Source organism: Elephas maximus, chromosome 1, assembly GCF_024166365.1.
Source record: "Elephas maximus indicus isolate mEleMax1 chromosome 1, mEleMax1 primary haplotype, whole genome shotgun sequence".
Lineage (NCBI taxonomy): Eukaryota > Metazoa > Chordata > Mammalia > Proboscidea > Elephantidae > Elephas > Elephas maximus.
Genome location: NC_064819.1, coordinates 78,011,261 through 78,083,349, shown reverse-complemented (window position 1 = coordinate 78,083,349; position 72,089 = coordinate 78,011,261). Strand labels below are relative to the sequence as shown.

Below are 72,089 nucleotides of genomic sequence, written 5' to 3'. Positions count from 1 at the left end.
CAGCATGTCAATCAGCTGTATCACTAAGCATTTTGTCTAGTTCTGTTGATTATTCATTTCTTTATTAGTTGTAGAAAGAGTTCTTCAATGAAGTCAGCAGTGCATTTAATTGTATTCTGGTGAAAGTTTACATCTTTTGAGAACCAGTAACTGATGTTCCCTAACTGATAACTTTGCACACCACTGGTACTGGAGAATTGAGTCCCTGGTGGTAGAAATAATTAAGAGCTTGGTTGTTAACTGAACGATTGGAGTTTCAAACCCATTTGTAGGCACATTGGAAAAGGTTTTCTGCTTCTGAAAGGTCACAGACATGAAAACTCTATGGAGCTCACTTCTACTCTGCAACACATGGGGTCATTATGAGTTGCAACGGACTTGATGGCAATTGCTTTGGTTTTTTGGAGTGGTATTAGAGTAACATTCCAACATTAGAATATAGATCAGTATCCTGCAATTCAAAATGAAAGAGGTTTACAAAATTGTATTGTGAAGCTCACAAAGTCCCCAAAAGAAACAGACTATGTTGCCCTCTAGCAGAAACCATACAGCCAAGAAATATCACTGCAGCCTTCACTGGCTGCTTGGCATAAATGAAATTACAGCTGAAGGCAGAGCTTCACCGCATTCTCCCCACAACCAGATGCCTCCTCTGCCTTACTTGACAAAAGATATGCTTTCCACATACCAGTCTCACTGGGTTGCCTCTGTTGGAAAGAATCTATATTTGATGCCTTCATCCTCACTTTATGGAAGTTTGTGGCAAACATATTTTTGTTCCTTCTTGCCATGGTTATTCCCCTAATAAAAAAGGTGTAGAGGTAACCACTTCCTATCAGCTGCTCAAACTCCAATCTACCTTATTATCCAAGGTTTATATAGAATAGAAATTCATGCTCCAACCAAATGTAGGAAGGAATCACAGAAATTACAGCACCAGTGTATTGATTCATTTTCCATTTGCCCTTCCAGGACCATTTTCTGCTCTGCTCTGTACCTTGGAAGGCTGCTTTACTTGGGCTTTCTTGCACCCTGGCTTCTGGCAGGATTCAGCCAATGGGATGTACTAGCAGGAGATCAGATGGCAGGAAGAGAGGGAGAGGTAGATGCAAAAATCCCTCCCACTAATTCCCAGCCAGGCTGTATTTCTCCCATGGGCACAACTCCTGGTGGGTGGCTCCTCTCCCATGGCAAGAGCTCTTGCCAAGTTCTGGCAACTCTCCTTCTTTTCCCTGCCCTTTTATGCCTAGGGATACTAAGGACTCCCAGTGTTCTGGTTGCTCAAGGTTTCCTCCCATCTTATTAGTTTCCTTAACTGTCTATCAAGCCCTTCCAGTGGTCTCTCCTCAATTCACTGTTTGAATGTGTGACCTGCTTCCTGCTGAAATACTGATTAATAAAACTGTTGTTGTTAGACCCCTTCTAGTCGGTTCTGACTCACAGCAATCCTATGCACAACAGAAGAAATACCGTCCAGTCCTGCACCTTCCTCACAATCATTTTTGCAGCCACGGTGTCAAACAATCTCATTGAGAATCTTCCTCTCTTTCACTGATAGTCTACTTTACCAAGCATGATGTGCTTTTCCAGAAACTGGCCCCTCCTGATAATATGTCCAAAGTAGGTGAGATGGAGCCTCAGCATCCTCACTTCTAAGGAGCATCTGGCCATACTTCTTCCAAGACAAATTTTTTCATTCTTCTGGCAGCCCATAAAAATAGTCAATATTCTTCTCCCACAGCATAACTCAAAGGCATCAATTCTACTTCAGTGTTCCTTTTTGTTGTCCAGCTTTCCCATGCGTATGTGGTAATTGAAAATATCATGGCTTGGGCGTGGTGCACCTTAGTCCTCAAACTGACATCTTTGCCTTTGGACACTTTAAAGAGTTCCTTTGCAGTAAGTTTACCCAATGCAGTACGTCATTTGATTTTTGGCCTCTGCCTCCATTTACATTGATTTTGAATCCAATAAATGAAATCCTTGATGACTTCCATATGTTCTCCATTTATCATGATGTTGCTTGCTGCTCCAGTTGGGAGGATTTTTGTTTTATTTATGTTGAAGTTTAGTTCATATTGAAGGCTGTAGTCTTTGGTCTTCATTATGAAGTACTTCAAATCCCCCTCACTTTCGGTCAGCAAGGTAGTGTCATCTGCATATCATAGGTTGTCAATAAGTTGTCATGGATTGAATCATTTCACCCCAAAATATGTGTGAACTTGGGTAGGCCATGATTCTCAGTATTGTGTGATTGTCCACCATTCCATCATCTGATGTGCTTTTCCTATGTGTTGTAAATCCTGTCTCTCTGAGGATTAAGGTGGCAGGATTAGAGTCAGTTTTTTTATTGAGGCAGGACTCTATCTACAAGATTAGCTTGTGTCTTAAGTCAATCTCTTTTGAGATATTAAAGAGACAAGTGAGCAGAGAGACAGGGAGACCTCGTACCATCAAGAAAGTAGTGTCAGGAACAATGAGCCTCCTTTGGACCAGGGATCCCTGGGCTGAGAAGCTCCTAGACCAGAGGAAGGTTGATGACGGGGACTTTCCTCTAGAGCCAACAGAGAGAAAGCCTTCCCCTGGAGCTGGATCCCTGTATTTGGACTTCTATCCTACTAGACTGTGAGAGAATAAACATCTGATTGTTAAAGGCATCCACTTGTGGTATTTCGGATATATCAACACTAGATGAATAAGACATGAGTCTTCCTCCAATCCTGATGCCATGTTCTTCTTGGATTATTTGTTCGGCTTACAGATTGAATAAGTATGTTGAAAGGATACAACCCTAATGCATATGTTTCCTGATTTAAACCACGCAGTGTCCCCTTGTTCTGTTCCAATGACTGCCTCTTGGTCTATGCACAGGTTCAGCATGAGCACTATTAAGTGTTCTTGAATTCCCACTCTTCGAATTGTTATCCATAATTTGTTATTGCCCACACAGATGAACGCCTTTGCATAGTCAATAAAACACTGGTAAACATTTTTCTGGTGTTTCTGCTTTTAGCCAAGTTTCATCTGACATCAGCAATGATATCCCTTGTTTCACCTTCTCTTCTGCATCCAGCTTGAATTTCTCGCAGTTCTTTGTCAATGTACTGCTGTACCTATATTTACCCAAGTCCTCCTCCCACCCTTGCCCTCTTGATCAACTTGAGAGCAGGTGTTTCACGGATTGGGCCTAGAAGAACAACAAGGTTTGTGACATGAGCAGCAATGTCCCCACATCTGTGATTCTCCCTCTTCAACACAGCCCTAAATTTGGAAATCAGTCCAATGGTGGCCCTGAAAACATTCGTTACAAGAATTTTCAATTAGACATAGATTTCTTTTTGTACAAGAGGTGGAAATTAATAACAACAAATAAAATTTCAGAAAAATTCAGAATCTGGTTTATTCTGACATAAACAATAGGGCAATTCCTACATTTCCTGAGTCATGAGTAATTGATCCCCCAAATTCTAAGTAGCTCAGGATTCCTGCTGCTGGAGAACAGTGACAAAATTCACCTCTTACCCCCCTCATTCTCCTCACTCTAGGCTAAATTTATATGCCCACTTTTTGTTTTGTTTTGTTTTCCTGTCATTTGTATTTATGAACTCCAGGTCACATGGGACATTATTTTGACTGTACTTGACCTAAGGGATCAAAACGTGGAGTGTATGATTGCTGATCATACCCTTTGTGACTCTTTAGGAGCCCTGGTGGTGCAGCAGTTAATAGCTATGTCTGCTAATTCAAGAGGTGGGCAGTTTGAAGCCACCATCCACTGATTCTAAATCCTGTGAGACAGTTCTACTCTGTCCTTATGGGATCACTGTGAGTCAGAATTGGCTTGAGGGCAGCGGGTTGGGTTTTTTGTTTTTGAGACCTTTTGGAGAGCTGTCTGGCTGGTTTGGGCTTAAACAATAGATTTTGCCGCCTCCCTTCTGGAATACAGAGAGCTGTATTCCCGAGATGGAAAAGACGCACAGAGCCTTGATTCCCCATCTCCCAACCAGCGATTCCTATTTTTCTGAGTTGTATTAATAAGTTGCTTGTATTTGTCACTAGTAGAGGGTTTTGCTTTTTGTTTTTCTATTATTACCACGACCTTCTGTTTTTTTTTTTATCAAACCATGAAAGTAGAGAGGAAAACAATTCCTGCTTCTTTTCGAATGGCCTGTAGGGTGAGCTGTGCAAGGCCCAGGACTTCGAACAGGAGGTCTAGGGTCCGTGGCTGAATTTCCTTTTTATCCTGCTCTCTTTTCTTTTTTCTTTATATTATGGTTGTTGATTGCCTCCGCCGAGTCCCAAAATAGCTATTCTGATGCCCGCTCAAAGCTCCAAGGATGGCGGAATTTATCTTGTAACAATTTTCTGGTTTCTTTGCCACAGCGCGCTAAGACACGTCTCTTGTATTTGGATTTCAGCGCAGCCCAGCGGGGAATAAGAAACACGGCCCCGAGACTGGAGACCTGAATTGACTCTTGGAAACTTTCAGCCTCAAAGAACAGCAAACAACAGGAAGAGTCTCTCCACTAGGCTCCTGTTCCCAGGAGGTCGCCGCATCTCCCCCCTTCAGGCTGCCTCACTCTTACCCTCTCCTTCAGTCTAGCTCTCTCTTCTCATTTCTACTATTGGGAAAAATGGGACAGAGTTCCCCTGTTTCCCCCCAAGGCTCAAAGAACTGAAATTCTGAATACCCTTGAGAAAAACACCACAGAGCAGAGGGCCTGGCAGTAAGTAAAATCAAGAGGGCACTGAAGTCCCCACCCAAATTCCTTATCTTCAGAACAGACAGGCTGTCATTTCCGTCTCTGGTCAACTTGTAGTTCCCGATCTTCGATTATCCTGGCTTTCTTCCAAGTTCTCAGGAGCCAGATTAGGGGTCTTGTACTTCTTTTGACAAAAGTCAATGGATGGGATGTTAAAGCCAGCAGAGAGTGGGACTTGCTTGAAAACATCCCAGAAAACCAGAGAAGGAATGACAGTGGAACGTCAAATTTTCTCGAAACCAAAAACTAAAAAGAAGTTTGAGTGTGTTAATCATCAGCTTCAGGACCAGGGAATAGTTGCTTCCCTGTGAAACCTCAGTGGTTCAGGGGCTAGAACGCTGGTCTTGTAAACTGGGAGTTGTAAGTTGAATCACACTGGAACCATAGCTATTTGTTTTTCTCTTTGGCTAGATGGTTTGAAGGTTGTATTTCCTAGAAAAATGGTAAAGCATCGGAAGGCAGCAGTTCGAACCCTCTAGGTACTCCTTCGCAGGAGAAACATGAATGAAGTACAGCCTCAGAAACCCTACAGGTTAGTTCTATCCCGACCTACAAGTCTCTGTGAGTCAGACTGGAGGTCAATGGGTTGTTTGGGTTTCCCTGAAGCCAAATCTCTAGGAATTCGAGCCCGTTATTAGGCTTACCTACCTTCTCAGAATACAGGAGCTCTCTGCTAACAATAATAAAAAAAAAATAACAATAACAGACAGTTCTAAAATGAAGATTCCTAAGGAAAAATGGAAACAAAGCATCTGGGTTGTTGATAATACAGGAAATTCTGCTGTAAGAAATGTGCTAAAAGCTACCAATGCGCAGGTAGTGTCAATCTAAGACAATATAGGCAAGTTAACAAGTGCCCCTGTCCGATAAAACCAAAAACCTTACCAGTTTCCGTAGTGTCGATTCTGACTCATATCTGCTTTATGAGACAGCAAAGAACTGCTCCATAGGGTTTCTAAAAAGCACCTAAGTGGATTTGAATGGTCGACCTTTTGGTTAGCACCCAAAGTCTTAACCACCATGCCATCAGGGTTCTCCTGATCTGATAAAGAAATTTGTGGTTAGTTTCAATGAACTGCAACTTAAAGAGTCCTGACTTATTAAGCCAGCCATAGGTCTCAGGGAACCATGGTTGCCTAGTGGTTAAGAGCTACCTCTTCCAATAAAAGGTCGGCAGTGCAAATCCACCAGGTGTTCTTGGATATCCTATGGGGCAGTTCTACTCTGTCATATAGACTCACTGTGAGTGAGAATCCACTCGAAGGTAACAGGTTTGGTTTTTCTTGGTTTATGTGATGTGGGAAAAGGTCCTCAGAGTTTCTTTCGGTTTATGTGCTGGCCTCTTGAAAGGAACAAGGACGTTTCATGCTTTTCTCTCCACAACTGGGTTCCTGCTCAGGAGTTATCTGTACATGCTGGATGCAGGGATTTTGGCTTCTAGAGAGAGATCAGAAAATATTTACATGGGCAAGGCTTTCAATGGAAGCTAAGAATGTGAGGAAAATAAATATTTTAGAATACACCATCCAATCTGTTTCTTCTAGCATAGCACTTGGCTTCATCAGGCTAATCATTTAAATATTATCCCAAATGTTTGATCAAAATTAAGTAAAGGTAAAAAACCATTTTCAAAAAGAAGGAAATAAAACACAGGGAAACATCTTTCTCATATTTTCTGCTTTCAGTCATGATCTGATATCCCTTAATCCACATCGTCTTCTGAATCTGGCTTGAATTTCTGGCAGTTATCTGTCAAAGTTCTGCTACAAACACTTTTCAATGATCTTCAGCAAAATTTTACTTGTGTATAGTATAATGATATTGTTCGAGAATTTCTGCCATCTGTTGGATCACCTTTCTTTGGAATGGGTACAAATATGGATGTCTTCCAGTCAGTTGAATAGGTAGATGTCTTCCAAACTTCTTGATTGAGGTGGCATTGCATCCCAAATCAAGTGCTGCACCTGTTAGGCTATAGAAAAAGGAAGTGGTGGGATTGCTGTGTTTTTCTAAAGGTAACTATGTGAAGGCCTTCTTTTAGCTTGCTTGCCTCAGTGTCTTAGTCATCTAGTACTGCTAGAATAGAAAAACCAAAAGTGGATGGCTTTAACAAAGATGATTTTATTCTCTCACAGTGTGGTAGGTTACAAGTCTGAATTCAGGGTGTCAGCTCCAGGGGAAGGCTTTCTGTCTTTGTTGGCTCTGGAGCATAGTCCTTGTCCTCAATCTTCTTCTGATCGAGGAGCTTCTCAGGTGCAGGGATCCCAGGTCTGAAGGATGCACTCTGCTCCTGGTGCTGCTTTCTTGGTAGCATGAGGCCCCCAACTCTCTGCTGGCTTCCCTTTCCTTTTATCTCTTGAGATATAAAAGGTGGTGTGGGTCACACCCCAGGGAAACTCCCTTTACCTTGGATCAGGGAGGCGACCTGAGTAAGTGTGGTGTTACAATCCCACAGTAATCCTTTCAACATAACAATCACAATCTGGAGGGAAACCACACAATTCTGGGAATCATGGCCTAACCAAGGTGATACACACACTTTTGGGGTAAATAGTTCAACATTCAGTCATTGGGATTTTGAATCTAAGAAACCTCAGAACCGAAACAAAACAAGGTTCTACTGATCCACTTGACATAGTATGGTCATCCAAAATAATTCCTTCCAGGGCAATGAGAAATCCATTTTTAGGAACTTGTAAAGGATACAAGAGAAAGATTAATATTTTTAAAAGTAGCTTTCAATGCAATATGGTAATTCATGATCAGAGACTGAAATGAAGACACAAAAGTCAGTGTTTGTAGTCCCTTGGGGTGACCCCAATGGATTTCTAGTCCATTGCCTTAACCACTTGACCATAACTATAGATGCTTCTAGGTTTTTACAGTGGGCTCTGTGTTGCCATATATCATCTATTCCATGCCATTTTTTGCTTTAATAAGGAGTTAATAAGAACTGACAGTAACTAATAACATCTTTCAGAAATGCTTTTTCTAACCAGGATCCAATCAAGGTCATTCATTGCATTTGGTTGTTTTCTTAATCCCTTTTAGTCCAGACCACCTTCCCATCACTGTTCGTTGTTTTTGCTTTCTTTTGATGTTGACTTAAAAAAAAAAGTCCAAGCCAATTGTCTTGTGGAGTGTTCTACCTTCTGGATTTGTCTCATTGTCTCCTCATGTAATCTTTTAATTTATTCCTCTAATTTTTTGTACACTGGAAGTCTAAAGGATTGGTTATATCATTTCAATTAATTGAGTAGATTCACGTTCAACATTTTTGGCCTGAAATGTGTATTCACTTCAGGAACATTTGTCAGGATACCCCACTGATAGTGAAAATAAAGTGGTGCTCCCAGGGTTCTTCATTTTGCCCTTTCCAATTGGCAAGTAATATGTGGGGTGGTAACTTTAGTGCCCTGTACATCTGTTATTTTCCAATAACCCTTTGTCTAATGGTTTTAAGACTGTTAATGCTCTTCACCTAGGCCTATTAAATCTCTGGGGGTTGCATATACTGATTGTTCTAATTCCACCATAACCCACTCCTCACTTATCAGCATGGTTAGGTTTATTTATATTTTTTTAATGTATTATCTTGCTTTTGTTTTGAATCTTCCTTCTATTCCTTCCTGCTTGGTTACCTTTACTTAAAAGGTGAAGAAAGGGTTCCCAGAGAGTCAAAGTAATGTAAAACATCACACTTTATTAAGTAATGAAGCATTAATTACTTACACCTAATTCCAGACCTCACATTTTCTACTACTTTCCATTGCTTTCAAAACAATGATTAAGTTCTTCATATGAGGACTGGGGTAGGGAGGAAAGCAGAAAGAAACAAAATAAAACAACTTAACCCTGATCATTGGGCACACAAATTAGGATTTACGTTAGTAGTTGCCAGTCCATGCATACAATATTTCGATGTCTTCCACAGAAAATGAAGTCTCTGAAACTATCAATTTGAGGGTGTAACTAATAAAACGTTGCTGTGAGACAGGATGGAAAGTGAACAGTGAATGAATGCCTCTCACCTTAACCAAACCTCTAGGGATGTACCTATCTATAATTTATTATCCAACTGTCTGTCTGTCTATCCACCTATCCATGTTAAGATTTTATTCCAAGACAAAGATCTTGTTGCTTTTGTCTCTGGGCTCGTATTTCTATTATTATGTAACCTATGACCGCGCTGATTTCCCTTCCCATCCTGTCTCCCACGGCCGGCAGAAAGAATAGAAGGGGGTATGGTATGTGAGAGAAAGAAAACGGCAAGAAAAGAAAAGGAAAAGAGAGGTTGGGTTACGGAGGGCGTGCGTAGGGAAGGAAACTGGAGGAGTGTGGAAAATGGTCACGCAATCCGCCTACACTTGCGGAAGTAAAAATGCAGACAATAGGATTGCTCAGCGAATACTTAAGTTCGGCGCACGGGTTCAGTCCCCACTAATACAACGTCTTAAAATAAAATATGGGCGAGAGATAGTGTAAGCCTCGCGGAAAGCTGTTGAAAGACGTTTCGACAAAGCGCGGACAAAATCCGCCTCCTACGTCCTCTACTCCTTAAAGCTGATGCTGTAACTCGCGGTCTTTCTGGGCAGTCTGGGCTGGGGGATAGGGGAACAGTGGGAAAACGGCCTGTGGGGTGGGTGGCGTAGACGCCAGTCTTTAGAACTGCGTTAAATCTGTTGTCCAACGCAAGTTTCAGGTTCCCTGTAAAACGTGTTCTTTCCTGCTTTTCTGTTTTTAGAAGTAATCTTTTCCTGTTTCTTGAAGGAAACAGCCTTCATAACGTACGGTTGTCATCATGCGTAAATGCTACACGCAGTGTCCGGATGGCCGAGTGGTCTAAGGCACCAGACTTAAGGTATCCCTCCACGCATTTGGGGCTTCTGGTCTCCAAGTGGAGCCGTGGGTTCGAATCCCACTTCTGACAGGGTTTTCTTTTGTTAGGGTCAGGGTCTGTTCAAAGTTTACCCTTCAGGCCCTCAACACCTAAGGTTTCTTCTAGGTCTTGGCCGCCTTAACTCTCCTCCTGCTTTTGAGATCACACCAGCTCGCCCTTTCGGCGTCGCCCTGTTTTGGGGGCCCCCAAGTACTGGAACATCACTCTCCGTTTCTGGACCTTCATTCTCTCCCCAGTGTCCATAGTGCAACCCTTTCTGCCTCAAAGATGCCCAGCCCTGAATACTCTTGCCAACGTCCCAGCGCACCTGTACCAATCCCATAGCCAAGCGCAGCAGAGAAAGAGGCATCTCTCGCAACTCAAACCAAACAGTCGACAAATGAAAAGTCCTGAACTAGAGAATTCTGGAAAGTTTCCAGAGCCATTCAGACGAAATTTAGACCTTCTGATTCAGGAGAAAGCCATGCATGGGGCAAGAGCACTGGGGAAGCCGCAGGCCAAGCATCTCCTGGACACCAAGGAGCAAAAACCTCTTCGTCTTGCAGTCTCTCCAGGTAAATCCTCAGTACTAGGAAGCAAAGGAAAAATATTTTTAAAGACCCAGATATATTTTCACAAAGCAGGTAAAAGGATGGTTTGGGGCTGAAAGTCAGTAAATCCATAACGAGCACAAACTAATTCAGATTTATATCTATATATCTTTACCTGAAAATGAGATTCTGCTGTAACACACCCCAAGGCATGTGGCTTTGGGACTAGGCAGCAAGTGGAAACTGGCAAGACCTTCAGGAGACTGTTAGTGAAAGGTCCCCAAAACAGGAAGACTGTTTTTATCTGCTGCCTAGTCAGGAGAATGAGGAAAATATTAGAAGTAGAAGGAGAGGGGGCCCTTGTTATCTACTGACAGAAAGGTTAGCAATACTGTCACTGTGGTAAGGCAGAAAGTAAAAACTATACCTAAGGCACTGGATGATTTAGCTAAGGATATTTCCAGGCAATGTGTTGAAGGTGACCCCTGGCGTTTTCTAGCTGCCTACAGTAGGAAGAGTGTGTGCCTATGAGACAGAGACATAAAATAAAGAAAGAATCATTAATTTTAAAGGAACCATGACTTGGTGGTTATTAAAAAATAAAACTGTCACAGTTTCAGCCACTCCAGATGACAAACAATGCTTCAATTAACAAAAAGCCTTCTGGGAAAACATCAGACCCAAGGCATTGTTCAGGAAAGCAGGGTCTAAAGATGAAGCTAAGGGCATGATTGTAAACCCTTTGTTCAGACCTCAGAAAGACTCAGGTGGTGCCTCAAACAGACTGATGAATGAACAACCATTCAGATGATTCTAGCCTCAGCTTTCAACCCACCCTAGCTGAGTGGATCCCAAATGAGCTATTCCCCCCACCCCACCCCCACGAGGCTGTCAAATTACAGATTTTGAACAAACCAATGTTACTGTTTTTTGTCCCTGGTTTTTCGGGCAATTTCCAATGCAACCATAGTTCTGTAACGATAATCATGACTAAAATATAATATCATAAATTAACACTATAAAAGAGAAAGAAAAGAAATTCAAATAATGGAGCTCAAATTTCAAACAAGACTGAGAGCTTGTATTCATATTTGACATTAGGGGAAGGGAAAGGATCCAGACCTGCTTGTTTTGGAACCAACTCCAGGCTTCTCAGGCTAACAATTTCTCTCTATTCTGGACAAGATTCCATTTATGGAAAAGTATGACTTAGAGTGCTTTTGGAGTATGAATCTAGGGCTTCGAGCTCTATGGAAAACAGAGAACTAAGCACACTACCCACTGAATTGTGCTGCACTGGAAGCTCTATTAGCCTTCTTTCTGCCCTGTGGTGTGCTGTAATATGTTTCTTTACCTACCCAGTACTAACCCAACAACCCAGTGCTGACCCGACGACTACGAAGGTGAAAAAGACTATCTGCAGACTTCCCACAAGGCCAATATGCTCTTGTGTTCCACCTCTTCCTGGAAGCGAAATTGCATGGCTGCTTTATGGAATCTTTGGCACTCTTGGGAGTTCCTTCCAGCCTCTTTGAACCTAGCTAAAGTTATTTATGCCTAGCTAGAAATGAATCTATACCTTCTCAGCTTCTAGTGCTGCCTCCTTCCCCTCCTAGAAACAAGGAGGCAAAAGTGCTTCTTCCATTACCTGTTAGGGAGTTAAAAGGGCTGTCTGTAACAATTATGACCACATTGAGCTTTCTTTAGGTTTAAGCAGAGATATTATGAATTCTAGTTGAGCCTTGTTTGTCAGATACCTGCCTTCAAAAGGAACTACTCGATTACAAAACTGGGAACTTTCTTTGCTTTGTGTACCACCACTTAGTCCAACAGAACCAGCTCGCTACCTATGCATTCAAGGTCATACCAATGTGTTTGATCACTGTCAGTGTGTACTTGCCATTTTGAAGTAAATGCCTATGATGGTATCTCCATAGAATCTGATGTAGAGCACAGCCACTGAAAATGTGATCTGCAGATCATGTGTTTGCTACCAGTCAGCACCATTTTGATATACAGAGGTTGTGCGAGAATGTAAATCAATTGTATTACTAAGCATTTTCTTTACTTCTGTTGATCGATTGATTGATGATTTATTTATTTTTAATTTGTAGAAAGAGTTCCTTAATGAACACAGTAGTGCATTTAATTATATTCTGCTGCAAGTTTACAGTTTTGTGAACCAGTAACTGATATTGTCTAGTCGACAACTTTGCTGACCATCAGTATTAGAGAAATGAGTCCTTGGTGGTGCAAATGGTTAAAAACTTAGCTGCTAACTGAAAAGTTAGAGGCTCAAACACACCCAGAGTCACCTCAGAAAAGCTGATCTGCTTCCGAAACGTCATAGGCTTGAAAACTCCGTGGAGCTCAGTTCTACTCTGCAACAGGTGGGGTCATGATGAGTTGCAATTGATTGACGGCAATTGGTTTTTTTTTTTTTTTTTTTGGTTTGGTATCAGAGAAACATTACGACATCAGAATATAGATCATTATTATGCATTTTACAAAGAGAATTCATTATAGGAGTATGTCATGGATTGAATAGTGCACCCCAAATTATGTGTCAACTTGGTTATGCCACGATTCCCAGTATTGTGTGGTTCTCCTCCATTTGGCGTAACTTCTGAAAGCATTGTAAATCTTAATCTCTGCCTGTGGTTAATGAGACCAGATTACCCCCCCCCAAAAAAAAAAAAACAGATTAGCTTATGTTGAAGAGGATTAAAGTGGGATGTAGCACCCTTACTCAGGTCCCATCCCTGATCCATTTTATAGGGAGTTTCCCTGGGGTGTGGCCCACATCACCTTTTATCTTACAAGAGATAAAAGGTAAGGGAAGTGAACAGAGAGTGGGAGGCTTCATACCACCAAAAAAGCAACACCACAAGCAGAGCTCATTTTTTGAACCTGGGGTTCCTGTGCAGAGAAGTTCCTAGACCAAGGGAAGATTGATGACAAGAACCTTCCTCCAGAGCTGAGACAGAGAGAGAGGGCTTTCCACTACATTTGGTGCCCTGAATTCACACTTCTAGCCTACTATGGGAGAATAACTTCCCTTTGTTAAAGCCATCCACTTGTGGAATTTCTGTTATAGCAGCACTAGATAACCAAGACAGAGTATAAGTAGAAAGAGGTTTACAAAATACTGTTCTGAACCTCCCAGACTCCCCAAGAGAAACAGACTATGTTGCCCTTCAGCAGAAACAGTACAACCGAGAAATATAACTGCATCCTCGCCTGGCTGCTTGGCATAAACCAAGTTATAGCTTGAAGACAGACTTTTACCACATTCTCCCCAGAAACAGGTGCCTCTTCAGCCTTACTGGACAGAAGAGATGCATTCCGCATACTAGTCTCACTAGTGTGCATCTGTTGGGAGGAATCTGTATTTGATGGCTGCATCCTAACTTCGTGAAAGTTTATGGCAAATATATTTGTAATCCTTCTTACAATGGCTATGCCCCTAACAAAAAATGTCTAGAGGTAAATATTTCCTATAAGCTGCTCAAGTTCCTATTTACCTTATTATCCAAGGTTTACATAGAATAGAAATTCATGCCCAACCAAAAGTAGGAAGGGGTCACACAAATTACAACCCCAGTGTGCTGATTTATTCTCCATTTGCCCATCCAGGTCCATTTTCTGCTCTTCTCTTTACCTTGGAAGGCTGCTTTACTTGGGCTTTCTTGGTCCCTGGCTTCTGGTTGGATTCAGAATTCCAATGGGAAGCACTAGCAAGAGATCAGGTGGCAGGAAGAGAGAGAGGTAGATGCAAGTATTTCTTCCACTCATTCCCTTCGAGGCTGTGTTTCTCCCATGGGCACAGCTCCTGATGGGTGACTCCTCTGCCATGGCGAGAGCTCTTGCCAGGTTCTGGCAGCTCCACTCCTTCCCCCGCCCCTTTATGCCTAGGGATGCTAAGACTCCCAGTGTTCTCATCCCTCAGGGTTTCCTCACATCTTATTAGTTTCCTTAACTCTATAAAGAGGCCTTGCAATGATCTCCCCTCAATACACTCTTTGAATGTGTGACTTGCTTCCTGCTGGAATACTGATTAATACTACTGCTGTTGTTGTTATATGCTGTTGAGTCGATTCTGACATAGCAACCCCATGTACAACAGAAAAGAACAGTCTCCATTCCTGCGCCATCCTCACAATCATTGTTGCAGCCACTGTGTCAGTCCATCTCTTTGAGGGTCTTTGCCTTTTGTGCTGACCCTCTACATGATGTCCTTCTCCAGGGACTGGCCCCTCCTATAACATGTCCAAAGCATGTGAGATGAATTCTCACCAACCTCTCTTCCAAGGAGCATTTTGGCTGTACTTCTTCCAAGACAAATTTGTTCTTTCTTCTGGCGGTCTGAGGTATGTTCAATATTCTTCTCCAATACCACAATTCAAAGCATCAATTCTTCTTTGATCTTCCCTTTTCATTGTTCACATTTTCCATGCATATGAGATGACTGAAAATGTTATGGCTTGGGTCAGACGCACCTTAGTTCTCAAAGTGCTATCTTTGCTTTTGAACACTTTAAAGAGGGCTTTTTTTTGCAGCAGATTTGCCCAATGCAATACGTCAATTTATTTTTTGACCTCTGTTTCCACGTGCATTGATTGTAAATGCAAGTAAAATAAACTTCTTGACAATTTCAATATGTTTCCTATTTATCATAATGTTGTTTATTGGTCCAGTTGTGAAGATTTTTGTTTTCTTTATGTGGAAGTGTAATCCATACTGAAGGCTGTAGTCTTTGGTCTTTATCAGTAAGTGCATCAAATTCTCTTCATTTTCAGCAAGCAAGGTTCTGCCATGTGCACATTGTAGGTTTTCAATGGGTTGGCAAGGATTGAACTGAGTCCCACAAAAATGTGTGTGTCAGCTTGGCTACGCCACGATTTCCGGCATTGTGTGATTGTCTACCATGAGTCTTCCTCTATTTCTGATGTCATGTTATTCTTAGAAGAGTCCACTTCTCCAATTATTTACTGAGCATACAGATTGAATAAATATGTTGAAAGGATACCGTGCTGACGGGTACATTTCCTGATTTTAAACCACGCAGTATCCCCTAGTTCGGTTTCAAAGACTACCTTTTGGTCTACGTACAGGTTCTACATGAGCAAAATTAAGTGTTCTGAAATTCCCATTCTTCGAATTGTTACCTGTCATTTGTTATGATCCACACAGTTGAATGCCTTTACATAGTCAATAAAATACAGGTAAACATTTTTCTGGCGTGCTCTGCTTTTAGCCAAGATTCATCTGACATCAGGAACGATATCCGTTGTTACACATGCTCTTCCAAATCCAGCTTGAATTTCTGGCACTTCCTGTCAATATACTGCTCCAACCTAGATATACCCAAGTCCACTGCTCATCCTTCCCTTCCTGACCAGTTGTGGACAGGAGCTTCAAGGGCTGGGCCGACCACAACAAGAAAGTCTTTGACATGAACATGAACGTTCTTGCATTTTCAATTTCCTCTTTTGAATACAGTCCTAGATTTGGAAATCAGTGCAATATTTGCTCTGCAAACACTCATTACAAGAAATTCCAATTAGGCAAAGATTTCCTTTTGTACAAGAGGTGGAAATAAATAACAATACAGAAAAGTTTGGGACAATTAAGTATCTGGTTTATTGTCACATAAACAATCGGCCAGGCCAGGTCCTATATTTTCTGAATCCTGATTTAATTGATTCCCCAAATCCTTAAAAGCTCAGTAAACTGGCTGCTGGAGAGCAGTGACAAAAATCACCCCTCACCCCCTGATTCTCCTCACTCTCAGCTGCATTAATATGCTGACTTCTTGTTTTGTTTTGTTTTCCCATCCTTTGCATTTATGAACTCCAGGTCACATGGGACATTATTTTGCCTGTCCTTTTTTTTTTTTTGACCTAAAGCGTGAAGAGGGGGAGTGTGTGATTGCTTTTCTTATGATGCAAAGGCTTTTGGTAGCCCTGGTGGTGCAGCAGTTGAGAGGTATGGCTGCTAATCCGAAAGGTTGGAAATTCAACAGCTGGAAACCACAGGCTACTCCTTTTAAACCATATAGGGCAATTTTACTCCCTCCTACAACATCTCTATGAGTCAGAATGGACTCCATGGTAACAGTTTTGGTTTTTTGCTTTTGAGACCTTTTGAAGAGCTGACTGACTGCCATGATCTTAAACAGCAGATTTTGCAGCCTCTTTTCTGGAAACCGAGAGAGCCGTATCCCCAGATGGAACAGATGCACAGAGCCTGGATTTCCCACCTCCTCACTAGCGACTCTGAGTCCCAATGCACTCTAGGGCAGTGGGTGGGAACTAGTGAGTGGAAACCCTGGTGTCGCAGTGGTTAAGTGCTAGGGCTGCTAACCAAAGGTTCAGCAGTTTGATCTGCCAGGAGCTCCTTGGAAACTCTATGAGCCAGTTCCACTCTGCCCTATAGGGTCACTAGGAGTCGGAACCGACTCGATGGCACTGGGTTTCGTTTTGTAGTGGTTAAGTGCTACAGCTGCTACCCAAAGAGTGGGCAGTTCGAATCCTCCAGGCGCTCCTTGGAAACTCTGTGGGGCAGTTCTATTCTGTCCTATACGGTCGCAAAGAGTCAGAATCAACTCGATGGCACTGGGTTTTTCTGGGTATGAACGTAGCGAGGAAAACAGTTCTTGCTCCTTTTCGGATGGCCTGTAGGGTAGGGCCCCTGACGTGGAACAGGAGGTTTAGGATCCACGGTTGAGTTTGCTTTTTATTCCGCTCTCCTTACGTTATGGTTGCTGTTTTTCTATACCGAGTCCCCGAATAGCTATTTTGAAGCGCCCCTCAAAGCTCCAATGATAGCGGGATTTACCTTTTAACAATTTTCTGGTTTCTTTGCCACAGCGCGCTTGGATTTCAACGCCACCCGGTGGAGAATAAGAAACACAGCCCCAGGATTTCAGACCTGGATCCAGGCTGGAAATAATCTTTTAGCCTCAAAGACCAGGGCACAACAGGAGAAGCCTCTGGATTAGGCTTCTGTTCCCAGGAGGTCACCGCAGCTCACCCTTCCAGACTGCTGCACCCCTAGTCTCCCCCCTCAGTCAGGCACTTCTGGTTTCTGGTATCGGGGAAAATGAGACAGAGTTCGCGTGTTTTCCCCCAAGGCTCTAAGAACTGAAGTTCGGAATATCTGGGCTCCAACCCCTGAGAAAAGTACTGCAGAGCGGAGGGCCTGTCTCTAAGTAAAATCAAGAGGGCACCGAAGACCTCACCCCAAACTCAGTATCTTGACAGTTATCACCATTTCTTGTCGACGTGTAGAACCCCAGTCTCGACTACACTGGATTGGAGCAAAAGTAGCAGACTCTCAGGATGTATATTAGGAGCCCTGTACTTCTTCTGACAAAAGTCCTTGGAGGAGATGTTAAAACTTGCAGAGAGTGTGGAACTTGTTTGAAAACATCCCAGAAAACCAGAGAAGGAATGAGGGTGGAGCGTCAAGTTTTCTAGGAACCAAATAAAACTAAAAAGCCAGTGTTTGACTGTGTAAGTCATCAGCTTCAGGACAAGGAGGGTAATAGGTGCCTCCTAAAGCTATTTTTTTTTTTTTTAAAAGCTATAGGGTTGCTATGAGTTGGAACTGACTTGACCTCAAAGGGTTAGATTTTTTTTTAAGGCTGGGTTTTTCAAGGGTTAGAGCACTGGCTTCTTAAACCAGGGGTAGTGAGTTGCAATGTTACTGCCACCTTGGCTGCTTACTTTTCACCTTGGTTAGGTGCCTTGAAGAGTTATTTTTCCTAGAAAACTGGTAAAGCACCGAAAGGTGGGGGTTTGAACCCTCCAGGCACTCCTCCGCAGGAGAAAAATGCAGAAATTACAGCTTCAGAAACCATACAGGGTAGTTCTATCCTGTCTTGTAGGGTTGCTATGAGTCAGACTAGAGGGCAACGGGTTATTTGGGTTTCCTTAAAGCCAAATCTCTAAGAATCAGAGCCCTTATTATGCTTACCTTCTCAGAATAGGGGAACTCCCTACTAACAAAAATACAGAATTTAAAATGAAAGCTGCTCAGGAAAAACGGAAATAAAGCAGCTGAATTGTTAATAATACAGGAAATTCAACTGTAAGAAACCTCCTAAAAGCTACCAATGCACAATTAGTGTCAACCTAAGCCAATATAAGGGAGCTAACAAGTGGTTGTTTCTGATAAAATAATTTGTAGTTCATTTAAATCAATTGCAAGTTAAAGTGTCCTGGCTAAAATAGCCATCTGCAGACTTAAAGAAACTATGTTATAATTGTTGTTTTTATGATCAAAATTTTATCTAATGAACTCTTAGCCTCCCTGACCACAGGAATCACGTTTCATCAGCAGGCCTGCCAGAGAAAAGAGTAGAAGATCTGCTCCACTAAAAATTACAGGTTAGGAAAACCCATGAGGCGGTTCTACTCCGTCCTGTAGGGTTGCTATGAATTGGAATCCACTCAATGGCATGCAACAGCAACGAAAATACATTCTTAAAGATTCGTGAGGAGAAGGCACACAAAAAGGTAAATGGAATATTTCCTAGGTTATAAAAAAGCTCATCGTTTTCCTCAAATGGCAAAAAGAGGTAAAACCATATCCCTTTCTCTCTGGAACAGAATAAATACAGCCTTGAGTCTTTGATCCTTCAGAATCATCTTTTTGAGAGAGAATTTGAGTATCACAAGCAATTCCTGTTTGCTACCAGGTCTTCATCTCCTCCTTAAAAAGCAGGCTAAAGACCCAGTGATCCTTCTGTATTTTTAAAACTATTATAAAATAGTATATGTCTATTTTCATGTTTTTGCCCAATATTCAAAACATTGATAATATTCTCTATTAGCCACCCCTCCTCTGAACTATTTCCAGCCACTCATAATGGCCTCATCATCTCTATCTGGGTTTCTATCAGTCAGGGTCTCAACAGGAGAGAACATGTTCCAATTGGGATGACTCAAGAAGGATTTTAAAAAGGACTGCTTAATTAGGGGGCCCTGGTGCTGCAGTGTTTAAATCTTCTGTTTGGTAACCACAGGCAGTTAGAATCCACCAGCTGCTTCTTGCAAATCCTATGTGCCTGTTCTATTCTGTGGTCCGAGTTGGAACAGACTCAGTGGCAACTGGATACGTATTTATATATGTACATGCACTCTTCACTGGTTTGCTCCTCTAGAGAACCCAGCCTAAGACAGTGTTATTTCTTCATAATTAAATCAATCAGTCAAACAAATGACACAAAAACACCTACAGAAGAGTGTAAGAGGCAGCAATAGCTCCTTTGTATTTAGTTCGAATGAGAGAGAAATGAGAACAAAAGGCAGCACTAATAGTCTCTCTGATGTCTTTCATTCCTCACTGTACTTTGTACTTGGTAGATACAGAACAAATACTTGCCAGTGAGAGAATGAAATTCCTGGTGGAGTTATTTCTCAGAACCTAATATTTCCACAGTAACTTTTTTTTTTTTTTTGTGGAACTTCAAAATTAGAGAAGGGTAATAAGCCAGCCAGGATTTGAACCTGGATTCTTCTGATCCGTAGTCAGACGCGTTACCCATTGCGCCACTGGCCCAAACAGAGAAGCAGCATCGTAGTAAATTCTAGGCGCCCTTGAGTGGGTTCTGATTCATAGGTACCCTATGTACAGGAAAAAGAAGCACTGCTCTGTCCTGCGCCATCCTCACAGTCGTTATGCTTGAGCCCATTGTTGTAGTCACTGCTCAACGTGTTTCATTGAGGGTCTTCCTCTTTTCCTCTGACCCTCTACTCTACGAAGCATGATGCTCTTCTCCAGGGACTGGGCCCTCCTGATAGCATGTCCAAAGTATGTTAGATGAAGTGTTGCCATCCTCCTTTCCAATGAGCATTCTGGCTCTACTTGCTCCAAACAGATTAGTTCGTTCTTCTGGCAGTCTGAGGTATATTCAATATTCTTCATCAACACCAAAATCAAAGGCATTGATTCTTCTTCCATCTTCCTTATTCAGTGTCTAGCTTTCACATGCATATGAAAAAAAAATGCATATGAGGTGATTGAAAATACCTTGTCGTGGGTGGGGCGCACCTGAGTCCAGGTGTGAGGATTGTTGTTTTCTTTATGTTGAAGTGAAATCCACACTGAAGGCTGTAGTGTTTGATCTTCATCAGTAAGTGTCTCAAGTCCTCTTCACTTTGAGCAAGCAAGATTGTTTCATCTGTATAGGACAGACTGTTAAAGAGTCTTCCTCCAATCGTGCCGCCACATTCTTCTTCATATAGTCCAGCTTCTTGGATTATTTGCTCAGCATACAGATTGAATAAGTATGGTGAAAGAACACAACCCTGACACATACCTTTCCTGACTTTAAACCACGCAATATCCCCTTATTCTGTTCTAAGAACGATCTCTTGGTCTAAGCACAGGTTCCTCAAGAGCACAATTCAGTGTTCTGGAATTCCCATTCCTTGCAATGTTATTGATAATTTGTTAAGATTGACTGAGTCGAACACCTTCGCATAGTCAAAAAAACATGGTAGCCCTTGGGGATACCAAAAAACACGCATTGATAATACTCTGAATCCAATACTTCCTCAAATGGTGAATTGTTTATTGAAAAGAAAAGATGCCCAGCTGGATAACGTTTTACATCAGAGTCTCAGGCTTTGATTGGGGAAGAGTATTTGCTGATTCTTCAGGCTGGGGACTGAGCTGGACCATCCAGTGCAACTGTACCATCTGACTCTGTTATTTCCCACTCATCCTGAATTCTGGGGAGCTCAGCTACAATACAGAATGATAATTAATGTCAGTCACACCCATGAGACCTGGTTAATGTTACCCATTGCAAAAATAGTTTAGACAAATTCCATCCTTTGCTTTAATAGGATGACTCTTGCCATTAACTCAGATTTAGCTTAGAAAAAGCACTGTGGTGCCCTTTAAAAGTTTAGACTAATCTAGCATGTCCATAGTTAATACTTTTTCTACATGGCTTCATTTACCCTCAAGCTCCCTAGAATTTTTTCATCCTCTCTCTCTGATGTGGCCTGGGAACATTGCCTTAATTTGCCCCACCTCTTATGTGAGGTGGCACTAGGACCTTGGAACTTCTTTTGATTCATATGTTGACTTTCTGAAATTAGCAAGAACCTTTAGTGCTCTTCTCTCCACCACCTGAGTTCCTGCACAGGAGTTATCTATTTACACCAGATGCAGGAATTTTGGTTTCTAGAGAAAGGCCACAAAATATTTACATCGGCAAGGATTTGGGTGGAAGCTAAGAATGTGAGGAGAATATATATTTTAGAAGGCACCATCAAATCTGTTTCTTCCAGCATAGCGTTACGATTGATCAGGCTAATCATTTAAATATTATCCCAAATGCTTGATAGAAATTAAATAAAGATAAAAATCTATTTGCAAGAATTAAAAAAAAAATAACACAGGTAAACAACTTTCTGGTATTGTCTGGTTTCAGCCATGATCCATGTGACATCAGCCATGATATCCCTTGTTCCACACCTCTTCTGAAGCTGGCTTGAATTTATGGAAGTTTCCTGTTGATGCACGGTTGCAACCACTTTTGAAAGATTTTCAGCAAAATTTTACTTTTGTGTGATAGTGATGATATTGTTTGATAATTTCTGCAATCTTTTGGATCACCTTTCTTTGGAATGGATACAAATATGGATTTCTTCCAGTCATTTGAATAGGCAGCTGTCTTCTCAGGATCTTGATTTAGGTGACATCGCGACCTAAATCAAGTGCTGCATCAGTTATGGCTGTAGAAAAGGAAGTGGTGGGATTACTGTGTCGTTCTAAATGCAACTATGTGAAGACCTTCTTTTAGCTTGATTTTTTTCAGTCAATGGGAATTTGAACCCAAGAAGCCTCAGAATTGAAACAAAACAAGGTTCTATGAGTTCCCTTGACTTAGTTTAGTCATCCAAAACAATTTCTTCCAGGGCAATGAGAAATCCATTGTTAGGTAACTTGTAAAAGATCCAAGGGAAAGTTTAATACCTAAAAAAGTAGCTTGCACTATAATATGGTAATTAGTGGGCAGAGATGGAGATGAAGACATAAAAGTTAATGCTCCAAGTTGCAAAGGGTGATCCCAATGAAATTCTAGTCCTTCATCTTAACCAGTCAACCACAATTACAGATGCCCATAGGTTCTTTACAAGGTACTCTATCTTACCATATATCATCTATTCCATACTATTTTTTATTTTAATAAAGATGTAATAATAATGGATAGTAACTAATAACAACAACAAAACGTGTTTCAGAACTGTTTTTAAACAGGATCCAGTCAAAGGCCATTCATTTATTTCATTGTTTCCTCAATCTCTTTTAACCTAGACAAGAATTGTATCATTTTTGTTGTTTTTGCTTTGTTTTGACATTGTCTTTTTTAAAAAGTCCAAGCCAATTGTCTTGTGGATTTGTCTCGTTGTATCCTCACACAATCTTTTAATTTATTCCTCTATTTCCTGTACATAAACATAAAGAAAAATATAAACGTGAAGAAAACAAAAATCCTCACAACTGGACCAATCAGCAATAGCATGATAAACGGAGAAAAGATTGAAGTTGTCAAGGATTTCATTTTACTTGGATCCACGATCAACAGCCATGGAAGCAGCAGTCAAGAAATCAAGAGATGCACTGCATTTGGCAAATCTTCTGCATAGGACCTCTTTAAAGTGTCGAAGAGCAAGATGTCACCTTGAAGACTAAGGGGCACCGGATCCAAGCCATGGTATTTCCAATTGCATCATATGCATGTGAAAGCTGGACAAGGAATACAGAAGAAGGAAGCAGAATTGAAGCCTTTGAATTTCGGTACTGGCGAAGAAAATTGAATATAACATGGACTGCCAAAAGAATGAACAAATCTGTCTTAGAAGAAGTAAAGCCAGAATGCTCCTTAGAAGCAAGGATGGCGAGGCTGTGCCTTACATACTTTGGACATGTTGTCAGGAGGGATGAGTCCCTGGAGAACATCATGCTTGGCAGAGTACAGGGTCAGCGGAAAAGAGAAAGACCGTCAGTGAGGTGGATTGGCACAGTGGCTGCAACAATGAGCTCAAGCATAACAACTATTGTAAGGATGGTGCAGGATTGGGCAGTGTTTCATTCTGTTGTGTATAGGGTCCCTATGAGTTGGAACCAACTCCACAGCACCAAACAACAACAACATTTCCTGTACAGTGGAAGTCTAAAGGATTGATTCTATCCTTTTGATTAACTGATTAGATTCATGTTAAAAAATTTTGGCCTGATACGGTGTACTTTAAACAGTACTTACCTCACATCAAGAGGCACTAGTCAGTATATCCCAATGATAATGAAAATAAAGTAGTGCTCCCAGGGTTCTCTCTGTTTTCACTTTCCAATTGGCAAGTAATTGGTGAGTGGTAAGTTTAGTACCTTGCACCTCTGTTATTTCCCAGGAACCCTTTGCCTAATGGTTTTAAGATCGCTAATGTTCTTTGCCTAGGTCTACTATTTCTCTGGGGGTTAGAGATAGTGATTGTTTTCATTCTACCATTCCTTCTACATATGTGAGAGTCATTCTGGTCATGGTTGTTGCCCTTTTTTTTTGCCTCCCTCTCCCTCCTAAGAAACCCTGGTGGCATAGTGGTTAAGTGCTACTGCTGCTAGCTAACCAAGAGGTCGGGAGTTCAAATCCACCATGAGCTCTTTGGAAACTCTATGGGGGCAGTTCTACTCTGTCCTATAGGGTCGCTATGAGTCGGAACCGACTTGACGGCAATGGGTTTTTTTCGGTGCATTCCCTCCTGCCGCGCCTCCCAGTCTTTGCGTAGCAACCTGGGAACTCAGGTTGATGAGCGCTAAAAGGCTCCGAAGAGTTTGCACTTTCTGGCCAAGTGGACGGGAAGAGCGCGACAGTATGCAGATTGTAAAGTCTCCAGCGGTTCTCAAACTCGAGTGCATACAGGCATCACCTGGATAACTTGATAAAACCCGGATTCCTGGGCCTCACCTGCAGAGATGCTAATCCAGTAAACAGAGGGTGGCGTGGAGCTGCGGAATGTACAGCTAAAAATTTGCGTTTTTAAGCGGCTCCCAGGGGCTGCTGCGGGTCCAAAGAGGAAATTTTGAGTAGCGCCGACCTAGAGAATGGACCGGCTGTTTTGTGGTAATGAGCTATAAACAAAAGATACTTGGATAAAACAAAAGAAACAAAAAGAAAGGCAAAGAATGTGGAGGGGAAATATATGGAGAATAAACTCTTAGGGTGAAAATGAGTAAATTTCTTATTTTCAGCTTTAACAAAGAAAAGTATTAAAAGGGAGCAGAAATGCCACTACGAACAAAACGTTTTTGGATTCTTCCAACAGAAATACAAACGCTGTCGAGCAACCACGAAGGGATTCAAACCCTCAATCTTCTGATCAGAAGTCAGACGCCTTATCCATTAGGCCATGTAGTTTCCTCACAGTAGATGCGGAAAACATTTTTTAAAAGAAAAATAATCTGCTGCTCTTCATGTGTGCGATTAGGTAACAAAAATTAACCTAATGATCAAATATACTGTAAAGTTACAACTGAATAACCACCAAGGAGAGGAATATAATGCTAAAATGATTGAAATATGGTGATATTAATATATATATAAAAATGCTTTAATTGATAGTGTGCTTTATCTTTTTACGGGAACTAGGGAGAAAGGCCCCGCCAGGGAGGAAATGCTCTAGCTGATAGCTGAAGGAGGAGAGGGGTAAACTAAGCCAAGACAGAACCGAGTTGCTTCACAGATCCAGGGAACCTCCACTCCCTTGCTATCTAGGTAAAGATTGATTGTGGATTAAACACAAAAATTTACTTTTTCCTCCCCGGAAATCACACTCGAATAACTCTAAAATACAAATTTACATAGGAGAAAAATTTCCAGAGAGGAGATAAGAGCAACGAAGTTTTGTAATCTGGAAAGGCTATTAAGAAGTGATAGCTGATTTGTCAGACCTTAGGAAGCTGAATCCTAAACACATAGTGGGAAAAGCAAACAGGCAACCAGATTTTCACCACAGAACCCCCATCCCACCCCGCATAGAATGGCCTCATTGTCTCAGGAATTTCAGCACTAGCTTCATTTGGAAACTGCCCTTCCTCAGTTCTGGAAGAAGACTGGAAGTTTACTTTCTCGAGAGCATAAAGTATAGGGTCTCTAGGATGGGTCAGAGATTCTCAGACTTGTCCGTGCAGCATGATCACCTGGAAGGTTTCTTAAAACACAGATTTCTGGGCCTCAAGCCCAGAGTGTCAAATTCAGTATGTCTAGATTTTTTTAGGGTGTGGATTTTGGGGGTGTGGCTGAGAATTTCTGTTTCTAACATGTTACTATTGTCAAAGGCCTGGCTTTCAGATCTTCACCATCCAGGTAGAAAATGGAATCGTTTTCTACCACATACCTGAGATAATACGAATTAAAAAGCTTGTAACACACGAATAGCAGTCAGTGCTAAGCGCTCCGTAAATGCAAGCGATTTCTCTGGGGCTCACCTTGTAAAGTGAATGTCAAGTGCACACAATAGAGCCCGCACAGCCCACGGGTTCTTACTGAGGAAGTGAGAATTTTGGGAAGAGATGCCACCGGCGCTATGCCTTGAGAAGAAGCAGCTTTTCTCCAGGTTGAAGATGGAGCTGGTGCGCGGATAGGGAGGAGCAAGGTAGAAGATGCGAAGCCGGGCCTCCGCAAGGCTGGAAGTTTGTAACGGAAGAGGGCGGCGTTTAGGGAATTTACAGGTAAAGCAATACCCGCAACTTTGTAGCCGTTTTTATTCCTGCTTCACTGAGGGTCTAAAACGAATATATATATGTTTATTCTCAAAATAGAGAAATTTCGACGAGTGGAAAGATTGAACGTTTTTCCTTTTGTTTTTTCTTTCCCCATATGGAGCGTTTGGGATTAATATTTACTATGATCAATCCCTTAATTTTTCTCATGGAAGCATTAGCAAAACTGTGAAAGGTGGAGTGAAAAATAATCAAAGTTAATGATAAAGAAATAAATATTTTGAATCTGGAGGTAGGGGAGGGGAATGATTCAGAATTCTGTGGTAGGAAGGCGGAGACACCCTTGCCTGTGACCTCGTGGCGCAATGGTAGCGCGTCTGACTCCAGATCAGAAGGTTGCGTGTTCAAATCACGCCGGGGTCACAGTGATTACATTTTGGAGAGAGAAACAAAAATCATTTGACAGTCTACTTTCCTTCGAGGCATAGTTGCCTGAAGTTGATCCCCAGTGTGAGACCTGTTAGGGCTGCCTGAGACTGAATCCACACAAAGAGAACAGATGATCTACCTTTTTAGAATTTCAGTGGGATGTGACTGTATCTCCTCTTCTGCCTTTTGCTTGCTTTGGGGATTCTAAGATGGGGGACAGAATCCCCACATCGGTCGTGCATCTTTTGCTACCTTACTTTAAAAAAATATTTAAGTTTCCTCGCTGACACCAAGGACTACATAGTCTCCTTTCTTATCACTTCTCGCGTTCCTTAGCTACTCAGGATTCCCGTATCCACCTAAGTACTGGCCGGTCCTCAGGCTCTTCCTTGGCCCTCTTTCCTTCCCGACTCTTTCTTTTCTGACAGGCCTCCAACATTTCCTGCATTCTTCTCATCCGGCCCACAGTTTCATCCCCAGCCCCCGTGAGCCAAGACCCTGGAGCTGCCCTGGGCTACACTTTCTCTTCTTTACTTCCCAATCTGAGCAGCCAGTTTTGCAAAGTTTTACCTCCTAATATGTTACATGCCATCTGTCCACTTCTTTTCATTACCACAATGACCTCTTTCTTCCACCAATTATTCCTTGCCAGGGATTTTGACAGAACCTCCTAACTCCTCTCTCCAAATCTTCTCTTGCTCTTTTAAAGCAGTTTCCTTATTATGCTTGTGTTTAAGTGCACGTCTTATCCTGAACTTCTCTTGCTTAACACAAAAGAAAACAATTAACTGTGATTACTAACTCCATATCACAGGGGCCTTCTTTCAGTTCCTCAATGCATTATGCTCCTTCTCACCACATGGACTTTGCCCATGCCATTTCCTCTGTAAGGGATGTTCTATGTCCTTTGCTGCATGGTTCAGACACACATCTTCATTGGCCAACCAAAACAAAACACTAACAGGGGAGTACAGGTTAAAGAAATGTATCATTTATCACAGAGTAAAGTTTTAGCAGCCATTAAAATAATATCCAAGAAAAATAACTCATGATACAGAAAGATGTTTAAGACACTGGAAGTGGACAAAAGATGCATTCGGCAACTGTTTACTGGTACTATATCATCCAGTTAGGTTTACAGCCATATGACTCATAAGTCTAAGTAGCTAATGCCAACACTACAATACTAACAGTGGTTATCTCTGGGCATGGGATTTAGACACTAATTTAATTCGTTTCTTTTTTGCTGACTTGTATTTTTCAAATGTTTCATACTGACAAGGTTTTATTTAAAAAGAGGAAAACATAGAAATTATTTTTACAAATTACTGAGCATATGTTCGGCCAGCTCTCTTGAAAGAGGAATCATACATAGGAGCTTCTGCTCCAGAAGAAATAAGCAGTCCAGTGAAAGGGGCAGCAGTACCAACTCATAATTACGGTAAAATACGAAATATAAAAGGACAAGCACATATTTGACCCAGGTTTAGTAGAGATTTAGAAGTGATTGCTTCCGATGGACAGTGTTAGTGTCAAGAGTACAGAGTATGGGACTTAGGGAGTGTGATGGTTAAGATTGTGTGTGAACTTGGCTGGGCCATGATTCTCAGGGTATTGGCAGTCGTATAATGTTTTGATCACTTCACTGTTGAGATTTGATAAGTGATCACCCCCATGATGGCATCTGCTATGAGTAGCCAATCAGTTGAAGGGGAGTTTCCTAGGGCAAATCACCTGCATCAAGTGTGGGCAAATATTCTGGCAATGATAGGGGCTTTTGCTCATTCTAAATCCATCAGCTGGCTCTTGTTTGTCTGACCTGTGGTTCTTAGGACTTGAGCTAGCAGCTTACCTGAGATCTTTCCTGTCAATCGTGGGATTTGTCGATCTTCACAACTCTTGAGCAACAGCCCTGGTCTCTGGCCTGCCAATCTTTGGTTCACCAGCCCGTGAATCAGGAAAAGCCTCTTTTCTGACCCATGGACCAGGGAAGATACAGCCTCTACGACCATGCGAGCCCTTTCCTTGATATAAATTTCTCTCATTATATGTATATTTATGTGCTTTGCTGGTTTTGCTTCTCTAGAGAACCTAGCCTAAGGCATTTGATACTGAATGGTTTTAGACAAACAGAATTGCAAGGATGAATTTTCTAAATTGGTTCTCAAGTCTGATTAGTCTTAAAGATGTTGATGACTCTGCTTCAAGTAGTAAAGAGGGCACTGTTAATTCATGGCATGAAGTGCCAATTCAAAGACAAAAAATATCACCACCAATAGATCAGGTACTGGTGAAAGATGAGGTTCTGGGTGATTGCACGTATGATACCTTTCAACAATTTTGTCATAATGAGAAGTATAAGGAAGCTGGTTGGTTGGTCCTACTTTCGCTAGACAAAGTAGAGAAAGAAAGAGATGAACTCAGGGCTTCAGAGTCAAAGCTTGAGCACTGCATAACTCACCTCAAATTTTCCATTTGTGCCTTGAAAGAAAGCCTTACTTCTTGTAGTAAGAGAGCTGCTATTGTCAAAAACCCAGCCTAGACTCTTTTTTATAAGAGCAGCTGAATTAATAACTCCAACTCAACTGGCAAACTCAAGAGGTATCTGAAGTTAAAGTGAGGGCATTTATTGGGAAGAATTGGGATCCTGAATCCTGAGATGGGGACATATGGGCAGACAATTAGGAAGCTGGAGACACTGAGCCCCTAAATTCCATTAAATCACTCCTACCAGTAGAACTATTAGCCTCTCCACTCCCATCTAATGAGGTTAACTCAACTGCATCTAAAGTGCCTTTGCCTGAGTCATTGCCTGTGACATTGCCTGAAGCAGATGCTTTTCAAGACAATGCTGAATGTACTCAAAAAATTTCCGTGTAGATTTCTGTTTCTAGACCTATAACCAGACTTAAGTCTCAGCGAGCCCCAAAAGATGAAGTAGAAAGTGTAACACAGGAGGTTATACACTACACTCTGAAAGAATTGCTTGACTTTTCTAATATGCACAAGTAGAAAACTGGGGAATATGTGTGGGAATGGCTATTAAGGGTGTGGGATGATGGTGCAAGGCACATAAGGACGGATCTGCCTGAGTTTATTGACATAGGCTCACTAAGCACAGATTCTTCATTCACTGTTTCAGCTCGAGAAGTTAGGAAAGGATCCAATAGTTTATTTGGTTGGGTTGCTGAACCATGGATTTCACAGTGGCCTACACTAAAGGAAGTTGAAGAACCAGGCCTCCCTTCGTATATTGCAGAAGAAGGCATTCCAAGGCTTAGGAAAATTGGCATCCTAGGGTGTGTTTATCAGGTTAGACCCACAGACCAACACATGGATTGCACAGAAGATGCTCCTTTTACCACAACTGTGAGGAAGAAATTTGTGAGGGGAGGTGCAGCATCCTTAAATCTGTGATTGGTATTTTGTATGAGTCAGATTTGACAGTGGTATTGCCCCAACTCAATTAAGACACCTAAGTATAATGGAGACACTTGGAGACTGTGGTGATAGGGGCCAAGTGGCAGCATTCAATCGACAAAGACAAAGTGGGCATGGTTACCGTAATGGACAGCAGTCAAAGAAGTAATCAGTATAGTCTGACTGCAATGGATTTATGGCATTGGTAGGTAGTCATGGTGTCCCTAGAAGTGAAATAGATAGGAAATCTACTAAATATTTACTTGATCTATACAAACAGAAGAATTTTAGGTCAAGTGAACAGCAGTCTAACTCAAATCACCAGAATAGAGAGTAACGGCCCCCAAATCAATACCCAGACTTGAGCTAGTTTACAGATCCACAGCCCCTTAATTAAAGGGGAGGCCGTGTCCCCTTGAAGAAGGACTCCAATAAGCTGCCAAAAATTTATACTGTTAGTCTTTCTCCCAGCCATTCCCTAAGGCATCTATGGCCTTTTACAACAGTGACAGTTCATTGGAGAAAAGCAAATAATCAGGCTTTTCTGGGATTACTAGATACTGGCTCTGAACTGAAACTAATTCCAAGAGATGGAAAACATTACTGGGGTCCTCCTGTCAGTGTGGGGACATATGGAGATCCGGTTATTAATGGAGCTGTAACTCGTGTCAGTCTCACAGTAGGTCCGGTGGGTCCCTGAACCCATCCTGTAGTGATTTCCCCACTTCCAGAATGCATAATTTGAATAGATATACTCAGCAACAGGCAGAACATCCACATTGGGACCCTGACAAATAGAGTAAGGTCTATATGGTCATAAAAGCCCAATGGAAGCCCTTAGAACTGCCCCCACCTAAGAAAATGGTACATCAAAATCAATACCACAATTCTGGAGGGATTGCAGAGATTACTGCCATCACCATTGATTTGAAGGATGCAGGGGTGGTGATTCCCACCACCTCCCCTTTCAACTCGCCTATTTGGCCTGCAAAAAAAAAAAAACAGATGGACCTTGGAGGATAACAGTGGATTTTCAAAAACTTAAGCAGGTAATGACTCCAATTGCAACTGCTGTTCCAGATGTAGTCTTACTGCTTGAGCAAATTAATGCATCTCCTGGTACCTAGTATGCAGCTATTGATCTGGCTAATGCCTTTTTCTCCACACTTGTTTTGAAGGACCATCAGAAGCAGTTTCCCCTTTGCTGGAAAGGCCAGAAATACACCTTCATTTGTACAGGGCTACATCAACTCACCAGCCCTCTTCATAGTTGAGTCCACAGGGACCTTGATCACATTTCCCTTCCACAAGACATCACGCTCATCCATTACATTGATGACGTTATGCCGATTGGATGGAGTAAGGAAGAAGAGTCAATGAGTCTGGACTTACTGGTAAATCATTTGTGTGCTAGAGTGTGAGGAAATCAATCCCACAAAAATTCAGGGACCTTCCACCTCAGTGAAATTTCTAGGGGTCCAGTGGAATGGGAAATGTGAAAATATTGCCTCTAAAGTGAAGGAATAGTTATCGTGTCTGGCTCCTCCCAGAATTAAAAAGAAGGCACAATGCCTAGTGGGCCTCCTTGGATTTTGGAGGCAGCATATTCCTCATTTGGGTGTGCTATTGTGGCCTATTTATTAGGTGACTCGTAAAGCTGCTAGTTCTGAGTGGAACCCTGTCTTAGTTATCTAGTGCTGGTATAACAAAAATACTACAAGTGGATGGCTTTAATAAAGAGAAATTTATTTCTTCACAGTAAAGTAGACTAAAAGTCCAAATTCAGGGTATCAGCTCCAGGGGAAGGCTTTCTATCGCCATCAGCTTTCTCATCAATCTTCTCCTGGACTAGGAGCTTCTTTGTGTAGATCCAAAGGATGCACTCTGCTCCTGAAACTGCTTTCTTGGTGGTATGAGGTCCCCTGTCTCTCTGTTTCCTTCTATCTTTTATATCTAAAGAGATTGCCTCAAGACATAATGCAATCCTGTAGGTTGAGTACTGCCTCACTAACACAACTGCTGCCCCACTAACACAACTGCTGCCCCACTAACACAACTGCTGCCCATCCTCTGTCATTAACATCATAGAGACAGGATTTACAACATATAGGAAAATCACACAATACTGGGAATCATGGCCCAGACCAACTATTACACATATTTTTGGGAGAGACATGATTCAATCCATGACAGACCCAGAACAAGAGAAGGCTCTGAAGCAGGCTTAGCCTACTGTGCAAGCCACTCTGCCACTTGGGCCATATGATTCAGCTGATCCAATGTTGCTTTAGGTGTCCATGGCAGGTACAGATGCCATTTGGTGTCTTTGGCAGGCCCCTATTGGTGAATCACAGTGCAGACCCCTAGAACTTTGGAGCAAAGACCTGCCATCCTCTGCAGATAACTACTCTCCTTTTGAGAAACAGATTTGGGTTGTTACTATGCCTTAGTAGAGACTGAATACTTAGCCATTGGACATCTAGTCACCACGTAGCCTGAGCTGCCCATCATGAACTGGGTGTTGTCTGACCCACAGGATCATAAAGTTGAATGTGCATAGTAGCAGTCCATCATTAAATGGAAGTAGTGTATAGGGATTTGGCCTGAGCAGGACCTGAATGGACAAGTAACCTGCATGAGGAAGAGGCCCAAGTGTCTGTGGTCTCCACTTCTATCACATGATCTTCCATATCCCCATCTGTACCTGTGGCCTCATGGGGAGTTCCTTATGATCAGTTGACTCAGGAAGAGAAAACTCCTGCCTGGTTTATAGATGTTTCTCGGTGATATGCACACACCACTCGGAAGTGGACAGCGGCAGCACTATAGCCCTTTTCTGGGACCTCCCTGAAGGGCAGTGGTGAAGGAAAATCCTCCCAATGGGCAGAACTTGGAGCAGTGCACCTGGTCCTTCATTTTGCTTGGAAGGAGAAATGGCCCAATGTCCAATTACGTACTGATTCATGGGCAGTGGCCAATGTTTTGGCTTGATGGTCAGGAACTTGGAAGGAACATGACTGGAAAATTGGAGACAAGGATTTCTGGGGAAGAAGTATGTTGACACACCTGTCTGAGTGTGCCAAAGAAGTGAAGATATTTGTGTCTTACGTGAATTCTCACCCTATGGTTACCTCTGCAGAGAAGGATTTTAAAAATCAAGTGAATAGGATGATGCGTTCTATGGAAACTACTCATCCTCTTTTTCCAGGAACTTCCATCATTGTTCACTGGGCTCATGAACAAAGTGGCCGTTGTGGCAGGGATGGAGGGTATATATGGTCCAGCCACATGGACTTCCACTCACCAAAGCCGACTTGGCTATAGCCACTACTGAATGCCCAGTCTGCCTGCAGCAGAGACCAACATTGAATCCCCCAATACGGCAACATCCCTCAAGATGATTAGCTAGCAACCTGGTGGCAAGTTGATTACATTGGACCACTTCCATCATGGAAAGTACATTTTGTTCTTACTGGAATAGACACTTACTCTGGATATTGATTTGCCTTCCCTGTGTGAAATGGTTCTGTCAAAACTACCATATGTGTACCTACAGAATGCGTTATCTACCGTCATGGCATCCCACACGACATTAGTTCTGATCAAGGGACTCGCTTCACAGCAAATGAATTATATCAGCGGGACCCTGATCATGGAATTCACTGGTCTTACCATCTTCCTCATCATCCTGAACAGTTGTCTTGATAGAATGATGTAATGGCCTCCTAAAGACACAATTATGCTGCCAACTTGGTGGCTATACTTTGCAGGGCTGGGGCAATGTTCCCCAGGAGGCTGTGTACACTCTAAACCAGCATTCAATATATTGTGCTATATTTCCCATCGCCAGGATTCATGGGTCCAGGAATCCAGGGGTGTAAAGGGGAGTGGCACCACTCACTATTACCCCTAGTGAACCACTCACAAGATTTTTGTTTCCTGTGCCCTTGTCTTTATGTTCTGCAGGTCTAGAAGTCTTAGTTCAAAGGAGTAATGCTCCCAGCAGGAGTCACCTGACTGATTCCACTGAACTGGAAGCTAAGAATACCAGCTGGCCACTTTGGGTTACTTATGCTTCTAGATCAACAGGCAAAGAAGGGAGTTATCATACTGGGTGGTGTGATTGAACCTGATTACCAAGAGGAAATTGAACTGATATAACATTGCAGAGGTAAAGAAGAGTTTGTCTGGGATGCAGGAGGTCCCATGGGGGCATCTCTTAGTACTACCATGCCTTGTGATTATTAAAGTCAATGGAAAACTACAGCAACCCAATTCCAACATAATAATGGCCCAGACCCTTCAGGAATGAAAGTTTAGGTCACCGCATCAGGCAAAACACCACGGCCAGCTGAGGTGCTTGCTGAACGAAAAGGGAATAGGGAATGGATGATAGAAGAATGTAGCTGTAAATACCAGCTAGAGGCACATGACCAGGTGCAGACTATAAGATATAAAGAGGGTTATTGCATTTTCAGTTGTATGTATGTTCATTCCATCATTTTAGGCCCAAGTATGACTTGATAATTGTCTTTATTCAGAAATTATGTATGGTTCAAAAAGGTGTGTACAGGTGCCAAGGTGCCAAGTGGTGGACTGTGATGGTTAAGATTGTTTGTCAATTTGGCTGGGCCATGAGTCTCATATTTTTGTAGTCGTATAGTGCTGCGATCACTTCCTTGTTGAGATTTAATATATGATCACCCCCATGTTGGGATCTGCTGTGAGTAACCAGTCAGTTTAAGGGGAGCTTCCTTGGGAAGGTCAGCTACACTGAGTGTGGGAGGACATTCTGGCAAGGCTGGGGAGCTTTTGCTCCTTCTGGATCATGCAGCTGGCTGCTGTTTATTTGACCTTCAGTTCTTGGGGCTTGAGTTAGCAGCTTACCTGCTGTCTTGCATGCTGATCTTGGGATTCATTGATCTTCACAGTCTGTCAGCAACAAATCTGCTTCTGGCCTGCTGATCTTGGTCTCTCCAGCACCTGAGGCTTCATGAATCAGGAGAATACTCTTTCCTGACCCATGGAATTGAGACGTTACAGCCTCTACAAGTGTGTGAACCATTTCCTTGATAGAAATGTTTCACTCTCTGTATATTTTTATATGCTTTACTGGTTTTGCTTCTCTAGAGAACCCATCCTCAGACACGAAGGAATTCAGAGAGCAGGGACAATGGAACAGAATTTTGAACCATAAATAGAAGTTATATATGAGGGAAAAAAGAGATAGGAGGGCAGAGAAGAAATTTATCATTTAGGTGGGTACAATTTTTTGCTTATTTGCTTCTTTTTATATATATGAACAAAAAACAAACCAATAACAACGAAAACAAAAAAATCTCTGAGCTTCCAACATGGGTTTTGTACATGAAAAGGTGGTATGATTAATTTAAAGTATCCAATAAACTTCAAAAATGCTATGATTTTTTCTGCCATAATATCTTGAAATGCTTCTGTCACTGTACTAACTGAAGTGAAATTGTATGTCTTACCAGCTTGTCTCTTCCTTCAAACTCCAACCACTTGAGGGCAGGAACTATGTATGTTTTCTCCAGAGCCACATCTAGTGCTAAACACATGATAGGAGATTCATAATTGTCTCTTAATTGGAAGAGAATTAGACAGAATAAGAGTTAAGAAGTCAGAATGGCATAAAGCATGTTACATTCTTTTTTATATCTTATCATTCTCTGTATCCTGAAAGATGTGGTAGATAATTTAGCTGTAATTGTTGGGCTCTTGCAACATGATACAGAACAACATATAAGAATCTCCTTTAAAAAATAACCTTGGATGGTAACTAATGTCACAAAACAGTTTGTGTATAAAATTTTTAAGTGAAAACCTAATCTGAGCTATAAACATGCACCAAAAACACAACAAAATTGAAAAAAAAAACAAAAACCCTTGGCCAGTTCATCAGGATTTTCCATAACCTGGATGAAATATCCCTTAAGTGTTATTTTCTTTTCCTTTGATGATATGCCACCAGACCCCTTTCTCACTACTGAGTCATCCTCTAGAGAACCTCATGACCAGCATCAAGGTGGCCTGAAATCTGGCTATGAGTACCAGTCTTGAAAAATTATAAACTCCCCTCCAAGTTAACAAATTGTATTTTGATTTATAACATCAGGCTCCTGTGACCCCTTTTAATGTGAATCAGTCCCTAGAACCTTATTACCCTCAGGGGATAATTTCACTGAGTTTAGCCTACCAGTAAAGCTGAGGTCCAATCCCTGGAATAAGAGACAAAAACAAAACAGTAATCATTTCTGGAAAGTTGACTGATTTCCAAAAATGAATTTAAAAATTATTCTGTTTAGAGTAAATAAAAATGATATTTTTATTCAATCTGACACAAGGATTTCCCAGTTTTAGGTTTTATATATGCACACTCTTCTGTTTTCACTGGATTTATCTTTTAGCTGAGCATTTGGTTTCACTTCCCACCACCATTCCCACCACACACTCTAGTTGGGATGTCTAACACACTGATATAGTCTAACCATATTTACTGACTCTAGCATTTGGTAAGGAAATGCTACATTCTGCCTCTGTTTCACTGTAGAAACCAAGCTAAAATATCATTTCCATAAAAGGCCAATCCAAAGCTTATTTTAAAAATCCAGGATATTAGGAAATAGTTTCCAATTTGCATCAGGAGCCATAGTAAAACCGTGAGTATTTTAAACCTTATTGCAAGACAACTAATAACTTCTAGGTAATGTTTGTTCTAGAGATTATTTTTAAAATATTGGTTTTTAAGGTTACCTGAAGTAGACGTATCTTTTTGATTTATGTGAGCATTGTACTGAACGTGAGAATCGAAACCACCCCCACAGCTTAATGTCTACATTAACATGACTTTAGTATTTCCGTATTTTCATCTGTTTTGATTCCTCCCAATACAACCCTTTCAGTATCTTTCCTTTATTGGGAAAAAACGTTTTCACTGAAAAGCACAAAAAATTATAATTTTTATATTACTGTGATTCCAGTAGCCCGGGGTTTGTGGAAAGAGATGAAGGCTAACACTTTTCTAATTTTGCCTTTATAAATTATACCATCTAGCATGTATTTGGTTTTCGAATAACCAGAAACAATTCTGTCCAAGCTCAGGCATAAAAAGATAAAACTACTGTATAAAGGAGAAAAAAACAGTTAATGTTCATGAAATTAGATGTTAGAAAGCAAACATTTTATTGGCACCAGGACCTTTTTTGTCTTTTATAATGGTAATTGTTTTTCAATGAACAAAGATTTAATCAGTACCCCTGAAACTATGGCCCTCTGACACCCTGCTAAGACAGAACTAAAGCCACTCCCTAAATCCACCTTTTAGCCAAAGATCAGACAGGCCTACAGAACAATCAAGAACACATGTGAGGAACATGTTTCTTAGTTCAATGAAGTATAGGAGACCTAATGAGCAACACCTACCCAAAAGCAAAGATGAGAAGGCAGGAAGCGACAGGAGATCTGGAGGAATGGACATGGGGAACCCTGCGTGCAAATTGAAAAAGGGAGAGTGCTGACATATTGCTAGAATTTCAACCAATGTCACAAAACAATGTGTAGAAATTTTTGAATAAGAAGCTAATTTGCACTGTAAACTTTCACATTAAACACAATAAAAAATAAATAAATAGGGATAAAAAACCCATAAATAGTTTAATTAACACAGTAGGATAAAAAGTCCTGGGTCAGTGGAAAATGATGCATTGTCTAGAAGATACCCCTCTGGGTTATCTACCTATTCTGATTCAATGCCCAACTGTGTAAATATGAAAAAACTGATAGCAATACAAAACAGTTCTTGTCTATAGCTGAGTAAACTCTGTTCTGTCTACAAATAGTTTCTGTCCTCCTGGTTTGGTTGCTTTACTGTGGAAGAGGTTAACTTTGTATCCATTCTCACTTTTGCTTCAATAGTCCTCATCTGTAACTGTCTCTGTTCTTTGGATTTTCCTTTGAACTGGTTAAATCTGCCTGGTTCCTTTATCGTGAGATTAAAAAAAGAAATCTTGCCTTTCAAGGGCTTACTTTCTAGTGACAAATAAATTCAGTGTTGAACAATTATTTTTAAAAGATATTTAAATCAATAAATGCATCATTGTCTTAGTATTAAATTAGCCCAGCTTTTAAAAGCCAATAGGTATATTAAAAAATGTAATTGTATTAATATCAGGAGTCGTCAGAGGCTTTTAAAATTTCACCCAAAAGGATGCCCTTAATCACCACTCCTATTTAACATTGTGTTGAAAGTCCTAGCTAGAGAAATAAGGCAAGAAACAGAAATAAAGGGCATCCAAATTAGTAATGAGAATTTAAACCACCCCTATTTGCAGATGATATGATACTATACATAGAAAACCCAAAAGGCTCCACAGGAAAACTACTGGAAGTAACAGAAAGGTTCAGCAGAGTAGGAGTATACAAGAATCATTTGGATTCCTATACACCAATAAAGAGAACGATGAAACCCAGAAAACAATACCATTTATAATATCCAACTCCGCCCCCCCCCCAGATACTTGGGAATATATCTAACCAAGGATATACAAGACTTATACAAAGAAAACTATAAAACACTACTGCAAGAAACCAAAAGAGATCTACATAAACAGAAAAACATACCACGCTCATGGATAGGTAGACTCGACATTGTAAAAATGACAACTCTACCCAAAGTGATTTACAGATACAATGTAATATCGATCCAAATATCAACAACATTCTTTAAAGAGATGGAAAAACGTATCATTAACTTTATATGGAAAGGGAAGAAGCCCTGAATAAGTAAAGCACTATTGAAGAAGAAGAATGAAGTAGGAGGACTCCCACTACCTGACCTCAGAACCTAATTAATATACAGCTGTGGTAGTCAGCTGAAACAGCTACAAGGACAGATACATTGACGAATGGAACAGAATTGAGCACACAGATGTAAATCCATCCACCTATGGTCACCTATGGCCCAAAGTCCATCAAATGGGGAAAAGACAGTCTTTTTAGCAAATAGTACTAGGAAATATGGAAGTCCATCTGCAAAAAAAATGAAAAAAGACCTATACCTCACACCATATACAAAAACTAACTCAAAATGGATCAAAGACCTAAATATAAAGCCAAAATCTATAAAGTTCATAGAAGAAAAAACAGGATCAACACTAGAGGCCCTAATACACAGCATTAAAAAAAAAATACAAATCACAACCAACAACACACAAGGTTCAGAGGATAAGCGAGATAACTGGAATCTTCTAGTAATTAAAGACTTATGCTCATCAAAAGACTTCATCAAAAAAGTAAAAAGAGAAACTAGAGACTGGGAAAAAATTTTGGCTATAACAAAACAGACAAAGATTTATTCTTCAAAATCTACGAGAAAATCCAGCACCTCTACAACAAAAAGACAAATAAGCCAATAAAAAAATGGACAAAGGAAATGAACAGATGCTTCATCAAAGAAGACATTCGAACAGCCAACAGACAGAGGAGGAAATGCTCATGATCTCTAGCCATTAGAGAAATGCAAATCAAAACTACAATGCGATACCGTCTCTTCCCACCGTTATTGGCACAAATCAATGAAACAGGAAATAACAAATGTTGGAGAGGCTGTGGGAGATCCAAACTCATGCACTGCTGGTGGGAATGCAAATGATACAACCATTTTTTGAAAATGTGATGACGCTTCCTTAGAAAGCTAGAAATAAAAATACCGTATGATCCATCAATCCAACTCTTAGGAATATATCCTAGAGAAATAGGAGTTCTCACACAAATAGACATAAGCACACTCATGTTTACTGCAGCATTGTTCACAATAGTAAAATATAGAAACAGCCTAGATGCCCATCAACAGATGAATGGACAAACTCTGGTACATATACACAATGCAGTGTTACACAATGACAAAGAACAATGATGAATCTGTGAAGCATCTCGTAACATGGATGACTTGGATGAATCTGCAGGGCATTATGTTGAGTGAAATAAGCCAATCACAAAAGGACAAATATTGTATGAGACCACTACTATAAAAACTAATGAACAGGTTTACATACAAAAAGAAACAATCTTTGATGGTTACAGGAGAGGGAAGGGTTGGAGATGCGATAAGTGGTAACTTGTGTGACGGGTAAGACAGTATAGAATACTGGGGAAGCCAGCACAGCCCGTACAAGGAAAGCTTATGGTAGTTCCATAGACACATCCAAACTCCCTGAACGTCCAAATCGCTGGGCCGAAGGCTGTGGGGACAGTGGTCTTGGGGAACATCTAGCTCAATTGGCATAACAGAGTTTATAAAGAAAATGTTCTACGTTCTACTTTGCTGAGTAGCATCTGGGGTCTTAAAAGCCTGTGAGCGGCCACCTAGGACACTCCACTGATCTCACCCCTTTGGGAGCAAGGAATAATGAAGAAAACTAAAGACACAAGGGAAAGATTAGTCCCAAGGACTAAGGGACCACATCTAACATGGCCTCCATCGGATTGAGTCCAGTGCAACTAGACGGTGCCTGGCTACCACCACTGACTGCTCGGCCAGGGATCACAATAGAGGGTCTCTAGAGCTGGAGAAAAATGTAGAACAAAATTCTAACTCCAAAAGCAAGACCAGACTTGCTGGCCTGACAGAGGCTGGAGAAACTCTGAGAGTAGGGCCCCGGGACACCCTTTCAGCTCAGTAATGAGGTCACTCCTGAGGTTCACCCTTCAGCCAATGATTGAAGGCCCATGGAACAAAACAAGACTAAAAGGGCACCCCAGTCCTGGGGCAGGGACTGGAAGGCAGGAGGGGTTGGGAAAGCTGGTAATAAGGAACCCAGTGTTTAGAAGAAAGATTGTTGACATGTCTTGGTATTAACCAATGTCATACAACATTGTGTGTACTAACCTTTTGATGAGAAACTAGTTTGTTTTGTAAACCTTCATTTAAAGTACAATAAAAAAATAATTAAAAATTTTTTCACCTAAAAGAGTAATGAAACAAATTTTTGTTTCTATTTTTACATTATCAAGTTTTTCCAAAATTCAGCACATAATAGATGCCAACAGATTTTAATTACTAATATATTTAGATAATTTATGTTAATTAGCCTATAATAACTTCACTTCTTAACATATGTGTATATATATATATATATATATATACTTTTTTTTTTTTTTGGCCAAGAGTGTAAGTTTTGCTTCTTACATATGAATAATAGATGATTTAATAAATTAGAGCTATGGAAGGTGCCAAGCAAATAGCCATACTTTCCTAAGATGTAAAACATATCATTCTCACAGTACATTTTGGTATTCTGTGGTGACTGCATAGCGTGGAGAAGAAACACAAAATTACTTTACTCTTGTTACATGGTGGATGGTGTTAAACACGATCTATGCTAGATTATGGTCGGATTTTTGCCCTATAAAAATAGACTTTATTTTATTATATACAATAAAGAGTATAAGCACATGAGTAGCATAATCAGAATACCAATGACAAAGAAATGGCCTAGAGCTATGCTTCCCAAACTTTGCACATTGGAATCACTTTAGGATATTTATGAAATAACGGTTTGCTGGCTCCCACCCACAGACAATATGATTTAATTCCTATGGGATGCCACTCAGGCATCAAAGTTTTTAAAAGATCTGCCGGGGATTCCAATGTACAGCAATATTTGGGGATCATTGAGAGCTTTCTATTCCAAGTCTGGTCACTGTATCAGCAACATCTGCAGCACCAGGGAGATGGTTAGAAGCACAGAATCTCCAGACACACTCACATCTACTGAAAGAGAATCTGCGTTTTAGCAAAATATTGAGGCCAGTTCCTATGCACATTACAGTGTGAGAAGTATTGGTTTAGAGGAGTGTTACTCAAAGGGTGGTCCATTCACCAGTAGTATCAGCAGCACCCAGGAGCCCACTAAAAATGCAATGTTCTTGGAACATACTCTAGACCTACTAAATCAGTATCTCTGGGGGTCACGTCCAGAAATCTGTGTTTTAACAAAAGCTCTAGGAGAGTCTTAGGTACAGTGTATATACTAAATAAAAACCTGCATCTTGCATTAGTTGTTTTCGAATCCCTACAGACAATACTTAGATTATCTTCCACAGAAAACGAAGTCTCTAAAGCTATCAATTAGGGACCTACCTAATAAATAGTTAACTATGAGATAAAATGGAAAGTGAACAGGGAATGAATGCCTCTTACCTTAAACAAACCTGTAGGAATACATCTATCATCTATTATCTGTCTATCTGTCTGTCTACCTATCTAGCTGTCTAACATCTATGTAGAGCTTTGACACCAAGACAAAGATCTTGTTGTTGTTGTTGTCTATGGTCTCATACTTCTCTTATTATGTATCCTATACACACATCCTGGAAACCCGGGTGGCGTAGTGGTTAAGTGCAATGGCTACTATCCAAAAGGTCAGCAGTTCAAACGCACCAGACGCTCCTTGGAAACCCTAAAGGGCAGTTCTACTCTGTTCTATAAGGTCTCTATGGGTCGGAAACGATTCGAGGGCGACGTTTTTATTTATTTATTTATTTTTTTTAAACACGTTCTGACTTTCATTTGACATCCTTTCTTTCACGGCCAGCAGAGAGAATAGAAGAGGGGTACATTATGTGAGAGAGAGAAAGAAAAGGGCAACCAGAGAAGACAAGAAAGGGAAAAAGAGGTTGGGGTGGAAGGGGAGCGTGCGTAGGGAAGAAAACTGGAGGAGTGTGGAAAACGCGTACTCTTGCAGAAAAAGTAAAAATGCCGGAAACAGGGTTGAACAGGGAATATTTAAGTCCCGAGCATGGGCCCAATCCCCACTAATATAACTTTTTGAAATAAAATGTGGGCGACAGACACTGTGGGTGGGCATCGCAGAAAGCTGCTGAAAGACCATTTCAACCCCGCGCGGATAAAATCTGCATCCCCAGGCCTCTACTCTTTAAAGCGGATCCTGTAACTCCGTGGTCTTCAGGGGCAGGCTAGGGCGAGGCGGGGCTGGGGTCATTGGGAAAAGGGGACGTGGGGTGGGTGGCGTGGCCTCCGGTCTTTAAAAAAAAAAAATTTTTTTTTATTGCATTATTTCTGTTGTCCAGGGCAAGTTCCAGGTTCTCTGTAAAATGTATTCTTTCCTGCTTTTCTGTTTTTAGAAATAATCTTTTTCTCTTTTGTGAACAAACCAGTTTTCAGTCATTTTTTATGGTTGCCATCCTGTAAAGGGGTTAGAGGACGTGTCAGGATGGCCGAGTGGTCTAAGGCGCCAGACTCAAGCTTTCGCTTCCCGCGCTCGGGGTTTCTGGTCTCCATATGGAGGCGTGGGTTCGAATCCCACTTCTGACACTGTTCAGTTTTGTTCCTGTCAGGCTTCTTTAAAAGTTGAAGCTTGGACCCCACAACAGTGGAGATTTCTTCTTGCTCTTGCCGGCTTAACTTTCCTCATGCTCTTAATCAGCTCTTCCTATCTGCCTCGCCACATCCTGCCCCTCACCCCGCAAGTACTAGGCCATCACTCTCCGTTTCTTGGCCTTTACTCTCTTCCCACCGTCCATAATGCAACCCTTCTTACCTCAAAAATGCCCAGCCACGAGCACTCTTGCCAAGGGCCTAGCGACTCTGTACCGATCTCACAGCAAAACATAGCAAAGAAAGAGGCATCTCTGGCAACTCAAGCCAAACAGCTGACAAATGAAAAGACCTGAACTAGAGAATTCTGGAATGTTTCCAGAGTCTTTCGGACGAAATGTAAAGCCTCGTGGCGCCTGATGCAGGAGAAAGCCATGCAAGGGGCAAGCGCGCTGGGGAAGCCACAGGTCAAGCAACACCTGGACACCAGGAAGAGAAGCCCTCTTCCTCCCGCAATATCTAGCCAGCATTCTCTCCAGGCAAATCCTCAGGGCTCGGAAGCAAAGGAAAACTACTTTAAAGACTCAGATTTATTTTCACAAAGAAGGGAAAAGGATGATTTGGGGCTGAGAGAAAATAAATCCATAATCGGCACTGTTGTTGTCGTTAGATGCCTTGGAGTCGTTCCGACTCGTAGCGACCCTATGCACAACAGAACAAAACACTGCCCGGTCTTGACCCATCCTTACAATCGTTGCTATACTTGATCTCATTGTTGCAGCCACTGTGTCAATCCACCTCGTTGAGGGTCTTCCTCTTTTCCGCTGACCCTGTACTCTGCCAAGCATGAAATCCTTCTCCAGGGACTGATCCCTCCTGACAACATGTCCAAAGTATGTAAGATGCAGTCCCGCCATCCTTGCTTCTAAGGAGCATTCTGGTTCTACTTCTTCTAAGACAGATTTGTTCTTTCTTTCTGCAGTCCATGGTACATTCAATATTCTTTGCCAACACCACAATTCAAAGGCATCAATTCTTCTCTGGTCTTCCTTATTCATTGTTCAGCTTTCACATGCATATGGTGCCATTGAAAATACCATGGCTTGCCTCAGACACACCATGGTCTTCAAGGTGACATCTTTGCTTTTCAAAACTTTAAAGAGGTTCCTTGCAGCAGATTTACCCAATGCAATGTCCTTTGATTTCTTGACTACTGCTTCCATGGCTGTTGATTGTGGATCCAAGTAAAATGAAATCCTTGACAACTTCAATCTTTTCTCTGTTTATCATGATATTGCTCACTGGTCCAGTTGTGAGCATTTTTGTTTTCTTTGTGTTCAGGTGCAATCCAAACTGAAGGCTGTGGTCTTTGATCTTCATTAGTAGGTGCTTCAAATCCTCTTCACTTTCAGCAAGCAAGGTTGTGTCCTCTGCACAACACAGGTTGTTAACGAGTCTTCCTCCAATGCTGATGCCCTGTTATTTTTATATACTCCAGCTTCTCGGATTATTTGCTCAGCATACAGATTGAATAGGTATGGTGAAAGAATACAACCCTGACACACACCTCTTCTGACTTTAAACCAATCAGTATGCCCCTGTTCTGCATGAACAACTGCCTCTTGGTCTATGCAAAGGTTCCTCATGAGCAGAATTAAGTGTTCTGGAATTCCCATTCTTCGCAATGTTATCCATAGTTTTTTATGATCCATACAGTTGAATGCCTTAGCATAGTCAATAAAACACAGGTAAACGTCCTTCTGGTATTCTCTGCTTTCAGCCAGGATCCATCTGACATCAGCAATGATATCCCTGGTTCCACGTTCTCTCCTGCAACCCGCCTGAATTTCTGGCAGTTCCCTGTCGATATACTGCTACAGACATTTTTGAATGATCTTCGGCAAAATTTTGCTTGTATGTGATATTAATGATATTGTTCTATAATTTCCACATTCGGTTGGATCACCTTTCTTGGGAATAGGGATAAATATGTATCTTTTCTGGTCAGTTGGCCAGGAAGTTGTCTTCCATATTTCTTGGCATAGATGAGTGAGCACCTCCAGCGCTATATCTGTTTGTTGAAACATCTCAATTGATATTCTATCAATTCCTGGAGCCTTGTTTTTCACCAATGCCTTCAGAGCAGCTTGGACTTCTTCTAGAAGTACCATCAGTTCATGATCATATGCCACCTCTTGAAATGGTTAAACATCGACTAATTCTTTTTGGTATAGTGACTCTGTGTATTCCTTCCATCTTTTTTTGATGCTTCCTGTGTCATTTAATATTTTCCTCATGGAATCCTTTACTATTGCAACTTGAGTCTTGAATTTTTTCTTCAATTCTTTCAGCTTGGGAAATGGTGAGCATGTTCTTCCCTTTTGGTTTTCCATCTCCAACTCTTTGCACATGTCATTATACTACTTTGTCTTCTCGAGAGGCCCTTTGAAATCTTCTGTTCAGTTCTTTTACTTCATCAATTCTTCCTTTCGTTTTAGCTGCTCGACGTTCGAGAGCAAGTTTCAGAGCCTCCTCTGACATCCATCTTGGTCTTTTCTTTCTTTCCTGTCTTTTCAATGACCTCTTGCTTTCTTCATGGATGATGTCCTTGATGTCATTCCACAATTCGTCTGGTCTTTGGTCACTAGTGTTCAATGAGTGAAATCTGTTCTTCAGATGGTCTCTAAATTCAGGTGGGATATACTCAAGGTCATATTTTGACTCTCGTGGACTTGCCCTAATTTTCTTCAGTTTCAGCTTGAACTTGCATATGAGCAATTGATGGTCTGTTTCACAGTCGTCCCCTAGCCTTGTTCTGTCTGATGATATTGAGCTTTTCCATTGTCTCTTTCCACAGGTGTAGAAAATTTGATTTCTGTGTGTTCCACCTGGTGAGGTTCATGTGTATAGTCACCGTTTATGTTGGTGAAATAAGGTATTTGCAATGAAAAAGTCGTCAGTCGTGCAAAATTCTGTCATTCGATCTCTGGCATTGTTTCTATCACTAAGGCCATATTTTCAAACTACTGATTCTTCTTCTTTGTTTCCAACTTTCGCATTCCAATGGCCAGTAATTATCAATGCTTCTTGATTGCATGTTCGATCAATTTCAGACTGCAGCAGCTGATAAAAAGCTCCTATTTCTTCATCTTTGGCTCTAGTAGTTGGTGAGTAAATTTGAATAATAGTCGTATTAACTGGCCTTCCTTGTAGGCGTATGGATATTATCCTATCACTGACAGGGTTGTACTTCAGGATAGATCTTGAAACATTCTTTTCGATGATGAATGCAACAGCATTCCTCTTCAAGTTGTCATTCCCAGCATAGTGGACTGTATGATTGTCCGATTCAAAATGGCCAATACCAACATATAGAAATGTAATACATGTGTAATATATCTGCCAAGAATAGCAGAAATGAGATGGGTGGGAGTATCAGCTCACTAATGCTTAGGATATCAATGTTTATGAGTTCCATTTCATTTTTGATGATCTCCAATTTTCCTAGATTCTTACTTTGTACATTTCAGGTTCCAGTTATTAATGGATGTTTGCAGCTCTTTCTTCTCATTTTGAGTCGCACCATGTCAGCAAATGAAGGTCCTGAAAGCTTTACTCCATCCACCTCATTAAGATCTACTCTACTTTGAGGAGGCAGCTCTTCCCAGGTCATCTTTCGAGTGCCTTCCAACCTGGGGGGCTCATCTTCCAGCACTATATCAGACAATGTTCTGCTGCTATTTATAAGGTTTTCACTGGCTAAAGCTTTTCAGAAGTAGACTGCCAGGTCCTTCTTCCTAGTCTGTCTTAGTCTGGAAGCTCAGCTGAAACCTGTCTTCCATGGGTGACCCTGCTGGTATCTGAATACTGGTGGCATAGCTTCCGGCTTCACAGCAACACGCAAGCCCCCACAGTACGACAAACTGACAGACAGGTTGAAACATATTGTTTTATGACATTGGTTAATAACCCCACAACATGTCAACACTCTCCCTTCTCAACCTTGGGTTCCCTATTACTACAAAAAAAAAAAAAAACTCAGTGCTCTCGAGTCGATTCCAACTCATAGCGATTCTATAGGACAGAGTGGAAAGGGCCATAGAGTTTCCAAGCAGCGCCTGGCAGATTCGAACTGCCGACCCTTTGGTTAACAGCTGTAGCTCTTAATGACTACACCACCAGTGTGTATGTGTATGTATGTATATATATATGTATATATATATGTATTTCTTACCTGCAAATGAGATACTGCTGTAACAAACCCTAAAGCATGTGGTTTTGGAACTGGGCAGCAGTTGGAAACTGGTAAGACCTTCAGGAGAAAGTTAGTGAAAAGGTCCCCAAAGTGGGAAGACAAATTACTTTATGTTGCCTAGTCAGGAGAATGAGGAAACTATTATTAGAAGCAGAAGTAAAGGGGCCCCTTGTCATCTAGTGACAGAAAGTTTAGCAACAGTGTTACTGTGGTAACACACAAGGTAAAAAATATACCCAATGAACTGGATGATTTAGCTAAGGATATTTCCAGGCAATGTGTTGAAGGTGACCCCTGGCGTTTTCTAGCTGCCTAAGGTAAAGCTATGAGTTGAAATGGACTTACTGGCACTTGGTGTGGTTTTGTTTTTTTAAGATGAAATGGGTGAATTGTTAAGTAGAATTGTTAAGTATAAAAGAACCACAACTTGGTGTATATTAAAAAATAAAACTTTCTCATTTCAAGCCCCTCCAGATGACAAACAATGCCACATAAGAAAAGGCTTCTGGGAAAACAGCAGACCCAAGAGATTGGCAGAAAATAGGGTCTAAAAACGAAGCTTAGGGCATAATCATAAAATGTTTTGTTCAGACCTCAGACAGATTCCACTGGTCCCTCAAACAGACTTATGAAAGAACAAGCATTCAGGTGATTTTAGGCCCAGCTCTCAAGCCACCCTACCTGAAAGGAGCCCAGAGGAGCTAACCTCTCCACCCTCCCAGGTCTGCCAACTTACAGATTTTCGCACAAACCAATGTTATTGTTTTATCCCCTGGTTTTGGGGGCAATTTTTAATGCAACAATGATGACCAAAATATAATATCACAAATGAACACTATAAAAGAGAAGAAATTCAGATAATGGAGCTCAAATTTCAAACAACATGTGGGAGCTTTTATTCATTCATATTTAACATTTGAAGAAGGGAAAGGTTCCAGACATGCTCATTTTGGAACCAACTCCAGGCTTCTCAGGCTAACAATTTCTCTCCATTCTGGACAGGCTTTCATTTATGGAGAGGCATGACATAGAGTGGTATGGGAGAAGAATCTAGGGCTTAGAGCTCTGTGGAAAGCAGAGAACTAGGCCCACTACCCACAGAATTGTGCTGCCCTGGAGGCTCTATTAGCCTTCTTTTCACACTCTCATGCACTTCGATAATGTTTCTTTACCTAAGAAGGTGATAAAAAGTCTCTACAGAATTCCCACAAGGCCAATAAACTCCTGTGTTTTTAGTCTTCTTGGAAGAGAAAGGGAATGGCTCACTTATGGAATCTTTGGCATTCTTGGGACTTATTTCCAGACTCTTCAAGCTTAGCTAAAGTTATTTATGCCTGGCTAGAAATGTATTGACACCTTCTCAGCTTCTGCAGCTGTTCTTTCCCATCCTACAAAGGAGGAGGCAAAAGTACTTGTTCCACTAAATCTTACCTTTTAGGGAGTTGAAAGACCTAAAATAATTACAACCACATTCAAGGAGAGATGTTATGAATTCTAAGTGAGTCCTGTTTGTTGGATAAGAAACTACTGTACTACAAAATTGGGACCTCTCTTTTCTTTGTGTAGCATCACTTAGTCCAACAGAAGTAGCTAGGTTCCTGTGGACTGAAGATCATGCCAATGTGTGTGGACACTGTCAGTGGATACTTGCTATTTTGAAGTAAATGACTATGACAGTATCTCCACAGAATATGATGTAGAGCACAGCCACTGAAAATGTGCTCTACAGACTAGTGCTAATCTGTGTTTGCTACCAGTCAGCACCATTTTGAGATACAGAGCTAATGCCAGCATGTCAATCAGCTGTGTCACTAAGCACTTTGTCTAGTTCTATTGATCAATTGGTTGAGTATTCATTTATTTATTAATTGTAGAAAGAGTTCTTCAATGAAGTCTGTAGTGCATTTAATTATATTCTGGTGAAAGTTTACATCTTTTGAGAACCAGTAACTGATGTTCCCTAACTGACAACTTTGCACACCACTGGTACTGGAGAATTGAGTCCCTGGTGGTATAAATGTTTAAGAGCTTGGCTGCTAACTGAACGATTAGAGTTTCAAACCCATTTGTAGGCACATTGGAAAAGGTTTTCTGCTTCTGAAAGGTCACAGACATGAAAACTCTATGGAGCTCACTTCTACTCTGCAACACATGGGGTCATTATGAGTTGCAACGGACTTGATGGCAATTGGTTTGGTTTTTTGGAGTGGTATTAGAGTAACACTCCAACATTAGAATATAGATCAGTATTCTGTAATTCAAAATGAAAGAGGTTTACAAAATTGTATTGTGAAGCTCACAAAGGCCCCAGAAGAAACAGACTATATTGCCTTCTAGCAAACAGTAGAGCCAAGAAATATCACTGCAACCTTCACTGGCTGCTTGGCATAAATGAAATTACAGCTGAAGGCAGAGCTTCACTACATTCTCCCCACAACCAGAAGCCTCCTCTGCCTTACTTGACAAAAGATATGCCTTCCACATACCAGTCTCACTGGGTTGCCTCTGTTGGAAAGAATCTATATTTGATGCCTGCATCCTCACTTTATGGAAGTTTATGGCAAACATATTTGTGTTCCTTCTTGCCATGGTTATGCCCCTAATAAAAAAAGGTGTAGAGGTAACCGCTTCCTATCAGCTGCTCAAACTCCAATCTACCTTATTATCCAAGGTTTATATAGAATAGAAATTCATACTCCAACCACATGTAGGAAGGAATCACACAAATTACAGCACCAGTGTACTGATTCATTCTCTACTTGCCCTTCCAGGACCATTTTCTGCTCTGCTCTTTACCTTGGAAGGCTGCTTTACTTGGGCTTTCTTGCACCCTGGCTTCTGGCAGGATTCAGCCAATGGGATGTACTAGCAGGAGATCAGATGGCAGGAAGAGAGGGAAAGGTAGATGCAAAAATTCGTCCCACTAATTCCCAGCCAGGCTGTATTTCTCCCATGGGCACAACTCCTGGTGGGTGGCACCTGTCCCATGGCAAGAGCTCTTGCCAAATTCAGGCAACTCTCCTTCTTTTCCCTGCCCTTTTATGCCTAGGGATATTAAGGGCTCGCAGTGTTCTGGTTGCTCAGGGTTTCCTCTCATTTTATTAGTTTCCTTAACTGTCTACCAAGCCCTTCCAGTGGTCTCTCCTCAATTCACTGTTTGAATGTGTGACCTGCTTCCTGGTGAAATACTGATTAATACAACTGTTATTTTTAGACCCCATCTAGTCATTTCTGCCTCATAGCAATCCTATGCACAACAGAAGAAATACCGTCCGGTCCTGCACCATCCTCACAATCATTTTTGCAGCCTCGGTGTCAAACAGTCTCATTGAGGGTCTTCCTCTCTTTCACTGACAGTCTACTTTACCAAGTATGATGTCCTTTTCCAGGAACTGACCCCCTTCAGATAATATGTCCAAAGTAGGTGAGATGGAGCCTCAGCATCCTCACTTCTAAGGAGCATCTGGCCATACTTCTTCCAAGACAAATTTTTTTCATTCTTCTGGCAGCCCATAGTCTAGTCAATATTCTTCTCCCACAGCATAATTCAAAGGCATCAATTCTACTTCAGTGTTCCTTTTTGTCGTCCAGCTTTCCCATGCATATGTGGTGATTGAAAATATCATGGCTTGGGTGTGGTGCACCTTAGTCCTCAAACTGGCATCCTTGCCTCTGAACACTTTGAAGAGTTCCTTTGCAGGAAGTTTGCCCAATGCAGTACGTCATTTGATTTTTGACCTCTTCCTCTATGTACATTGATTTTGAATCCAATAAAATGAAATCCTTGACGACTTCAATATCTTCTCCATTTATCATGATGTTGCTTGCTGGTCCAGTTGGGAGGATTTTTGTTTTATATTGAAGTTTAGTTCATATTGAAGGCTGTAGTCTTTGATCTTCATCATTAAGTGCTTCAAATCCTCCTCACTTTCAGGAAGCAAGGTTGTGCCATCTGTATATCATAGGTTGTCAATGAGTTGTCATGGATTGAATTGTTTCCCCCAAAAATATGTGTGAACTTGGGTAGGCCATGATTCTCAGTACTGTGTGATTGTCCACCATTCCATCATCTGATGTGCTTTTCCTATGTGTTGTAAATCCTGTCTCTCTGAGGATTAAGGTGGCAGGATTAGAGTCAGTTGTTTTATTGAGGCAGGACTCAATCTACAAGATTAGCTTGTGTCTTAAGTCAATCTCTTTTGAGATATTAAAGAGACAAGTGAGCAGAGAGACAGGGAGACCTCGTACCATCAAGAAAGTAGAGTCAGGAACAATGAGCCTCCTTTGGACCAGGGATCCCTGGGCTGAGAAGCTCCTAGACCAGAGGAAGATTGATGACGGGGACTTTCCTCTAGAGCCAACAGAGAGAAAGCCTTCCCCTGGAGCTGGATCCCTGTATTTGGACTTCTAGCCTACAAGACTGTGAGAGAATAAACACCAGATTGTTAAAGCCATCCACTTGTGGTATTTCTTTTATATCAACACTAGATAACTAAGACATGAGTCTTCCTCCAATCCTGATGCCATGTTCTTCTTGGATTATTTGTTCAGCATACAGATTGAATAAGTATGTTGAAAGGATACAACCCTAATGCATATGTTTCCTGATTTAAACCACGCAGTATCCCCTTGTTTTGTTCCAACAACTGCCTCTTGGTCTATATACAGGTTTTGCATGACGATTAAGTGTTCTTGAATTCCCACTCTTCGAATTGTTATCCATAATTTGTTATTGCCCACACAGTCGAATGCCTTTGCATAGTCAATAAAACACAGGTGAACATTCTTCTGGTGTTTCTGCTTTTTTCTGCTTTTAGCCAAGTTTCATCTGATATCAGCAATGATATCCCTTGTTTCACCTTCTCTTCTGCATCCGGCTTGAATTTCTCGCAGTTCTTTGTCAATGTAGTGCTGCAACCTATATTTACCCAAGTCCTCCTCCCACCCTTCCCCTCTGGATCAACTTGGGAGCAGGTGTTTCACGGATTGGACCTAGAAGAACAGCAAGTTTTGTGACATGAGCAGTAATGTCCCCACATCTGTGATTCTCCCTCTGGAACACAGCCCTAAATTTGGAAATCAGTCTGATGATTGCTCTAAAAACACTCGTTACAAGAATTTTCAATTATGCACAGATTTCTTTTTGTACAAGAGGTGGAAATTAATAACAACAAATAAAATTTCAGAAAAATTCAGAATCTGCTTTGTTGTGACATGAACAATAGGGCAAGTCCTACATTTCCTGAATCGTGAATAATTGATCCCCCAAATTCTAAGTGGCTCAGGATTCCTGCTGCTGGAGAACAGTGACAAAATTCACCTCTTACCCCCCTCATTCTCCTCACTCTAGGCTAAATTTACATGCCCACTTTTTGTTTTGTTTTGTTTTCCTGTCATTTGCATTTATGAACTCCAGGTCACATGGGACATTATTTTGACTGTATTTGACCTGAGGCATCAAAACGTGGAGTGTATGATTGCTTTTCATACCCTTTGTGACTCTTTAGGAGCCCTGGTGGTGCAGTGGTTAAGAGCTATGTCTGCTAATTCACGAGGTGGGCAGTTTGAAGCCACCATCTGCTGATTCTAAATCCTGTGAGACACTTCTACTCTGTCCTTCGGGGATCACTGTGAGTCAGAATCAGCTTGAGGGCAACAGGTTAGGTTTTTTCTTTTTGAGACCTTTTGGAGAGCTGTTTGGCTGGTTTGGGCTTAAACAATAGATTTTGCAGCCTCTTTTCTGGAATACAGAGAGCTGTATTCCCGAGATGGAAAAGACACACAGAGCCTGGATTCCCCATCTCCCAACCAGCGATTCCTATTTTTCTGAGTTGTTTTAATAAGTTGCTTGTACTTGTCAGTAGTAGAGGGTTTTGCTTTCTGTTTTTCTATCATTACCACGACCTTCTGTTTATGGTGAGCTATCAAAGCATGAAAGTAGAGAGGAAAACAATTCCTGCTTCTTTTCGAATGGCCTCTAGGGCTAGCTGTGCAGGGCCCATGACTTGGAACAGCAGGTCTAGGATCCATGGCTGAATTTCCTTTTTATCCTGCTCTCTTTATATTATGGTTGTTGATTACCTCTGCCGAGTCCCAAAATAGCTTTTCTGATGCCCCCTCAAAGCTCCAACGATGGCGGAATTTTTCTTGTAACAATTTTCTGGTTCCTTTGCCACAGCGCGCGCTCCAACAGGTCTCTTCTATTTGGATTTCAGTGCGGCCCAGTGGGTCATAAGAAACATGACCCCGAGATTGGAGACCTGAATTGACTCTCGGAAACTTTCAGCCTAAAAGACCAGCAAACAACAGGAGTCTCTCCACTAGGTTCCTGTTCCCAGGAGGTCGCCTCATCTCCCCCTTTTAGGCTGCCTCACTCTTACCCTCTCCTTCAGTCTAGCTCTCTCTTCTCATTTCTACTATTGGGAAAAATGGGACAGAGTTCCCCTGTTTCCCCCCAAGGCTCTAAGAACTGAAATTCTGAATACCCGTGAGAAAAATACCCCAGAGGGGAGGGCCTGGCAGTAAGTAAAATAAAGAGGGCACTGAAGTCCCCACCCAAATTCCTTATCTTCAGAACAGACAGGCTGTCATTTCCATCTCTGGTCGACTTGTAGTTCCCGATCTTCGATTATCCTGGCTTTGATCCAAACCATCAGGAGCCAGATTAGGGATCTTGTACCTCTTTTGACAGAAGTCTAAGGACGGGGTGTTAAAACCAGCAGAGTGTGGGACTTGTTTGAAAACATCCCAGAAAACCAGAGAGGGAATGACAGTGGAATGTCAAATTTTCTAGAAACCAAAAACTAAAAAGAAGTTTGAGTGTGTCAATCATCAGCTTCAGGACAAGGGAATAGTTGCTTCCCTGTGAAACCTCAGTGGTTCAGGGGCTAGAACGCTGGTCTTGTAAACTGGGAGTTGTAAGTTGAATCACACTGGAACCTTAGCTATTTGTTTTTCTCTTTGGCTACATGTTTTGAAGGGTTGTGTTTCCTAGAAAACTGCTAAAGCATAGGAAGGCAGCCGTTCAAACCCTCCAGGTACTCCTTCGCAGGAGAATCATGTATGAAGTACAGCCTCAGAAACCCTACCGGTTAGTTCTATCCCGACCTATAAGTCTTTGTAGGTCAGACTGGAGGTCAATGGGTTATACGGATTTCGAGCCCGTTATTACACTTACCTACCTTCGCAGAATACAGGAACTCCCTGCTAACAAAAATAGAGAATTCTAAAATGAAGATTCCTAAGGAAAAATGGAAACAAAGCATCTGGGTTGTTGATAACACAGGAAAATCAGCTGCAAGAAACGTGCTGAAAGCTACAGTGCACAGGTAGTGCCAATCTAAGACAATATAAACGAGTTAACAAGTGCCCCTTTCCGATAAAAACAAAAACCAAACCGGTTTCCGTAGAGTGCATTCCAACTCATATCTGCTCTATGAGACAGCGAAGAACTGCTCCATAGGGTTTCTAATAAGCACCTAGTGGATTTTAATGGTCGACCTTCTGGTTAGCACCCAAAGTCTTAACCACCACGCCATCAGGGTTTTCCTGATCTCATAAAGAAATTTGTGGTTAATTTCAATGAACTGCAACTTAAAGAGTCCTGACTAATTTAGCCAGCCACAGGTCTCAGGGAATGATGGTTGCATAGTGGTTAAGAGCTACCTCTTCCAAGAAAAGGTCGGCAGTTCAAATCCACCAGGTGTTCTTGGATATCCTATGGGGCAGTTCTACTCTGTCATATAGACTCACTGTGAGTGAGAATCCACTCGAAGGTAACAGGTTTGGTTTTTCTTGGTTTATGTGATTTGGCAAAAGTTCCTCAGAGCTTCTTTCGGTTTATGTGCTGGCCTCTTGAAATGAACAAGAACGTTTAGTGCTTTTCTCTCCACAACTGGGTTCCTGCTCAGGAGTTATCTGTTCATGCTGGATGCAGGGATTTTGGCTTCTAGAGAGAGATCAGAAAATATTTACATCGGCAAGGCTTTCAACGGAAGCTAAGAATGTGAGGAAAATAATATTTTAGAATACACCATCCAATCTGTGTCTTCTAGCATAGCACTTTGACTCATCAGGTTAATCATTTAAATATTATCCCAAATGTTTGATCAAAATTAAGTAAAAGTAAAAATTCATTTTCAAAAAGAAGGAAATAAAACACAGGGAAACATCTTTCTGATACTTTCTGCTTTAGTCATGATCTGATATCTGATATCCCTTAATGCACAACTTCTTCTGCATCTGGCTTGAATTTCTGGCAGTTATCTGTCAAAGTGCTGCTACAACCACTTTTCAATGATCTTCAGCAAAATTTTACTTGTGTATTATATAACGATATTGTTAGATAATTTCTGCAATCTGTCGGATCACCTTTCTTTGGAATGGGTACAAATATGGATCTCTTCCAGTCAGTTGAATAGGTAGATGAATTCCAAATTTCTTGATTGAGGTGACATTGCATCCCAAATCAAGTGCTACACCTGTCTTTAAAAAAAGGAAGTGGTGGGATTGCTGTGTTTTTCTAAAGGTGATTATGTGAAGCCCTTCTTTTAGCTTGCTTGCCTCAGTGTCTTAGTCATCTAGTACTGCTAGAATAGAAAAACCAAAAGTGGATGGCTTTAACAAAAAGGAATTTATTTTCTCACAGTCTAGTAGGTAACAAGTCTAAATTCAGGGTGTCAGCTCCAGGGGAAGGCTTTCTCTCTTTGTTGGCTGTGGAGCATAGTCCTTGTCCTCAATCTTTTTCCGGTCAAGGAGCTTCTCAGGGGCAGTGACCCCAGGTCTGAAGGATGCACTCTGCTCCTGGTGCTGCTTTATTGGTTGCATGAGGCCCCCACTCTCTGCTAGCTTCCCTTTCCTTTTATCTCTTGAGATATAAAAGGTGGTGTGGGTCACACCCCAGGGAAACTCCCTTTACCTTGGATCAGGGAGGTGACCTGAGTAAGTGTGGTGTTACAATCCCACACTAATCCGTTCAACATAAAATTACAACCACAAGATGGAAGGCAACCACATAATTCTGGGAATCATGGCCTAACCAAGATGATACACACACTTTTGGGGGGAAATAATTCAACCCATGACATTCAATCACTGGGACTTTGAATCTAAGAAACCTCAGAACTGAAACAAAACAAGGTTCTACTGATTCACTTGACACAGTATGGTCATCCAAAATAATTCCTTCCAGGGCAATGAGAAATCCATTTTTAGGAACTTGAAAAAGATACAAGAGAAAGATTAATACTTTTAAAAGTAGCTTTCAATGCAATATGGTAATTCATGGTCAGAGACTGAATTGAAGACACAAAAGTCAGTGTTTGTAGTCCCTTGGGTTGACCACAATGGATTTCAAGTCCATTGCCTTAACTACTTGACCATAAGTATAGATGCTTCTAGGTTTTTGCAATGGGCTCTATGTTGCCATATATCATCTATTCCATGCCATTTTTTGTTTTAATAAGGACTTAATAATAACTGACAGTAACTAATAGCAACATCTTTGAGAAACGCTTTTTCTAACCAGGATCCAATCAAGGTCATTCATTGCACTTGTTTGTTTTCTTAATCCCTTTTAGTCTAGACCAGCCTCCCATCACTGTTGGTTGTTTTTGCTTTGTTTTGACATTGGCTTTAAAAAGAAAAAAGTCCAGGAGGGTGGGGCCAAGATGGCTGGCTAGGTAGACACTACCTCGGATCCCTCTTGCAACAAAGACTTGGAAAAAGAAGTGAATCGATCACATACATGACAATCTAGGAATCCTGACCAACAAACACAGATTTAAAGAGTTAACCTGAGTGACAGAGACTGAGAACGAACAACCACGCAGAAGCAGAGACCATTTTCAGAGCCTGGAGCCAGCGTCCCAGTGATGAAACCTTGGCGCCAGGCTTTGGACTGGGTGAAGGGTTGCTGAGCACAGCATCCTATGAGGGTACAAACACGGGGTGCAGCCCTACCCCCCTGAACTGACCTTGGGGGAAGACCAGCTAGTGCACGCAGGCAGCACAGCGAGGCGGCTGACAGGAGGAGAAGTCACCTGGAGGCAGCGACTGGTTTTGGAGCCGAGAGTGCAGCGCCCCAGCCGGGGAACCTTGACGCTGGGCTTTGGACTGGGAGTGGAGGAACTGACCTCGGCTTCTGAGACAGCGCAAGCACAGGACATGGGCCTGATCCTCCGGGGCAATCTCTACGCAGCCAGCGTGCACAGTCGAGGCACCCCTGGGGAATCTCAGATAAAACAGTCATCCCAAGCAAGATAAGTAACTTTGTCTATATTCTGGGATGCTACTCCCTCCTGTTTATCTGAACCCTCCCCTCCCCTTTGCAGGCAGCTTCATTAACATTGGAATTTCCTGAGCCAGAGTGAGAACTACTCCACGGTTTTTCTTTTACTTTTTGTTGTTTTTTTTTTTTTTTTTTGATCTTTTCCTAACCCATTCTTCTGGCCTGAGAGAAGCAACCACAAAAAACCCAGGGACCAAAAATCCTTCCCTAATTGGACTAAAAACACAGAACCAGCTCCAACCAAGCATATGTGATCCACAGTCTCGGGCTTTCATCCCTACAGGGAACAAGGTGGCTACTACAATGTAAAGGCATTTCTGATAGGGATCTGACTGCAATCTTTTTAGCGGATTACTGGGAAGACAAGTTTCCCAGGTCTGGTATCTCTGTGTATTCAACAGAGCCCTCACTGTCCCACAACAGGGAACTGAGGGCTGAAGCTCCCCCCAGACCACCTAGCCTCCTGCCTTAGGCATCTGATGAGGGTGACACCTACCAGTCTGTAGAGGTACTTGCATTGGGGGCCTAAGGTACAGCTGCAGAGCCCATCCACCAAAGTGTTTTAGGAATAGAGACACACCTACCTCACTGACACTTGGGGGAAGCCTGTCAGCATCCTGCCCCCCCGGAGTGTGAACCCCAGCTGCTACTAGAATCTGGTGCGCACAACTATCACCACTACTTCTCGAGGTGGATAGGTGACAGTCTGCATCACACACTTGATGACCCAAAATCAGATTCTACTCAAGAATAGTGAATCGACTCAGGAATATATATCTGGTAACAGCCCAAACCACCTGGTAATAGGTCATAAGTGAGTCAAGGGCTACAATAATCAAGACAGTTCAATCTAGTAGCCCATCTACGTATATTGAAAGAAAACAAAACAACATAAGACTCAGTGAGCAAATATAGAATAAGTCACTACAATATCTTAGTGATGGCTCAGAGACAGCAGTTGATATCAAACCACATAAAGAAGCAGACCACGACTGCTTCTATAATCCCCCAAACTAAAGAATCAAAATCTTTCCCAAATGAAGATACAATCCTGGAATTGCCAGATACAGAATATAAAAAGCTAATTTACAGAATGCTTCAAGACATCAGGGATGACCTCAGAAATGAAATAAGGCAATCTACAGAAAAAGCCAAGGAACACACTGATAAAGCAGTTGAAGAACTAAAAAAGATTATTCAAGAACATAGCGGAAAAATTAATAAGTTGCAAGAATCCACAGAGAGACATCATTCAGAAATCCAAAAGATTAACAATACAATTAAAGAATTAGACAACTCCATAGGAAGTCAGAGGAGCAGACTCGAGGAATTAGAATGCAGAGTGGGAAATCTGGAGGACCAGGGAATTAACACCAATATAGCCGAAAAAAAATCAGATAAAAGAATTTAAAAAAAATGAAGAAACACTAAGAATCATGTGGGACTCTATCAAGAAGGATAACTTGCGTGTGATTGGAGTCCCAGAACAGGGAGGGATAACAGAAAACACAGAGAGAATAGTTGAAGATCTGCTGACAGAAAACTTCCCTGACATCATGAAAGACGAAAGGCTATCTATCCAAGATGCTCATCGAACCCGATTTAAGATTGATCCAAGAAGAAAAACACCAAGACATATTATCATCAAACTTGCCAAAACCGAAGATAAAGAGAAAATTTTAAAAGCAGCCAGGGAGAAAAGAAAGGTCTCCTACAAGGGAGAATCAATAAGAATAAGTTCAGACTCCTCGGCAGAAACCATGCAGGCAAGAAGGCAATGGGATGACATACACAGAGCACTAAAGGAGAAAAACTGCCAGCCAAGGATCATATATCCAGTAAAACTCTCTCTCAAATATGAAGGTGAAATTAAGACATTTACAGATAAACACAAACTAAGAGAATTTGCAAAAACCAAACCAAAGCTACAAGAAATACTAAAGGAAATTGGTCAGAAAACCAATAATATCAGATACCAACACAAAACAAGGTCACAGAACAGAACATCCTGATATCAACTCAAATAGGGAAATCACAAAAACAAATTAAGATTAATTAAAAAGAAAAAAATGCTCAAAACAGGGAATCATTGAAGTCAATATGTAAAAGATCACCATAATCAAAAAGAGGGACTAAATACAGGTGGCATAGAACTGCCATATGGAGAGGGATACAAGGCGATATAGGACAATACAAGTTAGGTTTTTACTTAGAAAATTAGGGGTAAATATTAAGGTAACCACAAAGAGGTATAACAACTCCACAACTCAAGACAAAAACCAAGAAAAATGTAACGACTCAGCAAACATAAAGTCAAATACTATGAAAATGAGGAACACACAATTTACAAAGAAAAATGTCTCAACACAAAACAGTAAGTGGAAAAATGAAATTTTCAGCAACACACATAAAAAGGCATCAAAATGACAACGCTAAACACATGCTTATCTATAATTACGCTGAATGTAAATGGAATAAACGCACCAATAAAGAGACAGAGAGTCTCAGACTCGATAAAGAAACACGATCCTTCCATATGCTGCCTACAACAGACACACCTTAGACTTAGAGACACAAACTGAAACTCAAAGGATGGAAAAAAAATATATCAAGCAAACAATAAGCAAAAAAGAGCAGGAGTAACAATATTAATTTCTGACAAAATAGACTTTAAAGTTAAATCCACCACAAAGGATAAAGAAGGACACTACATAATGATAAAAGGGACAATTGACCAGGAAGATATAAACATATTAAATATTTATTCACCCAATGACAGGGCTGCAAGATACATAAATCAAATTTTAACAGAACGGAAAAGTGAGATAGACACCTCCACAATTATAGTAGGAGACTTCAACACACCACCCTTGGAGAAGAACAGGACATCCAGTAAGAAGCTCAATAGAGACACGGAAGACCTAATTACTACAGTCAACCAACCTGACCTCATTGACTTATACAGAGCTCTCCACCCAACTGCTGCAAAGTATACTTTTTTTTTCTCACGCACATGGAACATTCTCTAGAATAGACCACATATTAGGTCATAAAACAAACCTTTGCAGAATCCAAAACATTGAAATGTTACAAAGCATCTTCTCGGACCACAAGGCCTTAAATTGGAAATCAATAACAGAAAAATTAGGGAAAAGAAATCAAATACCTGGAAACTGAACAATACCCTGCTCAAAGAAGACTGGGTTATAGAAGACATTAAGGAGGGAATAAAGAAATTCATAGAATGCAACAAGAATGAAAACACTTCCTATCAAAACCTCTGGGACACAGCAAAAGCAGTGCTCAGAGGTCAATTTATATCGATAAATGCACACATACAAAAAGAAGAAAGAGCCAAAATCAGAGAACTGTCCCTACAACTTGAACAAATAGAAAGTGAGCAACAAAAGAATCCATCAGGCACCAGAAGAAAACAATAAAAATTAGAGCACAACAAAATGAATTAGAGAACAGAAAAACAATTGAAAGAATTAACAAAGCCAAAAGCTGGTTCTTTGAAAAAATTAACAAAATTGATAAACCATTGGCCAGACTGACTAAGAAATACAGGAAAGGGAACAAATAACCCGAATAAGAAACGAGATGGGCCACATCACGACAGACCCAACTGAAATGAAAAGAATCATATCAGATTATTACGAAAAATTGTACTCTAACAAATTTGCAAACCTAGAAGAAATGGATGAATTCCTGGAAAAACACTACCTACCTAAACTAACACAATCAGAAGTAGAACAACTAAATAGACCCATAACAAAAAAAGAGATTGAACGGTAATCCAAAAACTCCCAATAAAAAAAAGCCCTGGCCCGGATAGCTTTACTGCAGAGTTCTACCAAATTTTCAGAGAAGAGTTAACACCACTACTACTAAAGGTATTTCAAAGCATAGAAAATGACGGAATACTACCTAACTCATTCTATGAAACCACCATATCCCTGATACCAAAACCAGGTAAAGACATCACAAAAAAAGAAAACTACAGACCTATATCCCTCATGAACATAGATGCAAAAATCCTCAGCAAAATTCTAGCCAATAGAATTTAACAACATATCAAAAAAATAATCCACCATGACCAAGTGGGATTTATACCAGGTATGCAAGGCTGGTTTAATATTAGAAAAACCATTAATGTAATCCACCATATAAATAAAAGACAAAAACCACATGATCTTATCAATTGATGCAGAAAACGCATTTAACAAAGTCCAACACCCATTTATGATAAAAACTCTCAGCAAAATAAGAATTGAAGGAAAATTCCTCAACATAATAAAGGGCATCTATGCAAAGCCAACAGCCAACATCACTCTAAATGGAGAGAGCCTGAAAGCATTTCCCTTGAGAATGGGAAACAGACAAGGATGCCCTTTATCACCGCTCCTATTCAACATTGTGCTAGAGGTCCTAGCCAGAGGAATTAGGCTAGACAAAGAAATAAAGGGCATCCGGATTGGCAAGGAGGAAGTAAAATTATCTCTATTTGGAGATGACATGATCTTAACACACAGAAAACCCTAAGGAATCCTCCAGAAAACTACTGAAACTAATAGAAGAGTTTGGCAGAGTCTCAGGTTATAACATAAACATACAAAACTCACTTGGATTCCTCCATATCAACAAAAAGAACATCGAAGAGGAAATCACCAAATCAATACCATTCACAGTAGCCCCCAAGAAGATAAAATACTTAGGAATGAATCTTACCAAAGATGTAAAAGACCTATACAAAGAAAACTACAAAGTACTACTACAAGAAACTAAAAAGGACCTACTTAAGTGGAAAAACATACCTTGCTCATGGATAGGAAGACTCAACATAGTAAAAATGTCTATTCTGCCAAAAGCCATCTATACATACAATGCACTTCCGATCCAAATTCCAATGTCATTTTTTAATGTGATGGAGAAACAAATCACCAACTTCATATGGAAGGGAAAGAAGCCTCGGATAAGCAAAGCATTACTGAAAAAGAAGAAGAAAGTGGGAGGCCTCACTCTACCTGATTTCAGAACCTATTACACAGCCACAGTAGTCAAAACAGCCTGGTACTGGTACAACAATGGACATATAGACCAATGGAACAGAATTGAGAACCCAGATATAAATCCATCCATATATGAGCAGCTGATATTTGACAAAGGCCCAGTGTCAGTTAATTGGGGAAAAGATAGTCTTTTTAACAAATGGTGCTGGCATAACTGGATATCCATTTGCAAAAAAATGAAACAGGACCCATACCTCATACCATGCACAAAAACTAACTCCAAGTGGATCAAAGACCTAAACATAAAGACTAAAACGATAAAGATCATGGAAGAAAAAATAGGGACAACGGTAGGAGCCCTAATACAAGGCATAAACAGAATCCAAAACGTTACCAAAAATGACGAAGAGAAACCAGATAACTGGGAGCTCCTAAAAATCAAACACCTATGCTCATCTAAAGACTTCACCAAGAGAGTAAAAAGACCACCTACAGACTGGGAAAGCATTTTCAGCTATGACATCTCCGACCAGATCTCTAAAATCTACATGATTCTGTCAAAACTCAACCACAAAAAGACCAACAACCCAATCAAGAAGTGGGCAAAGGATATGAACACACATTTCACTAAAGAAGATATTCAGGCAGCTAACAGATACATGAGAAAAATGCTCTCGATCATTAGCCATTAGAGAAACGCAAATTAAAACTACGATGAGATTCCATCTCACTCCAACAAGGCTGGCATTAATCCAAAAAACACAAAATAATAAATGTTGCAGAGGCTGCGGAGAGATTGGAACTCTTATACACTGCTGGTGGGAATGTAAAATGGTACAACCACTTTGGAAATCTCTCTGGCATTATCTTAAACAGTTAGAAATAGAACTACCATACAACCCAGAAATCCCACTCCTCGGAATATACCCTAGAGAAATAAGAGCCTTCACACAAACAGATATATGCACACCCATGTTTATTGCAGCTCTGTTTACAATAGCAAAAAGTTGGAAGCAACCAAGGTGTCCATCAACGGATGAATGGTTAAATAAATTGTGGTATATTCACACAACGGAATACTACATAGTGATAAAGAACAGTGACGAATCTGTGAAACATTTCATAACATGGAGGAACCTGGAAGGCATTATGCTGAGCGAAATGAGTCAGAGGCAAAAGGACAAATATTGTATAAGACCACTATTATAAGATCTTGAGAAATAGTATAAACTGAGAAGAACACATACTTTTGTGGTTATAAGAGGGGGAGGGAGGGAGGGTGGGAGAGGGTTTTTTATTGATTAGTTAGTAGATAAGAAGTGCTTTAGGTGAAGGGAAGGACAATACTCAATACATGGAAGGTCAGCTCAACTGGACTGGACCAAAAGCAAAGAAGTTTCCGGGATAAACTGAATGCTTCCAAGGTCAGCGGAGCAAGGGCGGGGGTTTCAGGACCATGGTTTGAGGGGACTTCTAAGTCAATTGGCAAAATAATTCTATTATGAAAACATTCTGCATCCCACTTTGAAATGTGGCGTCTGGGGTCTTAAATGCTAACAAGGGGCCATCTAAGATGCATCAATTGGTCTCAACCCACCTGGATCAAAGAAGAATGAAGAACACCAAGGTCACACGATAACTAGGAGCCCAAGAGACAGAAAGGACCACATGAACCAGAGACTTACATCATCCTGAGACCAGAAGAACTACATGGTGCCCGGCCACAACCCGTGACTGCCCTGACAGGGAGCACAACAGAGAATCCCTGGGGGAGCAGGAGATCAGTGGGATGCAGACCCCAAATTCTCACAAAAAGACCAGACTTAATGGTCTGATTGAGACTAGAGGAATCCCGGCGATCATGCTCCCAAAACCTTCTGTTGGCCCAGGACAGGAACCATTCCCGAAGACAACTCATCAGACATGGAAGGGACTGGACAGTGGGTAGGAGACAGATGCTGATGAAGAGTGAGCTACTTGTATCAGGTGGACACTTGAGACTGTGTTGGCATCTCCTGTCTGGACGGGGGATGGGAGGGTAGAGAGGGTTGGAAACTGGCAAAATTGTCTCGAAAGGAGAGACTTGAAGGGCTGACTCATTAGGGGGAGAGCAAGTGGGAGTATGGAGTAAGGTGTATAGAAACTTATGTGACAGACTGACTTGATTTCTAAACATTCACTTGAAGCTCTATAAAAAAAAAAAAAAAAAAGTCCAAGCCAAATGTCTTGTGGAATGTCCTACCTTCTGGATATGTCTCATTGTCTCCTCATGCAATCTTTTAATTTATTCCTCTATTTCTTCTACACTGGAAGTCTAAAGGATTGGTTGTATCATTTCAATTAATTGAGTAGATTCACATTCAACATTTTTGGTCTGAAATGTGTATTTTATATAGTACTTACTTCAAGAGTCATTTGTCAGGATACCCCAATGATGGTGAAAATAAAGCGGTGCTCCCATGGTTCTTCATTTTTTCCCTTTCCAATTGGGAAGTAATATGTGGGGTGGTAATTTTAGTGCCATGCACATCTGTTATTTTCCAATAACCCTTTGTCTAATGGTTTTGAGATTGTTAATGCTCTTCGCCTAGGCCTATTAAATCTCTGGGGGTTGTATATAGTGATTGCTCTAATTCTACCATAACCCACTCCTCACTTATCTACATGGTTATGTTTATTTATTTTTTTTTAATGTGTTATCTTGATTTTGTTCTGAATCTTTCTTCTATTCCTTCCTGCTTGGTTACCTTTGCTTAAAAGGTGAAGAATGGGTTCCCAGAGAGTCAAAGTAATGAAGCATAAATTATTTACACCTAATTCCAGACCTCACATTTTCTACTACTTTACATTGCTTTCAAAACGATATTTATGTTCTTCATATGAGGACTGGGGTAGGGAGGAAAGCAGAAAGAAACAAAATAAAACAACTTACCCTGATCATTAGGATTTATATAAGTAGCTTGCCAGTCCATGCATACAATATTTCGATGTCTTCCACAGAAAATGAAGTCTCTGACACTATCAGTTTGAGGGTGTAACTAATAAAACGTTACTGTGAGACAGGATGGAAAGTGAACAGTGAATGAATGCCTCTCACCTGAACCGAACCTCTAGGGATGTATCTACCTATAATTTATTATCCAACCGTCTGTCTATCTGCCTCTCTATGTTAAGATTTTATTCCAGGACAAAGGTCTTTTTGTTGTTTTTGTCTATGGACTCCTGTTTCTATTATTATGTAACCTATGACCGCGCTGATTTCCCTTCCCATCCTGTCTCCCACGGCCGGCAGAAAGAATAGAAGGGGGTATGGTATGTGAGAGAAAGAAAACGGCAAGAAAAGGAAAAGAGAGGTTGGGTTACCGAGGGCGTGCGTAGGGAAGGAAACTGGAGGAGTGTGGAAAATGGTCACGCAATCCGCGTACACTTGCGGAAGTAAAAATGTGGACAATAGGATTGTTCGGCGAATACTTAAATTCGGCGCACGGCTTCAGTCCCCACTAATACAACGTCTTAAAATGAAATATGGGCGAGAGATACTGTAAGCCTCGCGGAAAGCTGTTGAAAGACGTTTCAACAAAAAAAAAAGCGGGGACAAAATCCGCGTTCTATGTCCTCTACTTAAAGTTGATGCTGTAACTCCCGGTCTTTCTGGGCAGTCTGGGCTGGGGGGTAGGGGAACAGTGGGAAAAGGGCATGTGGGGTGGGTGGCGTAGGCTGCAGTCTTTAGGCTCCGGTCTTTAGAACTGTGTTAAATCTGTTGTCCAGCGCAAGCTTCAGGGTCCCTGTAAACGTGTTCTTTCCTGCTTTAATGTTTTTAGAAATAATCGTTTCGTCTTTCCTTAAGGAAACAACCATCATAAAATACTGTTGTCATCACGCGTAAGTGCTACACGCAGTGTCAGGATGGCCGAGTGGTCTAAGGCGCCAGACTTAAGGTATCCTTTCCCGCGTTTGGGGTTTCTGGTCTCCAAGTGGAGGCGTGGGTTCGAATCCCACTTCTGACACGGCTTTCTTTTGTTCCGGTCAGGGTCTATTCAAAGTTTAACCTCCAGGCCCTCAACACCTAAGGTTTCTTCTAGGCCTTGGCCGCCTTAACTCTCCTCCTGCTTTTGCGATCACACCCACTCGCCCCTTCGGCGTCGCCCGGTTTGGGGGGCCCCCAAGTACTGGGCTATCACCCTCTGTTTCAGGACCTTCCCTCTCTTCCGTGTCCGTAGTGCAACCTTTCTGCCTCAAAGATGCCCAGCCCTGAATACTCTTGCCAACGTCCCAGCGCACCGGTACCAATCCCATAGCCAAGCGCAGCAGAGAAAGAGGCATCTCTCGCAACTCAAACCAAACAGTCGACAAATGAAATGTTCTGAACTAGACAATTCTGGAATGTTTCCAGAGCCATTCTGACAAAATTTAGACCTTCTGATGCAGGAGAAAGCCATGCATGGGGCAAGAGCACTGGGGAAGCCGCAGGCCAAGCATCTCCTGGACATCAGGGAGCAAAACCCTCTTTGTCTTGCAGTCTCTCCAGGCAAATCCTCAGTACTAGGAAGCAAAGGAACAATATTTTGAAGACCCAGATATATTTTCACAAAGCAGGTAAAAGGATGATTTGGGGCTGAAAGTCAGTAAATCCATAATGGGCACAAACTAATACAGATTTATATCTATATATCTTCACCTGAAAATGAGATAATGCTGTAACACACCCCAAGGCATGTGGCTTTGGGACTAGGCAGCAAGTGGAAACTGGTAAGACCTCCAGGAGTCTGTTAGTGAAAGGTCCCCAAAGCACGAAGACTTTTTATATCTGGTGCCTAGTCAGTAGAATGAGGAAAATATTAGAAGCAGAAGGAAAGGGGGCCCTTTTTATCTACTGACAGAAAGGTTAGCAATACTGTCACTGTGGTAAGGCAGAAAGTAAAAACTATACCTAAAGAACTGGGTGATTTAGCTAAGGATATTTCCAGGCAACGTATTGAAGGTGACCCCTGGCTTTTTCTAGCTGCCTACAGTAAAAAGGGTGTGTGCCTGTGAGACAGAGAGATTAAACTAAAGAAAGAATCATTAATTTTAAAGGAACCATGACTTGCTGGTTATTTAAAAATAAACTGTCACAGTTTCAGCCTCTCCAGATGACAAACAAGCCTTCAATTAACAAAAAGTCTTCTGGGAAAACATCAGACCCAAGGCATTGTTCAGAAAAGCAGGGTCTAAAGATGAAGCTAAGGGCATGATTGTAAACCCTTTGTTCAGACCTCAGAAAGACTCAGGTGGTGCCTCATACAGACTGATGAATCAACAACCATTCAGATGATTCTAGCCTCAGCTTTCAACCCACCTAGCTGAGTGGATCCCAAATGAGCTATTCCCCCCACCCCACCCCCACGAGGCTGTCAAATTACAGATTTTTGAACAAACCAAGGTACTGCTTTATGTCCCTGGTTTTTCGGGCAATTTCCAACGCAACCATAGTTCTGCAACAATAATCATGACTAAAATATAATATCATAAATTACCACTATAAAAGAGAAAGAAAAGAAATTCAAATAATGGAGCTCAAATTTCAAACAAGACTGAGAGCTTGTACTCATATTTGACATTAGGGGAAGGGAAAGAATCCAGACCTGCTTATTTTGGAACCAACTCCAGGCTCCTCAGGATAAGAATTTCTCTCTATTCTCGACAAGATTGCGTTTATGGAGAAGTATGACTTAGAGTGGTTTTGGAGTATGAATCTAGGGCTTTGAGCTCTATGGAAAGCAGAGAACTAGGCACACTACCCACTGAATTGTGCTGCACTGGAAGCTCTATTAGCCTTCTTTCTGCCCTGTGGTGCGCTGTAATATGTCTCTTTACCTACCCAGTACTAACCCAAGAACCCAGTGCCAACCCGACCACTAGGAAGGTGAAAAAGACTATCTGCAGACTTCCCACAAGGCCAATAAGCTCTTGTGTTCTGACTCTTCCTGGAAGTGAAATAGAATGGGTGGTTTATGGGATCTTTGGCATTCTTGGGATTTCCTCCAGCCTCTTTGAACCTAGCTTTTAAAAGTTATTTATGCCTAGCTGGAAATGTATCTATACCTTCTCAGCTTCTACTGCTGCCTCCTTCCCCTCCTACAAACGAGGAGGCAAAAGTGCTTCTTCCATTACCTGTTAAGGAGTTGAAAGGTCTATAACAATTATGACCACATTGGGCTTTCTTTAGGTTAAAGGAGAGATGTTATGAATTCTAGTTGAGCCCTGTTTGTCAGATACCTGCCTTCAAAAGGAACTACTGGATTACAAAACCGGGACCTTTCTTTGCTTCGTGTACCATCACTTAGTCCAACAGAACCAGCTAGCTACCTATGGATTCAAGGCCATTCCAATGTGTTTGATCACTGTTAGTGTGTACTTGTCATTTGGAAGTAAATGACTATGATGGTTTCTCCACAGAACCTGATGTAGAGCACAGCCACTGAAAATGTGGTCTGCAGATCTCGTGTTTGCTACCAGTCAGCACCATTTTGATATACAGAGATTGTGCCAGAATATAAATCAATTGTATTACTAAGCATTTTCTTTACTTCTGTTGATCGATTGATTCATGATTTATTTATTTTTAATTTGTAGAAAGAGTTCCTTAATGAATGCAGTAGTGTATTTAATTATATTCTGCTGCATATTTACATTTTTGTGAACCAGTAACTGCTGTTCTCTAATCGACAACTTTGCCGAACATCATTATTAGAGAAATGAGTCCTTGGTAGTGCAAATGGTTGAACACTTAGCTGCTAACTGAAATGTTAGAGGCTCAAACACACCCAGAGCCATCTCAGAAAAGGTGATCTGCTTCTGAAACGTCATAGGCTTGAAAACTCCATGGAGCTCAGTTCTACTCTACAACATGTGGGGTCATGATGACTTACAATTGATTGATAACAATTAGTTTGTTTTTTAGTTTGGTATCAGAGAAACATTATGACATCAGAATATAGATCATTATTATGCATTTTACAAAGAGAATTCATTATAGGAGTATGTCATGGATTGAATTGTGCACCCCAAATTATGTGTCAACTTGGTTATGCCATGGTTCCCGGTGTTGTGTTGTTGTCTCCATTTGGTGTAGTTTTCCAAAGCATTGTAAATCTTAATCTCTGCCTGTGGTTAATGAGGTCAGATTCGCTTGTGTTAAAGAGGATTAAGGTGGGATGTAGCACCCTTACTCAGGTCACATCCCTGATCCAATGTAAAGGGTATTTCCCTGGGGTGTGGCCCACATCACCTCTTATTTTAAAAGAGATAAAAGGTAAGGGAAGCGAGCAGAGAGTGGAAGGCTTCATACCACCAAAAAGCAGCACCGCGAGCAGAGCTCATTTTTTGGACCTGGGGTTCCTGTGCAGAGAAGTTCCTAGACCAAGGGAAGATTGATGACAAGGCCCTTCCTCCAGAGCTGACAGAGAGAGAAGGCTTTCCACTACATTTGGTGCCCTGAATTCAGACTTCTAGCCTACTATGGGAGAATAACTTCTCTTTGTTAAAGCCATCCACTTGTGGAATTTCTGTTGTAGCAGCACTAGAAAATCAAGACAGAGTATACGTAGAAGGAGGTCTACAAATTAGCATTCTGAACCTCCTAGACTCCCCAAGAGAAACAGACTATGTTGCCCTTCAGCAGAAACAGTACAATCAAGAAATATCACTGTATCCTTACCTGGCTGCTTGGCATAAACCAAGTTATAGCTTGAAGACAGAGCTGCACCATATTCTCCCCAGAAACAGGTGCCTCTTCAGCCTTACTGGACAGAAGATACGCATTCTGCATAATAGTCTCACTGGGGTGCATCTGTTGGGAGGAATCTATATTTGATGACTGCATCCTAAGTTTGTGAAAGTTTATGGCAAATATATTTGTAATCCCTTTCACACTGGCTATGCCCCTAACAAAAAATGTCTAGAAGTAAATATTTCCTATAAGCTGCTCAAGTTCCAATTTACCTTATTATCCAAGGTTTAAATAGAAAAGAAATTCATGCCCAACCCAAAATAGGAAGGGGTCACACAAATTACAGCCCCAGTGTGCTGATTTATTCTCCATTTGCCCATCCAGGTCCATTTTCTGCTCTGCTCTTTACCTTGGAAGGCTGCTTTGCTTGGGCTTTCTTGGTCCCTGGCTTCTGGCTGGATTCAGAATTCCAATGGGAAGCACTAGCAAGAGATCAGGTGGCAGGAAGAGAGAGAGGTAGATACAAATATTCCTTCCACTCATTCCCTTCGAGGCTGTGTTTCTCCCATGGGCACAGCTCCTGATGGGTGGCTCCTCTGCCATGGCGAGAGCTCTTGCCAGGTTCTGGCAACTCAGCTCCTTCCCCCGCCCCTTTATGCCTAAGGATGCTAAAGACTCCCAGTGTTCTGATCCCTCAGGGTTTCCTCACATCTTATTAGTTTCCTTAACTCTATGAAGAGGCCTTTCAATGATCTCCCCTCAATACACTCTTTGAATGTGTGACCTGCTTCCTGCTGGAATACTGATTAATACAACTCCTGTTGTTGTTATGCACTGTTGAGTCGATTCTGAAGTAGCAATCCCATGCACAACAGAAAAGAACAGTCTCCATTCCTGAGCCATCCTCACAATGATTGTTGCAGCCACTGTGTCAGTCCATCTCTTTGAGGGTCTTCATCTTTTGTGCTGACCCTCTACATGATGTCCTTCTCCAGGGACTGGCCCCTCCTATAACATGTCCAAAGTATGTGAGATGAATTCTCACCAACCTCTCTTCTAAGGAGCATTTTGGCTGTAATTCTTCCAAGACAAATTTGTTCTTTCTTCTGGCAGTCTGTGGTATATTCAATTATCTTCTCCAGCACCACAATTCAAAGCATCAATTCTTCTTTGATCTTCCTTTTTCATTGTTCACATTTTCCATGCATATGAGATGACTGAAAATGTTATGGCTTGGTTCAGATGCACCTTAGTTCTCAAAGTGATATCTTCTCTTTTGAAGACTTTAAAGAGGGCTGTTGCAGCGGATTTGCCCAATGCAATAGGTCAATTTATTTTTTGACCTGTGCTTCCACGTCCATTAATCGTAAATGCAAGTAAAATGAAATTCTTGACAATTTCAATCTGTTTTCTATTTATGATAGTGTTGCTTATTGGTCCAGTTGTGAAGATTTTTTGTTTTCTTTATGTGGAACTGTAATCCATACTACAGGCTGTAGTCTTTGGTCTTCATCAGTAAGTGCATCAAATTCTCTTCATTTTCAGCAAGCAAGGCTGTGTCATCTGCACATTGTAGGTTGTCAATGGGTTGTCAAGGATTGAATTGAGTCCTACAAAAATGTGTGTGTCAACTTGGCTAGGCCATGATTTCCAGTATTGTGTGAATGTCTACCATGAGTCTTC

At 41.3% G+C, this 72,089-nt stretch overlaps 5 non-coding genes across 5 annotated transcripts; 4 read left to right on the top strand and 1 right to left on the bottom strand.

Moving 5' to 3' along the window:
• Positions 1-9,586: 9,586 nt before the first annotated feature.
• TRNAL-UAA (transfer RNA leucine (anticodon UAA)) lies at positions 9,587-9,693 on the top strand. Its single transcript has 2 exons — positions 9,587-9,624; positions 9,648-9,693. It is a non-coding gene; the product is annotated as a tRNA-Leu (tRNA).
• Positions 9,694-19,687: 9,994 nt separating this feature from the next.
• Positions 19,688-19,760, bottom strand: TRNAR-ACG (transfer RNA arginine (anticodon ACG)). Its single transcript has one exon. It is a non-coding gene; the product is annotated as a tRNA-Arg (tRNA).
• Positions 19,761-26,285: 6,525 nt separating this feature from the next.
• Positions 26,286-26,357, top strand: TRNAW-CCA (transfer RNA tryptophan (anticodon CCA)). Its single transcript has one exon. It is a non-coding gene; the product is annotated as a tRNA-Trp (tRNA).
• A 16,673-nt stretch (positions 26,358-43,030) lies between these two features.
• Positions 43,031-43,137, top strand: TRNAL-CAA (transfer RNA leucine (anticodon CAA)). The gene is made up of 2 exons: positions 43,031-43,068; positions 43,092-43,137. It is a non-coding gene; the product is annotated as a tRNA-Leu (tRNA).
• Positions 43,138-66,595: 23,458 nt separating this feature from the next.
• TRNAL-UAA (transfer RNA leucine (anticodon UAA)) lies at positions 66,596-66,702 on the top strand. Its single transcript has 2 exons — positions 66,596-66,633; positions 66,657-66,702. It is a non-coding gene; the product is annotated as a tRNA-Leu (tRNA).
• Positions 66,703-72,089: the final 5,387 nt, after the last annotated feature.